We start from the raw sequence: 72089 nt of genomic DNA, 5'->3' as shown, positions 1-72089 counted from the left end.
TACATGTTCATGTATATGTAGTTTCAAACAAGATGGCATTGTATATGGGCTACATCGAGTTCATGACATTGAAAGGGAGCGGTGTGTCCAAATACTCACATTCATGTTATCAACTTTCCAAGGATAAGTATCTTTTTTATAGAACAACTCAAGGAAATTTCTTAAACCCTCAGGATTTTGTTTGACAGAACGTTTTTGCGGGTTTTGAGCATCGGTTGCTGGTAGTGACGCCATATGCAGACACCATATCCTGTCTTTGTTTTCCATTGCAAAGACAAGGAAACCAACAATTTCCTTAATCAAAAAATGGGTATTCAGGATTTTCCCTCTCATTACCCCCACAATTGATTGTGCTATTATTGCTCCTTTGGGATTAAGCTCACCTAGAGAAGGCTCGATCACAATTAAGGAAGAGAGAGAGAGAAAGAGAGAGACATAGAGAGAGAGACAGAGAGAGAGGGGGGAGAGAGATAGTAAAACAAAAAAGGAGAAGGGGAGGAACGGAGAGAGAAAGAGGAAGTGATGTGAATTGAAAATTAACATGTTTTTCTGAAACCTGGGATGTCAGTATCACTATCATGTGCTCTATTGTCACTTGATGGTCACTTAATTGTCACAAAGTTTTTTATTTGGGTACAGTTTTCTAGTACGGAGGTACTGGAGGTGCACTCCAGACACACTAGTAATAAGTGTGAGTTTGAAGTTTGTAGGGCAGGCTACATGGCCTTCTTGACTTTGGTCTCTGTTTAGTCTTCCTAGCTCGGACCCTCTGGTATATATGCATTACGAATGACAAAAGTTTGGGCCTTCAAGCCACATGTATAGTGGAAGTACTGGTTGTTCAATCTGTCAAAGTTTACTTTTCAATCTTTGTAAACACCATATAGACTAAACGAAGCCAATTTTTAGAGAGGAAAATGTTTTGCTCTTTGTGTTCTCAATTGTGCCTTCTAACTACATGCAAATGCAGTGGAAGCACTGATTGTTCAATCTGTCAAAGTTTACTGTTCAATCATTGTAAACACCATATAGACTAAATGAAGCCACTTTTTAGAGGAAAATGTTTTGCTCAAGTTTTCTCCATTCAACGTGCCTTCAAACTACATGTACATACAGTGGAAGCACTGGTCGCTAAATCTGACCATGTTTACTCTTCAATCTTTGTTGACATCATGTAGACTAAATACATTGCTCTTTGTGTTCATAATTGTGCCTCATGTACATGCAGTGGAATCACTGGTTGTTCAATCTGACCATGTTTACTTTACAATCTTTGTAAACACCCCGTAGATTAAATGAAGTCAAAGGAAACTGTTTTGCTTTGTGTTTTCTCCATTGCACAGGTCGAGTGTTCAATATTGACACTGTAAATATTCAGCTCAATTCCTTTTCATTCCCTTATTGCTCTCTTCTTTGTTCTGTGAGTTAAATTAGTCAGTTCCAAAGTCATTCAGGGATACTTGTAATAGTTCAAGGGAACTAGAAGGCTGTGTTGTGTTCCGCTGCTTTCTTTTCTAGAAAAAAAAGGTTCAAACTATTTTGAAGATAATTGACCATCGTAGCTGTAGAATGAGAGAGTTACATGAGTACCAGTAATATTAAGGCTGTAACACCTATGCTGTAAAAGGTACTTGATCTGCCCTACTCAATTACCAGAACGAACGTCAACATCCAGTAATGTTGCATGCTCTGGTTCAGTCATTATGAGGGCACTAGGCCACTAGCATTGGAGGGTAGTGTGGGGGGGGGGGGGGGGGGTTGGGGGTGGGGTGGTCAAATTGTGTTAATGTCAGTTGCATTGCATTTGTAAGTGGCATTCAATGCCAGAAGCAATTATGAACAATTTTATGCCCTGTTAGGATTAAACTGTTTTCTTGCTGAATAGACATTTCAGTCAACCCCATCTGTTTTCCAATGAATGATCAATGCAGATCAATATCCACAAACTAGACCAGTCAAAACAAAACAAGGTTAGGACAGTGGGACCTAAGCTCGCACAGGAAATCCTTTTGTTAGTAAATGGGTAGGACCGTGAGATAATTAGCTAAGGACACGATGCCACACTCGTTTCAAATATTAGGGGGTTAAAGGGGTGTATGGGGAATGGGGAATTGGACCCATAGAGTAACAGAGTAGATTGAGATTACCGTAGGTCATAGATGGGTTAAATTCAACTCGTTTGATTCCTTTCCATTTTCAATAAAAACAATACAAAGGTATATACAATAATATTAAAGCATTTACTGCATATAAGAAAATGAAAATAGGGAACTAAACAAAAAAGACAAATGGGATTGTGAAAGCATATACAGTAGTTCCTCGAACAGTAGATAAGAGATGTACATAAACAAACACTACTAGACTAAATCTTTACATTTTTCGTTACATTTCTCCCAAGAAGTACCATGCTATATGGGAAAAGTCTAAGATTACTAAAAAAATACTTTTATCTTACTGAAACTGTGTAATACAGAGTTGCAAAAGCTACATTATTTACTTTGTGATTCAAGAAATAAACCTATAACACTCCAATTAAACAGATCAAATTGCCGAATAACTCGCAGCAGATGGAATAAAAATGGGAGCATACCAGCAAAAATATTGTTATGCTACTCGCAGTTTCCTCCTCTTTTGCCATCTCAATGTTATGTATTTTGTACATGTATGTCAGTGATCCCTCATTTGTTGAACCATGAACTTTATAAAATAGGTGTTTGTAACTTGATCTCCCTGTAATTTATGAACTTGAGCGCTTGAGGTACTATTGTGTTTTCATTTGTTAAATTAATGTAGAGGCAGTGGTGTTTCTTGACATATGGCACAAGGATATCACTGAAGTTTCACATGTATTTTATTTTCCACTCTGGACAATTTGTAATAGTTTAGGTAATCTTGACATTGAAATGAATAGATGTAGTTGGTGTATTATATTTCAAATATGAAACAGAAACTTTACAGATTATTAAATTGCTATAATACTAGAATGCTACATAAAGAAAAGAAAGAAAAGGATCTAAAATTCAACCTGTATCGTTGATATGGATTAATGGAGATCAGTGATATAATCCAGGCATATTATATTCTTAAAACTTACTCACATCCATGTGTACATGTAGGCACATTCAAATTGTGCTGTTCACATAAGAACAGCTCTGTTTACATTGTCATTTTGCCTCAGTCACACAGACGAGACAGACAACGAACCAACAACGGACTAAACAAAATATTACAGCACCCAAAATGGCCAATAACTGGTCAGTTTTAGAGTTGGTTTGGAGTCAGTTTGGTGATGTCACTGAGGTATATATCGTCCCTATTTTCACGAAGTGACGGTAGTGAATGAAAATTGCATTCACTTTGCGTTACGATTTTCCTCACTACCGTCACTTCGTGAAAATAGGGACGATATGGTTGCATTTGAAATATACTAAATTTTGATATAATCAAAACATGTCTGGCATCAGCATAGCCATCACATTCTCTGTTTTCATTATCTATAAATCAAATGCTACAGTAACATATGCAGATTAGTACAGATTAGTATGATGAACAAACATCTGTCATAAGATACACACTACCACCAGTAGCTGTGTGTTAAATCTGTTTGATTTGGATACATGAGAACAATATTCCCAGACATATCCTGTTTTCAAGTTGTATGATATCATGTCATAACTCTGATTAATTGTATTTCATTTCATGTCCTGGTATTAGATGACAGATACATGTTTTGATAATACTGTTCGGAAGTTATGTGGACCTGATGAATTTTTTTTTCATAGATGTCTGTAGCCTTTATTTGAGAATGTACATTGTGGATTTCAGAGCTCAAAACTACAAAGTTTAATAATTTTAACAAATATCAATATACACCCCTGTAAATTTGAGAGATGTTGCATAAAAGGAAATTTTTAGACAGAGGAAATAGTTCAAAAAGAGGAAGATAGAGAGAGAGAGAGAGGGAGAAAGAGAGAGAGAGAGAGAGAGAGAGAGAGAGAGAGAGAGAGAGAGATAAAAGAATAACAAATATAAAAGGGGTTTGTTTGGAACTGTTTGGCTTAAAACATAAACAAAGATCAAAGAGAATGATGATAATTTGAGGGGAAAGATTAAAGGCCGAAAGCTCAGAAACAACAAGTACTTATGATGAAGAAAAAAAGGAAATCAAATGTGTTCATTGAAGGTTGAGGCCTTGTTTGCATAATTTTCCGTCAAACTGAAGTACCAAGGAGTGTTATGAGGGATTATATTTAGTTTGTAGGACAAAGAGGTCATCAGAAAATATATTTCTGCTGGTATATAGTGTATTTGTCAATAAAATCAAGCAAGCGATTGTAAACAAACACCACAAAAACACACATGTATGACCTGATGATCTAGTTCACATACAAAAGGTAGATATGTACATGTGATTTGATCTTTGTTCCAACAGGACAAAGAAATCAATGAAAAACATTGATAGATGAAATATTAGTTTAGCGAGATTTGTCCCAGCATGCCATGGACCTCACGTGATCTCTTTTGACATATTTTCTTTGTCCGAGTTGATGAATTCTTGCTGAGAAATTGATGGCAGGTTTCCATAAAAGGAAGTCTCCAGCCAGCTTTCCAAATTCAACAATTCATTTAGGAGTGTCTTGTTTGCCTTTCTCTCTCTCTCTCTCTCTCTCTCTCTCTCTCTCTGTCTTTAATGTCTTTGTTATTTTCTGTGTTCTTTTTAAATCCGACCATTTCTCCTTCTTCATCTCTCTTGCTCTCTCTCCCTTCTCTCTCTCACTCTCTCTTCCTCTTTTTTCTTTCTCTCTCCTTCTTTCTCTCTCTTTCTCTCCCTCTTCCTCCCTCACTCCTCCCCTCTCACTCTCTTTCCCATTTTCTCCTCCTCTCTCTTTCCCTCTGCATCTTTTTTTTTTATCCTTCTTTTTTTCTTATCACTTGCCATTCTGTTATTTGTATGCATCATGTCTTCTTCCCTCTTCCTATCTCCATCTACATAGCTACCTTTATCTCTGTCTTCATATTAAAGATCTATCATTATTTCTTTCTCTTTTTCTATCTTGCTCCCTCTCTCTGTCTGTATCTTTCTCATTGTCTTTATGTCTGTCTCTCTCTCTATCTCTCTGTAGAAATGAATATTGTTCATTAGTTGATTTTATTTATCTCCCTCACATTTTCCCCACCGATTTTTGTAAAAAAAGAGAAGGGATGACAATTTCACAGCAAATACAAACAACTTTAGAAAAGAGTTTTTCTTTCATGTGATTTTCCTTGACACTTTTGAAAGGAATTATTCCACTGTATATTAGCATTTCCCTGTCATTATTTACAGTGGGATTGTAGGCAAGGGTGAATCTGCATAAACATACACTTGAAGGCTGCTCTTTCACATATATAAAAATCCCAGAATCAAGAATTTGTTGATGACATTGCAATCCCCCCCCCCCCCAACCTCAACCCCTCCAATGTTTCCTTTGTTGCACAGCAAGATTAAATTCTGGTATTCCTTTGTGTCTGCATGTGTAGTGCGGCTATTTCAAGTCAATGCCTCATATGCCGAATTTGTAACTCTGTGTGTACACTTCGCAAGGGGCCAGAAAAAGGAATACCTCCTGCCAACAAACGTTACAATGGCACTGATATTTGGCAATATACCTCTATATTTAAAACAAAAACAAAAACAAAGTAAAATACTGCATATTGGATTATAGGCCTACTCTATAAATTGGATTATATATAGTTTATTCATTTTGGGGGAACTGTTGACGGTTTATGAATTTATGTATTTTACTATTATTTGTACGCTCCTAACTCCTACTGTTCAGTGTTTACAAATCCTCTGTTCTATTGTTGCTTTTTATTAGGCTTACATGTATGCACCAACACTGCAAACTGGCAGAAGCATTGTGTCTAAGTGTTCTTACTAATTTCAGTTAAATTTAAAAATTGATAACAAATAAAAATGCAATATGTTGATTGAATATATTTCTAGACTTCTCATCTTAGAGCATGATTTGACATGAAAAAAACAAGATCAGACAAGCTCAAAGCAAATAGCCTTTACCAACACTTTTCAATGCTTTTTTTGCCTGTATGCATGAGGAGTACAATAGAGAAATATTTCATCCCCATAGCAATGACTATTGTTAATCGGTTTGTTTTTATTATGTGAGTTGGATGGTTGGTGAGTGGGTGGACATATTATTCATTCATTTTTTTTGTGTTTTTAAAGACTTTTTTTATGGGCTGTGCTTTGAAATAAATGAATAGAGATTTTATTTGATTTGAATTGAATCAAACTGAACTGAACTGAACTGAATATAATTTATCAAACATCAAATCTACCTGTAAATCAGTATACATGTATCTTCTGTTTGGACTTTGGAGCCAGAAGGGTGTTTACTCTGCCTTTTTTTATCTAAAAAGATGGTATTTTGCTAGTGACCTCGTGATAATAAAAGGAATTGTAAATTATGAAATTCTATCTATCTATCTATCAGGCTATAGTTCATCCAGACGTTGGACAAAGCCCTCCTCATGAAATTTCCATTCTCTTCTGTCTCTAGCTGGCCGTTTCCATGTATGATGTTAGGTCATCTCTCCATCTTCTCTTCTGCCTTCCTCTTCTTCTCTTTCTCACCCTTGGTTGCCATTCTGTTAAAAGATTTGTCCATCTATTGTCCTGAAGTCTTGCTACATGCCCAGCCCATCTCCACTTTATGAATTATGAAATTAATCATATTCAAATCAAAGGCTGTAAAAAATCTGATGCTTCAAAATAATTGTTTTCATTCTTTTGCATGTACATCAGCAATTTACATGTATACTACCTTCAATATACTGCAAATTTACATGAGATTGTTTTTAAGATAAATGTTCATTAGTTTAAAAATATTTTGTAAATATGTATTTTCTTTGGAGAGGGGACTGAATACTTCTTACATGTCCAATAGTTTTAATCTGGTGATCTCTATACTTGTGTGTTGAATGTACAAAAGAAATTAATAGCTAAGCTAAACCTTTTTTCCTTGTCCTTTTTGGAAACTTGTTAGAAATGAGAGAAATGATTGACATACATGTACATGTGTGATGGTAAATCCCTCTAACTTCCAAATTATACATTTACCTACATGTAGTACCGGCCCATTGTAGCATTTATTACTACTTACTTACTCATTATGTTAATATTTTGATGGATCAAAACTAATCATGACATTTATTGCAGTAAGCACTCTCCTTAGCCATTAGCACTCTCCTTATAGCCCATACCCTTTTATAAAGAAGAGTAGCTTTAATAGCCTCTTTATGCAGGTATGAAAGACTTCCTTCTTACTTTTTATCAATATGTTGATCAGGATATTGGCTATAAGACTCTAACTCTATTCTCTTCAAGTTATTGTACATGTGTTGGCCCTGTTTGCCTAGGCTTGGCTTGGCTTTGCTTTACTATAAAACAAACAAAAAAACAGTCCTCTAGATTCATCAGGATTTATGCCATTATATCAACATTTTTTTCACTTTGATAATTCATTTTCCATAATGGCTGAATGAATTTAGAAACCAAAATTATGAAAATAACAATAAAATCAATAAATCAGCTGCTATTGTTATTTTATAATACATGTACACAGATTTAGACAAAGAAGCACCACAATATGTTTCAAATAATCTTTTTGAGAACTCTGCAGAGGCATGTTAAATCAAATAAAAACCTTATATGTCAGACAATCAGACAATATGCCAGTAGCTACCTCTTCTGAAGAATCAATAAGCTTCACAAGCCTAATCTGGATTACGTTCTTTCAGATGCTATAGAGTCTTTCACATATGGTCATGCTCATTCACAGCAATAATTTCTGGAGTAATGAAAGAAGGTGCAATGTTCTTGAAACAAGATGGGTGATAAAAGAATGAATCATAAGGACTGATACAGATAAAAGAGATTGTAAAATACAGTGGGTGAGAGAGAGAGAGAGAGAGAGAGAGAGAGACAGACAGACAGACTGACAGACAGACAAGAAGAAAAAAAAATACAGATATACAGATAGACAGACAGACAGACAAAGAGGGACAGGTAAATGAGAGAGAGAGAGAGAGAGAGAGAGAGAGAGAGAGAGAGAGAGGAGGAGGAGGGGTATATCAAAGAAGGAGAGATATAAAGAGAGAGAGATGGGTGGGGGGATATAATGAGGAAGAAAAGACATTGAAAGAGGAGAAGGAGAGAGACAGAGAGACAGACACCCAGAGACAGAGAGAGACAGAGAGAGAGACAGAGAGAGAGAGAGAGAGAGAGAGACAGAGAGAGACAGAAAGACGGTCGGACAGACAGATGGGGAGAGAGAGAGAGACAGAGAGAGAGAGAAAGAAGGGAAGGGGAATATAGAGGTTAATTACTTATAATTCTCAAGAAATACAATGGTACCTGCCAGTTACATGCAAATGACTGCCCTGGGGGAATTATAAGGCTAATCCTCTCTACAGTAATCATCTTCTAAAAGACTGCTAGGGAGGCCCATGCATTCAGAGATGATCTCATTGTCTGTGAACTTCCATAATAGATCACACATCTGTTCATTAGAAGCAGGATTTGCATAATCCTTTCTTGACGCTCTGTAATATGGCCTTGCTAAGCGTTAATTATGGTGTGGTAAACTGCCTAAAATATTGTGGCCGAGTAAAATGACACGAATTGTATTGCCCATCACAAATCTGTATCTTATGATCCAGGGATCAGTGAGTTAATAGCATAGTGGCCATTGCTATTTCATAACATTTAATATATTTAATTTACTGCATCATTTTGACATGGGGGGGGGGGGGGTTAGAAGTCTCATACAGTAGGGAATGAAGTTTTACTGACAATGCATATCATCAATAATCACTACATGTATGTATAAGACGTTTGAAACTATTACTGTTGATTGTATTTATTTGTAGGCCTAGAGTACCTTTTCTCTCATTGGGCAAGATAGACCTGTGCAGTGAACTAAAAAATAGAATATATGTGGACATATAAATCAGTTTTGAATAAAGGGAATAAATATATAGGCCTGCAGGCATATAGCTTTGTCACTCCCATCTACCTATACACTGCATGTTTCATGAAAACAAAATTAGGCTCTCCCAGTGCAGTTGAAGCAGGCTTTCTTCAAAAAGCCTTGAGTGAAGACTACACTGCATGAGTCAGCCAAGAACATACCCCTGGGACTGTCGTTTTAGGTTGGGCAAAGTTTTGAAAATCATATCCATGTCTTAAATTGGCAACACCTTCATATGTGGCTTAATGGTTCTATAGCAAGTTCTAATATTTAGCAATAGCTAAAAAAACAGTATAATACTAGCTATAACTCATTGCGCAATTGAGTTAATTGGGTTTTGCAGGAGCACAATCAGAAAAATTAATCACATATTCCTCACGTAAGCTCTGACTTTAAGATCACAAATTGCTTACTGGTACTCCTGACAAACTTTTGATGTAGTGCCAAGCGAAAAGTGCTTAATTCTGTGAATGTTAGATAATCTGCATGTACATTCTGATACCCTATTCAGATTATCTGTTTTATGTGGCATATAATCCTTTTATATACTACAAGTAAGGTGTACATTACGGGAAAGATTTAAAACGATTCTGAAAACGCATGCCACAACTTAAAATTTATCTCTTATTTAACGTGTGATCTGAGGAAACAAGCCTTTAAGATTTGGCACTTACATTTATGAATATAAATTTAGAATGATTGATGTAGCTTTGTTTACAGTTTTGATCATGTCTTGGTCTTGGTTCATAAAGAACATTTTGCCTCTGCAATAATGCAGATTATAGACCTATGGTAAGCATGTTACGGACCGCTCACAGCATATGATTTTATCAAGTGCTATTTATTCAATGTACATATCATCTGTTGAGAGCGAGAAGGGTCTTAAGAAGCCAGAAGTTAACACCCCTCTGGCTCATGTAAGTGAACTGATGCTGAAGATACCATATACTTTCCATACAATGATTTTCCAGGAGGCCTGTTCTCATCAGCTCGAGTTTGCCAAATAACTCGCTATTTTAACTAATCAGTTAATTTGCGTCTTCATCATCCCGCAGTTGCAATTAGCGGGATATTTGGTCGAGAAAATACACTGAGAAATCTTGGTCTTGTTTCTAATATATCTGCTATTTGGGAAATAGCGTGCTAATTTGCGCCCGTCTGAGCTACTGTAGTTTGTGATGAGCGTAGTGGTCTGGTGAACACGCAATTTCGAGCTTCAGGATAATGTCCTGAATCTGAAAATAGTGGGTCATTTGGCAAACTAGAGCTGATGAGGACAGGCCTATTGACTTTCCAGGGAGTGCAGATGACTTCCTTTAATGAGTAACTTGTTTTCCTCTTGTCTTGGTTGTTGTCCAAGGGAGGAGTCACAGACCAATTAGTGCAATTTAATTGTTACCTAGGCGATATTCATCAGCATCTACGGCATAGCTTGTGGCAGGTATGGTGATGATAAACAGTTAAAGTCAAATTTAGATGAATTCTTTTCTTTTCACGATTTAGAGATTGTAAAGATTGGATTGAAAAAATAAACCACAGGTGAACTTGTGGTTGTTTTTCAGTGTTTCTATATATAGACAGCTCATGAGCTCAGACAATATTTACTTTTTATTTCAACAAGTCTTTGAATGGCAACATTAACAGGTTGAGGGCTCTGTTTCATAAAAGGTGTTGTAAATATCAGCTCTCAAATTACGATGCAAAATTGTTCATACAGCCACCAAATTTAGTAAAACTCTTTTACTTTGTAATGATATGCAGAATGTTTCCCAACAGAGAGCAGAGTAATGATTAACAAGTTGTTAGAATTAGAGAACAAACTTTAGTTAAAGGTTTAGAAAAAAATTGAAAATCAACATCACCTATGATACATTTGGTAATTTAATTTTTGTCACTAATTGATTGATTGATTTGATTCATTTTTATTTCTCTTCATGATCTTTTCCAAAATTTACTTTACAAATTCAGCTACAACTAAGAAGCAAATAATATGAGTAATACATTGTCAACGTAAAGTTATTGCTGAAAAGTGTTCATGTAAATGAATCATAAAGGATTGCCATCGTAAAAATGAGAATTATCTTTTTTCTTTTTTTTGTACACATAAACAAAAATCATATAGTGTTGATTTTAAGTGGTTTAATTGTTTCAAAGACATATGATATTTACGATCCCCGGACCTGATATGCAATATCTTCAGTGTCATTGCAAAGGTATGAATGTAGGCCTACATTTCAGTTGGCCTGTAAGTGACCTCTTCATTTTTTACTTTTATGGGATAGTAATTGAAGCTTCAACTCTCACATTAAGGTGATCAAACTCTTCACAAGTCCTTCCGTGAGTAGGATACATGATTTGAGATTCAGCTCTGATTAAGAATCACATTTATTCTGATATCAAACCAGCAAGTAAAAGTAAGTTCACAGGAGGCTCTGTAAACTTCAAGATTAAGTCTTGGTTTTAATGCCCAGTGCATACTATACAATCCTCCTACATCCAATTTTCGAAGAAATTAATTACAATAGATATGGAAATAAAATTTTAAAAATTCTTCCCATTTACTTTGTGTACTTTCTGAATGATGATAAGAAAATTAACAACCAAAACTAAAGTGCCTTTAAACCTTCTTGTCTGAATTAAAGATGAATCAGCTACAAATCGTAGACAATTGGTAACAGGTATTTTAAAAAAATGGTATAAGGTTACAACCATTCTGAGAGGACTTTGCTTTTCTTCCTCCAAAGAAGCTTGAATTTCCTTATCGGTATTCATATCATCGATCATCAATATTTTAATTGTCTGAATGTTCATATTAAATGCTCATTGCAAATTATTCCAGAATCTGATCGTAGTCATTATAAAGTGTGCGGTGGGCTTAAAACTATGAGAGTCTATATGAACATAGCGTATGAAGCTTTTATGCTTTGCGAAGCTTAGTTGTGACCAAGATTGTTATCTTGAATGCATTTCCACCCCTTTCCTCCCTGTGGTTACATCGCTGCGATTAGAAAGTGGACGTTATCACTAAAGTTACCTGACAGACTCTCAATGAAAGGTTGGATAGTGGATAGAGAAATTGTTAGATCTTGGTTTCTCTTATATACTGTATATAGTTTCATTTTTCATGATTCAAAATGATGTTACTCTTAAAGAGAATCGGGCCTACAAAGTTTCATTTTTCATAATTCAAAATGATGTTACTCTTGAAGAGAATCGGGCCTACATGTGTGTGAATGTGTGTAATCTGATATTTTCTTCTTTTTAGCAATTGAAATGTATGCTGAGAGAGGAAGCAAATGCTTTTGCTCCGTATAATAAATAAAGGCAAAATTTCATTTTTCTTATAAAAGAGATATACTATAGGAAATCAAAAGTACAAACAATGATAACAGTGTCCATTGAACCTCTCTTTCCTTTCACCCAATTCACTCATCTGATAAAGCATAAATGATATCCAAACAGGACATATGCACTGTGAATCCTTTTTTTTCCCAACTGGATATCATAACATATCGGATCCAACTGTATTTTGTGCAAGTCCATATTATAGCCTGACCAGACCTGTTCAGATAGGACATTTTATACAAAACTTATAAAAAATCAAGTTTTCATTCATAAAGATTCTCAAACAGGCTTTTCACTCTACAACGTTTCTTTGTTACGATGTTCAGACTACAAAAAGATACTTTACTTATCATGGCTATAATATACACTGAATTCAGGCAGTCTGAATGAAGGATGATAAGGTGGATTACAGTGTTGGAAACATACTGTTGATATTCAGGGTTTGTTTATTTGTTATTGTAATATATGTATACTAGCAGGACCCGCGGAAATCCGCGGGATTCTAGAGGGGGGCGGGGGGTGTAAATAGATATATATAGAGAGTGTCTAAATTAAAACCACCAAGAACTTTATTTGCCATACAGGCCATTAAAAAAATATACATGTTTAGCGTCCCCGCCCGCCTCCTTTTTGGGGGCCGCCTCCTATTTATTTATTTTTTTTTATTTATTTATTTATTTTTTTTTTTTTTTGAAAGAAAATAAAACAGCGTCCTGTCCGCTTCCTTTTTGGGGGCCGCCTCCTATTTTTTTTTTTTTTTTTGAATTTTTGTTGAATTTTTGTTGTTGTTGATTTTTTTTGATTTGTTGAAAGAAAAAAAACATGAAAAGCACTGCTAAAATGTATTTCTGATTTTAAAAAAGAAAAAAAAAAAATTGTCGGCCGCCATCTTGAAAAATAGCCCGAATGTCAGGGGTATTGTACGGAGCGGCCATTTTGAAAGAAGAAAAAAAAAAAAAAGGGCCTCCTCCTTCCCATTTTTCAAAAAAAACAGGACGCTAAACATGTTTTTTTTTAAATTTGGCCTTATATAAAAATTAAAAAAACGATCCAACTGTACCGGTAGTTATTCTTTAAGCCACTGGAACTGCGTAGAGTTCCGTAGTGTGGCGTACCGACTACGCATAAATTAGGCTGCGTATTAATGGGAAAATAGTCCCTTCGTAGGTTATGCGTAGGCTGGCGTACTGGTTTGCTTATGGTTGCCTTCTGTGTGAAAGCTTTTCCTGCTTTGTCGATCTGGCGTAGGGTAGCGTACTGTTGCGTAGTCATGTAGCGTATTGTTGCGTAAAAAGGCGTACTTTCTGCGTCAAGTTTCTACCCCGAAAGTATGCGAAAAAAATTAAACATGTTGAATTGTTTTCGTTCATCTTGCGTACCCCTTTCCGTCCCTCAGCATATAACGTAGGCCAGCGTAGTTGGTACACAACACTACGCAACTCTACGTATTGACCCAACGACCAATTAGTGACCCGCAAGTGTCACAAATAAAGTATTAAAAATATGCTCATCTGACCCTAATTAAACTCCTAAACCCCCCAAGCTTTCGGGGGTTTATGGCCCCTTGAAACCCGTGGACCCCACGCCTATTTTATATATACACTCAACTCGCTGCGATCTGATCTCTCCCCCCCCCCCCCCCAACTTTGAAGAACGTAACCCCCAAGCTTTTGGGGGTTTATGGCCCCTTGAAACCCGTGGACCCTATGCCTATATATTTGTAGTGGTATAGTTGTACAAATATTGGCCTGCTTGGCCCCCCCATACTTTTCGACTCTACACTCAGTCAAAGTCCACGCCGCGCGACAGCAGAAGCACTGCATGCACTTAACTCCGGGAAGCTCCACCGGCGCCGCAGGCGTGCGGCGCCGGTGTTTGAGCTTCCCGAAGTTACACTGCACTGTGTGTAATGTATGTGTGTTGAATGAAGGCAGCTTGCGACTAAACTGTCAGTTCAATGGTTTTCTTGTGAAAACTTTCCTTTAGAAAATGATAATCTAAATTCAGTATGCATGGCCGTAGTAATCACAAAATAAGCTTTGAATTCATACCTCCATTCACGAAAACTATATCAAAATCGCGGCAATCATGATGGAAATAGGTCTCTAAGTTTGGACGTCGACGGGAATTAGCCCCGTGTATCTCTCGGGCTTTTGCAGCTAGTACAAAGCACACCCTATAGCACGATGGCTAACTCGTGGGTAATCCCGCCCTCTGCATAGAGCATTTAATACGCAACATAATGTGAGTTGCTCGTCGTCTGTCGAGTGTCTCTTTGATACAATGTTGAATATCCATGAGGTATCTCTGTCGTCACGCATATCCTGCATTATGCATGTCGCGTCTGTTTTCGCCCTGGACGTCGACACGGAGGAGGACCTCGGGCGGAGTATAGCCAATTCCACAGAGTAGACTCTCCCGCGGACGATGGCACCGGGCACGGGTACCCCGAGGGCAGGGTTCAGGAGGAGATAGCCGCACCAACTTCGGTCGGCGATCTCATTAAAAAACAATAGAATACAAAGGCTCGCTGAGACGTCGCGCCCCCCGCGGAGCCTTAGCGTATTACTTATATAGATAATCCAAGAGACCATGACCTGACATGGATAAAACGTCTCTGTATCTAGATCCAGATCCCTTCCCTGGTTGGGTGCATGAAGGGGGAACGATCAGTAAAATGTCACGTATTTTTTATTTTATTTATTTATTCAGGAATATTTAGACAGAGTAACCTGATCAGCATTCAAGACATTAAAAAACATACAAATATACAAATGAAATTCAAAAAGCAAATTAACATAGTCCAAAGCATAAACATTTCATAAATTGTGACGAGATACAACAATACTTAAAATAAGTTACAGGCTGGTCTTCCTCAGGGCTATGTTATAGACGCCATTGCAATTCAGTGATTCATAAGGGCATCAATAGAGGGGTATGACAACCCCCTTCCCCCACAGAAAATAACGTTTTAAGATGTGCATGGTACAATTACAATTGTATATTTTTTACATGATATTTGTTGCAATTATTTTCTTTATTTTAATGAAAGGATTTTTCAGATTCTTTGGTGCCTTTCAATCGAAAATCCTCTTACAAAAAAAGAAAGAAAGAAAAAGTCATCACCTCAAAATTCAAAAGTGAAGGGTGCATATAATTCATCCACTAGTCTAGTGCACTTGATATCCTACATAATATTTAACTCTTTATACATGTACAGTCCTTTAATATGAATATGAGGTGATGGATTCTCTTGGAGTACATGTAGATGCTTCATTTTTAGCCAAATCGGATTAAATTTCAAAATGAGGTCATATCAGCCACCCCTGCCGGTTTCTTTGGTTTTGGGAGATGACCATCAAAGGATGGAGAGGGGAAAGGTGGAGTCTACTTGAATTACCCTCTCACAAACTTAATTAATGAAGTCGTGGAGATATAAGTAGTCTTCAAAGATCAGACAGTGTTAAGTATTTGTGTTTTGTTTATGTACTGTATGCTTGGGAAATGAAGGTGCCTAGCCATAATAAAGGTAGGAAAAGTCTCTACGAGAGACTTCATCAAAAGACTGATTGAGGAGGATAGTAAGCGAGGGAGAGAGAGGGGGAGAGAAAGAAAGAGAAAAGGAAACTGAAACAGAAGAGAAAGGAAAAGGAGAAGTAGAAGGAAAAAGAGGAAGGAAGAGAAGTGGAAAGAGAAATAAAGTGGAATGGAAGAAAGAAGAGAGAAGGAAAAGGAGAAGGATAAAGAGTCTAGACAAGAAGAAAATGAGGAAAAAAAGGATAATGAAAGAAAATGAAAATATAATACTATATATATAAAAATAGAGACATAGAGAGAGAGAGAGAATGAGAGAGAAAGAGAGAGAGAGAGAGAGAGAGAGAGAGAGAGAGAGAGAGAGAGAGAGAGAGAGAGAGAAGTACACACACAGCAGCAAAATCAGATAAGGGCAATTTTGCATCTCCTGGAGGGGCACTTTCCTTATCCCGACACAGAGCAGAGGGGGCATGACAGTTAGAACCCCACCCCTCCTGTCTGTACCCACAAACTATGCTGGAGATAACAATTTTGTAAATAGTGATGGACATGTTACAGTGGGTGGTTCATTGATGGGGTAGTGCCACTCCCTATATATTTGTGTCCAATTATCATTGCCTGCATGGTTCGTGTTCTCATTAGCGAGTGAAGGTTGGTCCTACACATTTATATTTATATTTGATTATTAGCTGTGAAGATGTAATTGTTATTTTTTAATATGAAGGAAGGAAGATTATCTTAAAGGCAAAGTCCGCCCTTATATTTAGCTTTTATCAATAGAAGCAGAAAATATGAGAGAAATGGGTCAATGAAAGTTTGAGTAAAAACTGAATTTTTGAAGGTGCAATCAAATGAACGCTAATTGGCAACTCTGTGACGTATGCTGCATGGTCTCCTCCCATTTTCCCTTACTTCCCCTTTAAGACAGTGTTTGAATAAAGTATAATTAATGCAAATCAGAAACGTATATGATCCGTACACAAATTTAGTATTGGGACTATCTTACACAGCATGAAGCATTCATGAATGTAGACCACTCACATAATTCATGAACATTTCTGGCATATGAAAGTATTTTGTTTGTCAATACTTCATTTACATATTCAGCTATAGTTGGAGCATCAAATATGTGTTAAGATGAAATGATGCACAAAAGTAATGAGTACTTTACTTCTTTTAATTTATTGAGAGCAATGCCAATTCCCAAGTTTAAAAAATAAAATAAATAAAATAAAGCTAGCCAAATTAAAGGGATGCATCTGTCTTTCAGTGATTAGAATTCAATTATTATTCTGTGATTTTTAAACTTTCCATAACATACCCTTGTATTTTTTAATATTTCAGACAGAGAACTGAAATAAAGCGATCGAAACACCTTTGAAATTATGTCTAGACGATGAAAACGATCAGGTTGTTTTGATACTCATCAGTGTTGATTCTGGCAGGAAATTATCATTAAAATCTATAAACATAGCCATATTTTGGTATGAATTCATTGGTCAATAAACTAAACAATTTCTCAAAGAAGGAAGTCTAATAAGAGTTGAACTCTGGTCCCAGAACTTGTTGAGGATGTTTTTGAAGTCAATTAATTAGTGGCAAACATATATCGCAGTTCACAATCTTTTGGGCATTTGCTGGGTCCCTCTTGCTTCTCTCTCACTCCCTCTTTCTCTCTCTCTCTCTCTCTCTCTCTCTCTCTCTCTCTCTCTCTCTCTCTCTCTCTCTCTCTTAATGTTTTTGTATCTCTATATTTATCTCTTTTTTCTCATATTACATCTTCTTCCCTGTTTACCTCTTCCCTCATACCTTGCATTGACAATATGAGATTGAAGTAACTGTATATTTACTACTTTGTAACAAATTTATCCTTCATATTTTCCTCGAGATTGTAATCATATAGTTAGACGAATGTGCTTTTTAGTGTTTTTCCTTTAATCAGATAAGATTAGCTAATTATATTTCAAAGCAGAATTACAAACATAGGTATTCCGACATCTCCATGTTTTGTAGTTTGAAAATTAAGACATAAAGTTTTTAACAAACCAAACACACTTAAATGTACAGTGTTCTTCACCAACCCCTGCTGGTGTGAATGAGATGTGTTATTCACTTATCATAATATTACATGGATACATGTTTTTATATAGACCCTTGCGTTATTTGTCTTGGAACCCCTGCGACCAGTCCCTATAAGTGTTTAATTAGCATGCAGAGCGGTGGAGAATGGTTTTCTTTGAACGGCAGACGGCATGAAAGAACGAACACCCATCCTGCCTGCATCCTGCCACATCACAACATCTACCGAGAGCAAGAAGGATGTTAAGTCTGTGTAAATGTATAGGAGTTAATGCTCTTCTGGCTCTGAGCAGGTGACAGCATCCATTATCTCATTAATGGTCCCAGCGGGAGGGGGAGATGGGGTTGGGGACTTGGAGTGGTGTAAGGGTCCTTCACCTTGGAATGTTGTACGGGGTGAAGGAGGGAGATGGGTAGGGGAGGGGTGGGAGAGGGATAGGGGAGGGGTGGGAGAGGGGCAGAGGAGGATAGGAGAGGGGTAGGGGAGGGATAGGAGAGGGGTAGTGGCAGGGAAGGGTAGGAGAAGAGTGAGAGTTGTGGGGTAAGCAGTTGCCAATTAACTCTCAGATTTGAAAAGGGGGACTTAATTATTGGAGGTGGTTAGGGGCACTTATGAGAGACAAAAGAGGCACCTATTTCAAAGGATAAGGGGTACCTATCAGATTTTAGTAGAGGTATTTCATTCTGCCTTTTCTTCTCTATCCCCACCCCTATCTCACTCTCTTTCTATCTCTTTTCTCTTGCTCACTTCTCCTTTTCTGTCTCTTTGTTTCTGTCTTTCCAATACTGTTTCTCTCATCCTCTTTCTCTTTCTCTCCTCCTCTTTCTCTTTCTCCCCTCCCTTCATTCTTCTCCTCTGCTCTCCTTTTTTCTCCCTCTCTGTCTTCTCTAATTCTTTTTCCTTGGCTTTATCTTTATTTGCACATATTTCTTTTGGGTTGATTCCTACCTCTTGTTTCTCTTTACATATTGTTCATTTAATTTCTTTCAAGTTTTCTTCGAATCCTCTCACTCCTGCCTGATGAACAATCTTTTGAAATGATTGATTCTCCAGCAGCAAAAATTTATCAATCCATTATATTTTGATAATATTAAAATTCTCTTGTTGATTTTATCTCACTTTAACAAACAGAGTAAATGTCAAGCAGATGGAAAATGGATATATTTGTATAATTGTTGAGATTAAGATAAGTCGCTTAAACTGCTCTTCAATCGCTTTTTGAGTTGATGACATAAATCTGGATATTGCTATATCCCCATTAGATATCATTAAACGGTTTAATCATTAACTGCTGTCTGACTTCATGACATTTCAAGGTAGACTGCATGGTAATTAATCACCATTACTCATCTATGACACTTGAATGTTCATATAGATGTATGTGTGTGGTGTAGACAAGGAAATGTGCTGGTATGTTTAAAACAACACTTCAGCAGTTTAAGTATCTGCTTCATAGCTGAATGACACTATATCGAGGCCATTCTTTTTCAGAATACTATATTTTCATGACAGTAAAGTCAAGATTTGTCAATAAAGACTTACGATATTAAAAAGTAGGTTGGAACCCTGAACAGAAAGTTACTCAAACAAAGGCCAGTTTTACGAATCTGGGTTGGATCATAGATTTATTTTTATAATCTTTTCAGTTTGGGTGTTTTTCAGAAATCATCCATTCTTTTGTCTGAACTAAATTATTGCAAAAAATTAGGAACAGACTTCAAAACATCTCTGTAATACCTTTCATATTTCAGCCTATATCACCCATTGTTTGGTACCTAAGTTTGTAATACAGCCTTACAAACTAAAAAAATATGGAATAGAAATCCAGACTATGAAAAAATGGAATTACTATTGAACATGACAGCTTTGAGAGCCAGAGGGTCATTTACTCTATATAAAAGTACGGTATATGAATTAAAACCTGTCTAGCTCTCAAAAAATGATAGGAGATTTGAAGGGAGCCAGTGTAAAAACTGTAAATGTCACAAGAAAACAAGACATTTCTTGCACGTCTGCCAAAAATACTGTCTACTTTGGGTTTGAATCAATTTCCTTTGTCAAAATCAATAACCACATAGGGTCTACTCCATGGACCATTGTGTACACTTTCACCTTACCAGAAGTATCAAAAGTGCCAGACTATGTCATCTGATCAGTTGCTTCTACATATAAGTTTAGACAATTGGGAATATAAAGTTCATCATGTGAGCAATTAATCATTTTTCTATTAATGTGCAGATTATATTTTATTAGTAATTCTCTACAATACTGCATTGTAGTGGTACAGTGAATGTGTTGTGCTGTTTAAAAAATAATTATTACATATCGCGAAAAAAATCAACACACAGGATTTTGTGAGGATATGTGGATTTTTGAGGGGGGGGGGATTCCAAATACCTGGCAAGCATATAACGAAAAGTTATAGCACATGTTGTTGGTACATACTAGCTTACTCAAGTAATCTTTGACAGGCGAAAACAAATTATTGAACAGTTTATCACATTTGTCGGGTGCCTTTGGATCGAAATTTTGAATGGAGGTGGCTCTTTTTTGTGTGGGGGTGTACCCAAGGTACATGTATTGCATTTTTGTAAGGGGGCATCCTTAATTTGACAGCGGTAGAGATTCATCTACTGGTAGTTAAGTTGACAAGTTCAATATGCAGGCAATTCATGAAAGGCTGCAGTGTATGTAAGCCTTTAAATCAAGAAACATTCATTTTATTTCTATCTAATCTTGGGAGAAACTGATTCTCCTTCCAACATTATCTAAATCACATGACCTCCTTCTGCCAATGAGAGATCAGCGTTCAAGTCTAAAAACACTCTTTTTCAGGAAGCTAGTCAGTTTCCAGAATGGTTCACCTGCCCCCGCTGCCCATTCTGTCAGCGTAACAAGCCTCGAGACAAAGTCCCGTCCAACTTCCTACTACAACGGAAGCAGTGAACTTATCGCTTTTAACCTCTTTCTCTCAGCATAGGTCGAGAGAGAATCGAGCAAGCGGTGGACAGTACGCGTGCGTTCATGTAATTAGTCTAAGCGCAAAACAGGATTAGGAGAGGCAAGTGATTTAAACGTCCATCCTGAAATGTTCATTTTGTTAGTGATTGTGTCGAAGGTGAAGTGGAATATTGGATTATCGACCATGTTGATAGGGGAAGAAGACATGAGTCTCTTTCATGATTGAGTAATTTGCTTGACCAGAACTTTGGCTTTGAAAGTGAGTGGCTGGAAATAAGCTTTTGATGCTGCAGTCTGTGTTGTCTTCAGTTGTCGACTGATGTGTAACTCGGGATTAACTTCATCATTTAAATTTGCCTCCTGTAGCATTTGTATTTGGTCTGCAAACGAAGAGTTGGTGAGAATATTGAAGAAGCAAATTGATTTGATCTTGGTAAGTTTTAACACACTTTATGATATATTTATTCATACTATTGAAGACCCAGAAAGTAGAAATTATTCCATTCTGGTTTTTAGCAGATGATATTCTTGCACTTTTAGATCTGGTTTGATGTACAGAGTAATGTTATTCTGATAAGCACAAAATATTTAAGCTCATGTTCTTCCCCACAAGTAAACATTTTTTTTTCCCAATTTTTTTCTTCATCAAATTTTCATCATCTTTGAACATTATTTTCTTTTTGATATTTCTGAGGAAATTATTATGAAGTTGCCATGCTGTTGTTTTTCAGCACTCATTATTTATTCAGTTACTAACATTCCTTTGTGATTAATTTGTTTCATGTCATGCCTTTATCCAGCTAAATGAAGCTCTTGATAACAAATTACAAGACCTGTGTAAAAATTTTGAATTTAAAAGGGTAAGATATTAACTTTACCATTAAATGTTCATTTCCTATATTTCATGTGATCCATTTTACCTTCATTTAAATTTGATAGATCAAAGGGTTGTAAGATATATAGGAACAACGATCAAAACCCCTAACTTTAAAAGTGTGAAATATCAAATAATTTCAATCTTTGAGAGTCCCTCACCAAATCCTACCCAATCTGTTGTTGTCACATCCAAAATCACTCCTTCCTTATCAACTTCATCCATAGCACCTCTAAATCCAGTTAAAATTCCCTGTCATAATCCCCCGGAGAAGGAATTAGGATTAATACGTCTGCATCGGTTCCCTCCTCTTTTCTGATTCATAATTTGTTCCTATGATTAATGATTAATGCTGTTTGATCAAGAAGAATTAACTGTAAAAGTGATCCCAAATTTCATTTCGTAAAGGTACATATACCTTTAATTTTGTTGCATTGAATAATTGAAGTAGCTGGGGAGTACATCAATGTACCCCAACAGGCAAAAATTATCTTTAATTTTTAGGCAAAAAGATTTTTGTTTGTTCAGAGGAAAAGTTTGCTCTGCTATCATTTTGCTGAAACAAAAGCAAGAAGAAAAAAGCCAACCATTATGATATTGCTAGTACCGGTATCCATTTCATGTATTACCCCTTTAAAGATATGTTTTTTCTCCTTCATCAGATCCCTTCAAACTTTTATTGATGTTTTTATGTTATTTTCCGCTTTTGATAAAACCAACTTGTTGAGTTGGTGAAATTGCCCTTTAATTCCAATTGCTACAGTTATTAGTGAATCACACAAGAACAATAAACCTTCTTGGCAAACTAATCCGTCACATATGCATTGCATGACAGAGACCGGATTAGAATTTGAGGAAACGTAAATCCGGTAGTCAGGGTTTTGACTGTCTGGTTTGATAACTGATGTTAGAATGTTTATTTCCAGGTCGTTGGGTCGAGCCGGCATGATAACAGTTGTCATTTCCCACACGTCTTTGTGGCTTTTTAGAAGCTTGATATAGTTCCTTTCTTTCTTTCTTTTTTTTTTTTACAGTTGATTATTTTTGTGAATCCTATAATAATGTTCTTTGTAACTTTTGAAATATGATGTTCATGTATGCACATATCATGGAAGGTGGTCAAACTACCAATCATGCAATCAAATTTTAAAGGAAAATACACAAAATGACCCTTCTTTGACTAAACAGAAATAATGACAATTTATGATAATTCACATCACTTATTGTAGATGTGTGTAACACAGTGGTAGTAGAAAAAAGAATGATAGTGAATTTGCCTTTGTTCTCTATCTCAGATTTGTTTTGAAGCTTGTTATTGTGATTAATTCTTTAATATTTTACTAAATTTATTATGTAACGCACCCCCTTAAAAAAAATGATGAAATATAAGCAGTATATTTCATTATTTCATTTTTGGTATTGTCCATCCATCAGTTCTTTGGTTCGTTCACTCTACATTAGGAACTTTCTAATATAATGACGTTTATAGGTGAGATCTCCCAAGAGATACAGACACCACGTAATGGCTTTTGACTTTTAAAGGCTAGTGACCCCCGAAAACTCAGAACATCCCCTACATTTGAAAATTAGATGGGGCATTAGTAGTCCGGTCTCCTTCTTCTGCCATATTTTAAGAATGACCCCCTTGCAGAAAGTAGGTCTGAAGCGTGGAGCCTTAATTGCTAAAAAGTAGTTTGCAGGCATGAACCTTTGTCAATTGTCGTGTGTAAAGTGTTTGAATTGTGAGACTACGTAGACTTCTCAGTCTACTGCACTAGAGCTGCCCACAGTCAGAGACTGACAGAGACTAGGCTTAAAGCCCCTCTAAAGTGTTGGGGGCCCCAAATTCGCCATCAATTTGATGGCGAAATGTCACTTAAATTGTATAATAATGTGAAAAAGGATGTATTTGAGACACACTGCTGCAAAGATGCCACCCCCCCCCCCCCCCCCCCCCCCCCCCCACTAAATGTGTTTGAAAAGAAATATTGATAAAAGAATACATAAATTGGGTTTTCTGTTGTATGTGGAAAACCTAAATTTTGTATTCTTTCATCAATATTCGACTACAAACACATTTCGTCCCTATTTTCACGAAGTGATGGTAGTGAGGAAAATCGTAACGCAAAGCTAGTGAATGCAATTTTTTTTCACTACCGTCACTTCGTGAAAACAGCGACGATTTGTTTTAAAAATTCTTCCAGAAATATGACTTACATGACATCCTCTTTCACATTATGATACAATATAAGTGAAATTTTGCCATCTAATTTGAGGGGCTTTAATACTTTATGCAGTTGGGTTTACAGTGAGTGTCAAATTAGAGTCTTTTCCTGCAGACTAGATGAAAAGTGCAAGAGAGTCAAATGTTTTTGTTTACTCTACCTTTCCAGCTCAAATATAAATTAGCAAAAGTTCAATGACCTTAATTGCCTCTTCCTGATAGTTCAATGACCTCTCACTGGGGAGAGAAGATCACTTTGTCCACACTTGGCCAAATAGTTCAAGTTGGAATTTGAATAGCATAAGAAAGTCAGCAGCATGAACTTTCTATCCACTAGTTTGGACAAGTTTGTGATTTCCATATGCTCAGCTGTTGTTATCCTTTATTTATTAGCTGGCATATTATTCCTGATTAATACCACAGTTTCAGGGACAGCAGCCGCAGAGTTTGGGCACAGATTTGATGTTTTTCCAAATGTTTACGTTTCTCATGGCATAACGTACAGCCCTCTCAATCAACAGGAAACATTGTATGAAGATATATTGTTTTTAAAAATATGTGCATAGTGTTAAAGGGCAATTCATCCTTTGTAATAATTTCATTTTTTGCACGAAAGCACAAAAAGAAGAGAAAATAAAATTGTAAAAGTTTGACATTCATTGGACCAATTATAAGAGAGTCATATGTTTAAATTATATGAGATCACTAAATGTATGTGAATCTCAAATTGGCAATTGGGTAGTGAATTGTAGTCACTGACAACTCTCTCATTTGTCATATACAAAAATGTCATACTTTTTTTTTTAGTCGTTTTGTGTATTGAATCAAATGGGAAAGTTGTCAGGCACTGCGCCACAGCGATTCAGCCAATTTGAAATGACCTGAGATAAGTATACTTGATTACAACTTTAAAAATTAATAACTTTCATATTTTTGTCTGATTTCATTCAAAATTTCACCAGTCTGCTTCTCTGATTTTGTTTGCACTTTTGAGTACTTGATTTCCCTTTAATGCTCCTCTTGATATCAGCAAACAAATCATTCATTCTGGAGCTTTGAGTATGATATCGTAAATGAGATGACGATTACTTTGTTTGTTGCTGTTTGTCAGACATTGCAGGGAATTTAACCCCTCCCCCCCCCCTCCTTTTCTGTTTTCATAACATTCTGGAATTGCCCTTGTAGCCCATTGACAAATCATTTCTTGGCATTTGTTGTCACCCCTCAGCTGTTGGTATTAGCTTACAGACGATAATCTCAACCTTGTGATGGTTCTTTGTGAGAGGTTTACGAGATGACAGCGAAATCTGTTAGCTGGAGATGAGTTCCCACAAGACCAGAGATTTCCTGTTCCAGTTTATACTGGGCTACAGTTGTTGTAGGTAGCATAACCATTCATGTATCAGATTACTATCTCATCAGTTCTATCTAACCCCTTTCAATATAGTGATGGAAGAGGGTTAAAGGTATAGACCAGTTCTGGTCATGCGATTGTATTGTGAAAGAAACGTTGTGGAATCGATTAGAAAAGGTTGATCATCTAGAATATAAGTATTGGTGTGTACTGCAAGGTTCTGGAATCATCAAAATGATAAGAAAGTTTTCCAGTCTTGGTAAAGCTTCAAGCACTGTACACAGAAATATGTATATGGGACTACCCTATATCTATCCAGTCCGGATAGATATAATAATTTACCAAATATATCAATTAGTCGGCGGTTTCCTGGCATAATTTGTATCATCACATATTAGTCAAAACATATTCTTTCACATGATTGGTATTAAGAGCTTCCATTTCATTTTTTAAGAGGGGGGTGTTTCCAAAACTGGTCTTTTTACCTTTAAGTCCAGACTCGACCCATTTCGGCAGTAAAATATGAATTGGGTATCATTTTATTAACCTGCCTGCTGTAACAGAAACTGAAACTCTTACACCCTGAAATAGAGCTTATTTTTAGTCACTCTCCGTTTCTCTATTTTTATTCCTCCTTGTTTTCCTTGTTTTTATTTTGAAATGATTTGTGACCATTAAACTTTCATGTATTGATTTTAAATTTGATATGATGAACTTTCATAGATTATGTTTGAATTCCTGACTGGTTGTGTTACTCAAGTTTCAAGAGAAAGTTTTTCCAATTTTACATTTATAAGTTGGGTAGATAATTCTATAAAATGGTTCACATGCAAATTTCATAATTTAATATTATAAAAACAATCAAACGTCCATGCAATGCTATGCTGGAAATATAACCAATATATTCAGCTTAGTCTGTGTGTATTCTTTGCCAAGAAATAAGTTCATAAGAACCAATCTATAATATTGATTCACTGGCCTTTGTTAATCTCTGTCCACAAAATCTGTTAGTCAATCTGTTACATTGTAGTTTTCCTTTGTTTAAAAATTAAAGATAAAAAGATGCCATAAATTAGTTGTTGCCAGGAAGGACAAATACTTTGGCTTGCCCTACATAACAACACTACCGTATTGAAATACCATTATTCATTACAAGTGAATGAAATATTCGTATTGAGACACTATTCACAAAGACTTATGCATTAAATTTGGTTACATTACGAAAATGGTCTATTGAATAACCATGTTTTAGTATTGTGATCATTGGAGGTGTGTTTAAGGTCATTGACTCATCGGTTGTGGGAGGAACAATACAAATTTGCTCTTGTGTCTTGGTAGGAAATAGGCAAGGAGTGGTCCTTTTAAAACCAGAACTGGGAAATCATCCACTTCCTAACCTCCTACTTCCTCATGCATTGTGCTTGAATTAGTTTGATGTATTCAAGGATTGTCCTTTCCTCCCTGTCATATTCCATCTCTCTCTCTCTCTCTCTCTCTCTCTCTCTCTCTCTCTCTCCCTCTCTCTCTCTCTCTCTTTCTCTCTCTCTATGTCTTTATTGTCTGTTATTTTCTGTGTTCTTTTTCACTCCGACCATTTCTCCTCCTTCATCTCTCTCTCTCTCTTTCTCTCTCTCTATCTTTCTCATTCTCTCTCTCTCTCTCTCTCTCTCTCTCTCTCTCTCTATATCTATCTCTCTCTCCCCCTTTCTCATTCTTTTTTGTAATCTTTATTTTCTATGCTCTTTTTAAACCCTCAATTTCTTTTCCTTTGTCTCGGTTTTCATCTCTCTCTCTCTCTCTCGATCCCCACCATCATCTATTTTCATCAGTAGTTCATGTACTTGTTTAGCAACATCATGTTGCCTCCTAATTCTGACTGCGGTCATGTAACACATAAAGTGATGTTTCCATTGGCTATAAATTATCTGGTAGTATAGAATGAACACAGTTGGCAAGAAAGTTCTCTTCTAGTCTACAACTTAAGACTCTTTGTAGTAGCTCTTGTTGCATCTTAAGTCGATTATTTTTGTAATCCTATATTTCAGAGTACATTTGTATGCATGTTCATGTATGTTTAGTGAATTTCATATATAAGATGTAGTTCTTTCAAAATTATGAAGCCCCCTTCTGAGCTTGATGGTAATAACTTGTATGAACGCAAGCCACAAACAATGTAAACATTCTGTGTATAAACTACAAAGAAAGAATTTGATTCACTTTTAATTGATTTGGTATATTCCAAGCGATATAAAACATGTTCTAGAGTAGGCAAAAAGGTAACAAATATAAATCTGCTTCTCGGATATTCCAAAATTAAATCTGCTTATCTTCAATCCAAAGGAAACTTCCCCCTTATCCTATAGCCACATCATTCAACTAAATTTTATCATTCAAATAAATTTGAAAAAAATCCTCTTCATCACAAGAGTCTGCTGATGTAGACTACCAAAATGTTCTTCAAATGTTAAACCAGTGGTAACACTCCCCTTGAGTATGTGGTGGAAGTGAATTAGTTGTTTCCTACTTTATATTGCTCTGACATTGACAGCTCATAAATAAAAACAAAAAGACTTTAAAGGGAAGGGGCTTAAGTGTTTACTTGAAAGAGGTGGAAATGGTCTTCTTCCTAACAGTAACACCCCACTCTGACTATTGAACTATTGTTGGTGGTCATCAGAGATTTAAGAATTATTTGGTGTTGATAGATTGATTACCATCAAACTTCAAGTGGGCCTAGACGTTTTTGGTCTTTATTTTTTAAACAAGTGCAACTACCTGTGTAGATTGAAGGAAGCTCATTTGTAGAGCGAAGGATTCCAGGATCACCTGCTATCTTTGAGAGTTACCCTTCTCAGGTATTGCGTTATCAATGTCATTAATTGTTATTGGTGATATATAAATGTATAGGTGATGTGAGATCACTTAATGTTGATATATTGATTACCTTGTAAACTTTAAGTGGGCCTATATGTTAAGGTCTTTTGATTCTGTACAAGCTCACTCTCTTTTGTAGGCTGGAGGAAGCTGATTGTTGTCAAGGGTGGTCCTTTGTAGAGTAAAGTGCACAGAATTGCTCCAGGAATATTGTTTTTTGAGGTTGCCCTTTTCAGGTATTGTGCCATCACCGGTATTGTTATTGTTGCGTTATTACAAGAAATTATGATATCTCGGATGTAAGTTTGGTAATCCTAAACTTTTAAAAAGTTTGGTTATAAGAAATACGGGAAAATGCCACATTTTATACAACATTTATTATCGCATTGTGATACAAATGTTTATTTCGTTATCTAGAATTATATTAATGTCTCATCTGATATTCTTGTACACTTCCATGTATGTTCCAATATTATTCTCATTAATGCCTAGCCTATTTGCCATAAGTACATGAACATGAATCATATTGATTTGTATGGCATCATCTTCATCATCAGTACTATTTCATATTTGAGCATCATAATAAATGTATCTCCATGTAAATATATAGTTAGTTTACTCAGCTATTGTTCCACCATTCATAAATTCATATATATTTCATAAAAAAGGGATTTACCAAGAATATAATATTACCTCAAATGGCAAAGAATCATTCTGTTCGAAGTTGAATAGAGTCATTTTTGGCAGTGTGACTGAGGTTAGGATGTTAACGACGAAAGACCATGGAGTTATGAACTATGTACAAACTGTACAGATAGAGGCATACTTGTATCAGCTAGTGCATCTTGCGTAGAGTGTGTAGCTTGGCGAATCATACCGCCACTTGTAGCATGCATAATGCATATAGCACGTCCTGCACACGATCACGATCACCCCTTGCCAAAACTGTCAACACGTATGACTATACCGCCCTCGTGAGTGTGCTGTTATTCACTTACCCTGCCGTCAGTCTTCATTACGACCCTCTCCCTCTCTCTCAATCTCTCCCCTCGCTGCAGATGCCGCAAGCGCTCTAAGCCCGGAGCGTCCTCGTGATCGCCCGCCATGGCCGGTGAAAGCAAGAGCACACCTGCAAAGCACAATATACTCCGAAAAGGTAAGCGCTCCGATTTTGTTTGAATAATTAAAAACCTAATGACGTAGTGGGATCATTGTCCGTTTGTAGGAACAAAGACTTGGCTAATATCATTGTTCACAGAGTTAACGCTCTTCTGGCGCTAAGCTGACAATATGTGACTATTGAACACCACTGATAAGTCACCAACCAAATTCACTATCTCTTTGGTACAGTATTTTTGGTGAAACTATATCTTATTCCAAGCATTCAAACAATATGAAAGTCATAGCTATTTCTCCAGCAGAACTTTTGTTATACTGGGAGCAATCAAAAACAAATATTTTTTTCCTTGAAAGATTTCTTTTTATGAAACAGGACTTTCTCACTCATAATCAATATCATACATGTTAATAAAAAATCACCCTTTCCACCATTCAATCTGTTATCAGAGCTGCTACTTAAAGGTGTAGGTGGTTTTGACTTTTGGGCTGTATAATTCATAGGATATGACCTCTTAAATATTTGGAATCCAACTTTCATAGGTACAATTAGACTGGCTGAGCTCCATATTGGCTTGTTTATCCTCCAATATGTGTCTTGCTACTATATATATATAGTGAAAGCTCTGCCAGGTATTTTTTTAAAAACATATGCTGGGTTGATTTGACATTTTCTTTGCTCATTATTAAAGTGTTAAATCTGCCCTTTTGAACAAGATACTGTCACTCCTCAGCCCTTCCAAAGTTGTTTCAAAATCTTAGTTTTCAGTGTAGATCATTCCCTCAGAAATTAAGAATTTCTTCTACTTATTTTATTATGTGTAAAGTTTATTTGTATACTTATCAAGATAAAACAATGAATATGTACATACATTTTTTTCATACTTTCTGTGATAATATCAGTAATACCTTTGTTTATCTTTTTGTTCGAAATAAAATAAATATGAATTGAATAAGTTGGGCAAAAAACAAACATATGGAAGTAGTGGATGATTTAGCTCTGTTACGCTATTTAAAAAAAAGACTCTGTAAAAAAAGAGCAGCTGTGATAACAACAATAATACACATAAACATCACTGCAAAGATATTTGCATTTTTACAACAGCAATCCAAAACGAGCCCCTGTAAAAAGAAAACATAATTTTACTCTTCAGATGCGAAGTGGTAGACCACAACATTTTTCTGGGTTTTTTTTTACAATGTGTAAATTTATGGCAACTACACTCTGCAAAGTTTGTTAGCATATTCACTGAGCTGTGTTTAATAAGAAACGTGAAGAAAGAAATGTGAAGTGTATTACACTTCTTTCATAATTAGAAAAATGTGTTGGTTTACTGCGTCATACATGTATCTGAATGAGGTTTAATCTGAAGTCTATTTCCACCCTCACCACCTCTGGTTCATCTCAAAGAAATCACTAAAAAGATATAATTTGGCCACCCTTCAAATGCATCTATGACTATGTTCTACAAAGTAATCACTTCATCTCAAGCAAATCACTACAAATTATCTAGCCTGGCAACCCTCACATCTGTGACTTTGTTCATCTAATTGGATGGTTCATCTCAAGCAAATCCCTATACAAATTAAAAAGATCTAAAATTGCAATTTTTTACATCTGTAACCAGGGATATGTGAGTTTATCCCTGCTGTAACTATGTTCAGCCATATGACTGGTTCATCTCAAGCAAATTGCTATAAAAGATCTAGCTTGGCAACTCTCATCTGTGAACTATGTTCAGCTAATTGACTAGTCACCTGTAAGCCCTGTATAACATATGGATACCATAAAAAGTACCTTGACTTCAGGGGACACTTGAATTTAGGGATTGCACCTGCGGGTGATGTTTTCAATCCTGAAATTAGAGAAAAATTAAGGCAATAATGGAGTAATCTCAGACGGAAGGATGAGTGTATGGGGGTGAAAGATAGAAGACAGGTTTTGTGGTGTTATATATTACAGGTCTACAGTAATGCCCTTTGTCATATTAAAAATCATAATATTTGGCTATACATGTAGTTTAAATGTACTCATTCTTATTTTCTTACTTTGAAAATAGTAGTTCGTATTTTCTCACTTCTATCTTGAAATATATATGTTAGGAATGATCACCGTTATATGATTTCTATTTTGTAACATTTTTAGAAAATAATTTAGTATGTAATTTTGAAAATGGGGTCTACAGTACATGTTGAAAATCATTTCAAAAGGGCATAGGAGGCAAGATATTATAGGCCTAGATGTTATAAACCATAATGTGAAATCACTTTGAAATTATACTGCAGGTTCTGATGATGACTATGAGTTTTTGGTTTTGCTGTTGTGTGAATAGTTTCCTTGTTGCATTAATATTTCTTTCTTAAAGTTTTGGAAGGTTTATAAGAGAACCCAGGACATGTTCGTAAACATTTCAGTGAATATGTTGAAATGAAAGAGTATCTTTTAAGAACTTCTTAAACAACTCCCAAAATACTTTATAATTTTTTTTTTTTTTTTTTTTTTGGGGGGGGGGGGGGGGGGGGTATTAGAGGTGTTTACTTTTTAGCCCAATGTGGAATTTAAAAAAAGTGTTTACAAAATCTTCTGGGGTGTCTCATAAAATGCCCAAGTCATTCAAAGAGAGAAGAGGAGTAGAAATCAATTAGATACTTCAGATTCTCCCTGGCAAAATTCTTACTTTTTCTCCTGGGGTACAACTCTGGACACACATCCAGGTGTTATGTTTCACTTATCAGAAAGCTCCATCATGCATCCAAAGCAGAAAAATTGTTCCAAATATTTCTCTTGGCAGAAAGTGTCACTATTTCATTTCATTAATGTCCGACAGCCGGTTCCTCCAAGATGTAAATGTGTTTTGGGTTGATACCCATTCCCAGGGATGTTTTGGAGGTGTCAGCAGAAGAATTTGATTCTGTTTTACCCCTAGTTAAAGGGTGTATTCAACATTTTCCAAGCTAAATTGGAGATGTTTGAATGTAGATATAGAAAAATAATTTGAAAAGTTTGAAAAGTTATTTGAAAATTTTCAAGCAAATTTTATTTTGGTGGGTGTATGTTCAAAGGTCATTAGTTTGATTTCTTTTTCTAAGAGCATTTATGAAGTGCACTTAAAATGAAATGATTTGAATTAACTACTTTTATTTTGGGAGATGAATGTTAGCTTGCTTAATCATTTTCCATGTTTTTAATACTGTCGGTGAGAGTTTAATCATTTTAAAAATATTTGACAAAATATTAGTTGAATAGTATATCCTTAAAACTGCAGTAGACAATTGCACACATTTATTCAATGGGGAACTATACTCTTTTTCATGTTGCCAGATTAATATCATATTTAATAAGTTATACAGAAAGAAAAAAATAATCTAATATCAGTATGATTGATCATACCTTTAAATGCATAATTGGTATTGTATTGAATAGGGGAAAAACAGCTTTCATAAGTTAGGCTGAAAAATAGAAATGTATGTTTTATTGTTAATAAATCAAATCAGATCAAATGAAATGAAATCAAATTGGAGATATTTTAGGATACTAAAGACGATTTTGGGGTTTGCAACATACTGTATGATCACATTCTCATGTTAATAGGTGCATGTATACTTTTTTTTTTAAATGTCTACCCTTTTTTTTTTTTATTAATGTCTATCTTTTTTTGTAATGTCTGTATTAAGTACAGAGGATCAGACATTAGGCCGTTGCCAGGAGAAAGGATAATTTTTGTTGATAGAACGCCAAGAAACATAAGTCATTGTTAGAGAAGGGAGGAGGAAAATGTTTGTGACATGTTTTTACATCTGAAACAGGGAATATCCCAACTTTTCTTGGACCTTAGCAGAATATTTAGGGAACACTAATGTACATGCACAAGAGAAGTCCATTCTGTCCAATCCCCCCCCCCCCCTCACAGTATTAGAATTTATACCTCTTTAGATTTCAAAAGAACTGTCACCAGAAATACAGATTTAGTTGATAATTTGTCACAATTTATGATTTTTTTTTTTTATTTCTACATACATACAGTACAAATCTTACAGCAAAAATAATTTTGACTGTTGAGGAGAAATCATTTAAGTTTGCATTTTTTTAATGCAGTACACAACAAAATTATGAAGGACGTTGACAAAAAAGAATTTTGCCAAATTTTATTTTGTAACAGGTATGTTTGCAAATATTTACAGTCAAATTATTTTAACTTAATACTTTAAGCTCTCAGTTTCTCCATATTTTATCATGTAACAAATATGTACAATTATGTCTTCTGTACTGTGTACGCTATATAGGGCCCCCAGTTATACGGGGTTGCCCTGTTGAAATAATACTAAATAAATATTTGAATATCAATAATCACTCCTTTTCTGTATTTCTTTGTTCACAGTTTCAAGGAGAAAGTTGGTGCTTGCTGTTCTTGTTCTTTTAGGAGAGGTTGTCATATGTATCTCTCAGATTGTTCTGGGAGTATGGGTCCATATAACCATTGAGAATGTAGGCGCGGGCGCCTTCTGGGCCCCTGTATTGGTAAGTACCTAAGTCTATCTATCTATTTTTTTTCTGAAGAAACTTTAAGGGAAGATGTTATAGAGCTTATCTTGGAGATTTTAGGAGAAGTTATTTATAGCTCAAAAGAGGATCACAAAGACTTTTGAGAAATAAACTCAAGGATAATTACAATCCCGAATTGTATCCCTAAAAATCATCTTCAGACTATATGATTACATGTCATTGTAATCTTACATCTTACATTTCAAATAGTAGCCTGTTATTTAAACTAACCAGAGGGTTGATATTTCAAAAGTCTATGCGATTATCTTAATAGACTGCAACACCTCTATCAGGTACAATTTGCCTTGCCATGTTTGATATCTGTCGCACCCTTGCATTCAATTGTTTGCCAACTGAGTCCAAGGAAAGGTCGCGATGGAAAGGACATTGCTGATAGGTGCTGTTCCTTCCTATACGCAGGTGTACTCAGTGTCTCTACTTCCCTAACAAAGCACAGACCGGATAGTTCTGTCAAAACACCGGTAGTCCTACTTTTTATGACAATTCTACAGAATTAAAGGTACTGCTGTAAAAGTTTTTTTTTTTTTTTTTTTTTAATCTTTAAAAATAAAAAAAAATGTATGTGAAGTGAACTTTTCCCAATTTTACAGAATAGCAGGTGTACTCAGTGTCTCTACTTCCCAAACACAGACTGGATAGTTCTGTCAAAATAGTCCTATTATTATTATGTTTTTTTAATCTTGAAAAAAAAAAATGTTTGTGAAGTGAACTTTTGCAAATTTTTACAAAATAGCAGCTGAACTCAGTGTTTCTACTTCCCTACTAAAGCACACACCGGATAGTTTTGTCAAATCAGGCCTACTTTTTATTACATTTGTACAGAATTAAAGGTACTACTGTAACAATTAGAAATGTTTGTGAAGTGAATTTTCACAAATTTTCACTGCAGGATATCTTCATGAATTGCAAAAAAAAGTAGCACGCCTAGGCATTCAGATAAAAATGCCTTTAATGCAATCTACCATGTCACACAGATAAAGTGATAGAAACAGAGTTTTTTTTTTTTTTTTTTTTTTTCCATTTTGACTCATTTGAAGAAAATGGAGAGGCCATCTGTAATGGTTTTCTTCTAATCATTTCAAGGGAAATGTGTTTTTAACATAGCATGAGCATTAAAAATAATTAATTTTATTCATGATTCATATAACATCATGAATCACAAGAGTTTTGTAATATCTTTGAGTAGTCCAAAATTGCTTTTAAGCCAGTATTACTAATAATGTCTACTATTTGGCAAATTGCATACGTGTCAGGAAGTTTGAGCTTGGGCCAACAAACTACGAATCAAAAGAACTTCTTTTTTGTTACTTATTTGCTCTACATGTACCTGTACATTGCATAAGAATATCCAAATTAGGGGGAGAAGGCGTTAAACTGCAAATAATTCTCTTGTAAATATTTAGATATATGTAAAGACAGATTGTTAACTTAATCCTATATTTACCAAATTTATGGAATGTTTATCGAAAAGAGTAGAATAAGTACCATATCACATTTGACCGAAGGGTGATTTAGGCAATTTTATGACTCTCTCTCTCTCTCTTATATCTACAGTACATTGTCCTTTATATTCTACATGTTCTCTCTCACACTATATTTCTCTCTCTCTATCTTTCTCTCTCTCTCTCTCTCTCTCTCTCTCTCTGTCTCGGTCTCTCTCTCTCTCTCTCTCTCTCTCTCCTTTTTACTTTCATTTTTTCTTGACACTCTCTAAATTCTTCCTATCTCATACCCCTATTGTATCAAAATATGGTTATGAAGTGTAATAGTAGCCCCTATAATACCATTCTATTTGATCTGATTTTTTTTCTTGGAACTTGAGGGATTTCCGTACAAAATTATCCAACTCTCTCTTATGAAATTTTTGTTCCCTCTTGCTCTCTCTCTCTCTCTCTCTCTCTCCCTCTCCCTCTCTCTCTCTCCCTCTCCCTCTCTCTCTCCGTCTCTCTCTCTCTCTCTCTCCGTCTCTCTCTCTCTCTCTCTCTCTCTCTCTCTCTATTCTTTCTTGACCTGCTTTAATATGCAGTCTCTTTTGTTTTCTCTCATCCTCCCAATGTAATGTATCACACAAGATATGGATATTAAGCGTCATTTAGTGGCCTCTTTATACCATTCTTTTGATCTGATTCTCGTCTTAAGACTTGAGGGATTTCCTTACAAAAAGGGATAACACTCTCTCTCTCTCTCTCTCTTTCTCTGTCTCTCTCTCTCTCTCTCACTCTCTCTCTCTCCCTCTCCCTCCCTCCCTCTCTCTTTCTCTCTCTCTCTATAAATAATTTATAATTCCCTCTCTCTTTCACTCTTGACATTTTGTTTTCTCATACTCTCTCTCTCTCTCTCTCTCTCTCTCTCTCTCTCTTTATTCTTTCTTGACCTGCCTTTTTGTGCTGTCCCTTTGTTTTCTCTCGTCCTCCCGATGTATCACACATGATATGGTTATTAAGCGTCATATAGTGGCCTCTGTAATGTAATTCCATTTGATCTGATTGTTGTCCTATAAAACCTGGGGATCTCCTTACCGAAAGGGATAGCCCCGGCCCAGACTTATCACAAACCATGTTTCATTCTGCCAGTCATACTTACGTCATACATGTAGGCAATCTCCTTCTCTAGTACACATACATATCCCCCTCCCCTCCCACTTTCACACTGAGAACAAATTCTGTAAAATTTTAAGTCATTTCTTCTACCCTTTTATTGTCATCTCTTCTTCTTTTTTCAAATCATCTTTTCATAAAAGTTGCTGTTTTAATTTGTTCTAATCACTAGAGAAAGCCCTATGTAAATTGTGTTGCATTGCTGTATCTGTAAACATGCGTGTATGAATACAGTATAAATCCTTTTGAAATATATTTGTGATACAACTTGTGGGGGTCTCTAAAATGTAAAAGGATTTTCTCTGTCATATGGCTTGGTGTTACCAGAAATTTGTCATTTAATGTTGGTTTACTCAGCAAGACCCAAGTCATATGTATATACATGAAATATCTAAAGTAAATGATCGATAGTGTGTAACATATGTTCAATGTAACGTATCCTCTCGTGTGAAAGGACTCATCCCATCCTATCCCCATTCCGATGATAGACCAGCTCATCATCCACCAACGAAACCCCCGCAATGACAGACTAAAACTCATAAACCGAGAAGTAGGATCTCGATCTTCCCCTGAACACGTTCTGGATAACTGTCAACACTTCGTCTGTTCGGAGCTAAAAGGGCGTTGACACACTTACCTTAACACATAACTAACATCCCTTCTTGCTTTGAACGGACGCATGTGGTTTCAGTGACGTCTTGTAATTGGCATAGATATCTTGTTGGTTGGCTCAGGGTGAATCACTTAATCCTAAGTCTGCGGATAAGGTGGGTTTAGGGCGGATTAAGGATGCACTTTAAATCGCTAAACTGCTGCAGTTCAGATCTAGAGGGGAAGCTCAAGCAATTTTCAGCTGTTGTTGTTTTTTGGGGTTGTAGTTGTATTTCTATTTTTGCCTATTCATTTTGGATGTGTCTATATTTTTCTTTTCTTTTTTCTGATTTTCCTTGTTTAAACTTTACTTTTATGTTATTGATAAACATCAACCAAACTAAAACTATATGAGATGAAGTCCTACACATGTAGGAACTATATTTCTCACTTTGAATATAAACTTGGAGAAATGTTATCAAAGAAACTTAGCTGTGCCCCTTTTTTAAACTCATTTGACGTACCTTGAATTTAAAACAACAAAGAATGTCTTCATTATGTACTTTTTTGGACCTCCACTCCCTTAACCCCAAAGTTTTGATTTCAGATCTAGAATCACTTCTGAAATAGAACATTAAAAAAGAAAGAAGCTGAGTGAAATCTGTTTAAAAGGCAGACATTTAATTGTTATGAATATAATATGAGTTTCAGAATGTAACTTTGATCAATATCTCGTTATCTTAAAAAAAAACATGTTGCATTTGCCGCAAATTCCGATTATTTCTAGGGGTCAGGAGGAAAGGAAATATGTAAAGGATATTAACAAAACATGTTTATGTGCTTTCAAAATACTTGATTGCACTATTTGATAGTTGGGATTGTCGACTCGCAGTCTACTTTGTGTACTGGAGATCTCGAGATCTCTGCTCAATGAACTTATCACTTTTCCTGCCATGTTTCCTGGGCTGAAATCTTTTTCTCAGGGTTTGTTCAGGTTTTCTATAAGTAATCATACTGAGAGGTATACTAATAGGTTGAGTTCTGTAGTTTCAGTTGATGTAATATGTATTTAATTTTGCATTCAGTGAACAAAAATGGTGTCTGTTATGATTAGAGGAACACATTTTAAGTCACCATTTGATGTACATTAATGAAAATACAAGGGTAAGTAGCAATGGGGGGAGGGGATGTAACAGAGCTACAATATTTTGATGATTCTTGGAACTTTAGAATGAAACAGACATTTAAGTACAGAAGAATTACAGCTATGCAACTGCATATTTATCGTGATAAACCTGAAAAAGAATTCCTATAAACAAAATCATATTTTACACTGTTTAAACACTGTTTGGTGAACCTGAAATAAAATAAAAAATGCCTGAATGATCGGCAAGCAAATTCATTTCATTAGAAGTTTTTATAATGGCTCAAGATATAGCATCAAACAACCAATAAATTATCACTCACTTTTGCACCACCTCAATTGTTTGGTGAACAATTAGTTGAATTTATGTTTTCTTGATTCATAGTGATTGCATAGTTTAATTTTAGATTCCTTTTTGTTTCCTAATCTGATCTTTAACAAAAAAATGCTTTAAGTTCCTAAATGAATTTCAAAACAAATATTCTGCACTCTTTTGTATTTCTTTCTTCCTTCTTGCTCTTTTCAATTTCTTGATACATGTACGTCTATGAACAGCAAAATAAAGATGTGGAATTAAAGTACATATTGTATTATTATTATTACCATCATCATCACTATTGATTGCTTAGTGTCAAATTTAAATCATTGTGAGTGAAATCCCACAAAGATGGATGATAAGCTTTCCCCTATCCTGTTTGTGTTGCGCTGGGTATCCTTTGAAGGGAAGACCATATGAGGTTGCTAAGCAACACATCAGAAAGAGATTTATTTCATGCATTTTGTGCATAACAAAGATATTTGAATACAAGACAGTTGAGAAAATTATACTAAAAGGCCTATTCTTGAGGGTAATAAAAGTCACCATCAATTCTCACAATTAGCAATGCAACACTTTATGCATTATACTTCAGAAATACACTATTGTATACTATAAGGACATGGATAATAACAGGTTGTGTTCATATATTTCCTTTTACTTTCAAATGCATACAGGTACATTACTTGAAGATATTAGAATTGCTGTTGATCACATTTATTTAATTGCAGTTGTAAATTTCTTTGATTCTGTTTTGTACAGGTATAGTTTGTTTTTTCTGTTTCTTTGTTTTTATCCACTAGTTATAATATTGAAGTTAATAATATCAAACATATCTGTTTTATGGAAGATTAATTGCTACATTTAGCATCAAGTAAATTGATGCATGTATACTTTAAAACTGAAAACTGCCAAGGGCTCTCTCTTTCTCTCATGAATTTTAGAAGGGTTCCAGGGTTGAGAAAGTTTAATGCCTTTAAATAACCAAATCACATATATTATTTTGCACTTTACATATGAAATATTTTGCCATGGCATCATTCATTTTTGGCCAAAGTTTTGTATCATAAAGATTCGGTGATATATAAGAGTACCCTTCACAAATCATCACTTGGCGATTCCATTGCTTACACATCAAAGTATCAAGGGGGTTTCAATGCTAAGAAGTTCAGCCTCGATTAGATTATTATTTGATTTAGTTGAATTAGGCCCGATCAGCTGTATGAGTGTGAAGTGGAATAGAACAGATCAAACAAGGTCACTAAAATTCACTATATTCATGCTGGATTTTGGACCCTGGGGCTATAATAAATTGGATATATGCACTGTATTGCATACACATGCAATCTGCAAGTACAAACCTTATCTTGATCTTTTAAAGGACAATATCTATTTTCTTCTTTTTTCATAAATTTGTTCACATCTTGAAAGATAAAATAATGCAAATCCTTCCTTCTTTTCAATAGTCAAAAATGAAAATTCACCTCCCTGCTTTAACTAGGTAAATAGGGGAGATTAAAAAAGTGTTCTGCTTCTGAGTTTTCAGAAGGTCATTAATTAGATAAATCTCTTCTGGTTATCATCATCTGATGTGCCACTGTCAAGTTTCAATGAATTTACTTTGGGGGAAACAGAAATGTTTGACTTATTATCAGCATAAAGTAGAGATCACAACAATTTATTACTGGTTTGAGCTAGCTTTTGCAAGCTCAAATGAGTCACAAACCACATACCGGTACTGATATCAACTAATAAAAGTGAAATGCAATTGTGATAATTAAGGAAAGAGATGATTTGCACAACCACAAAAAAGTTGATCAACTGATCAATAGCCACATAAAAGTGGATGAGCCAGCTTGTTCCTCTCCAGGCAGGATTTACCCCAAAATTGTGGTTCCTGGACTTTGGGGAAATTGGCTGTCATGGATGTTCCAGCGGTGTATTTTTGTTGGCGAGGATCCTACCCCGGCAGCTCGGCAAGAATGTATTTAGAACATGTACTCACCCCTACAGGATGTATTAGTCTGATTAGTTGTCGTGGCAACAAGCATGATACTTCATTCTTCCCCGCTGTAATTTTTGTCTTCTGCCCAGAATTAAGAGACCGCTTGGCCAAATCAGGATTTCTTGTTGTCAGTGTTGCCCTTGCCAAATATGGATTTCTTTTTTCGATCATGTGTCTTTGATTATAATCTAACATTAAAAGGATGGTGAGGCAAGGAATTTAAAGGATTAGTTTAAAAACTTTAAAATAGCATGACAAAGCAGCAGTACTTATCTGTGCACTTGAAAAAGAATACTCCAAGTTCAAAAGACCTTTTACTTCTCTCTCTCTCTCTTTCTCTCTCTCTCTCTCTCTCTCTCTCTCCCTCTCTCTCTCTCTCTCCTCTCTCTCTCTCCCTCTCCCCTTCCATCTGTTCTATATACTTTTTTGTAACTCTGAGTCTCTATATTTATATCATCAGTTGATATGGTGTCACAGGATATTTTAAGCATGTGCATTAAAAAGATTCCAATGCAATGAGGTTAAGAAAATTGTGTTTCCATATTTCATGATTTCTGTTTTCCAGGTATAAGGAGAGAATCTCTTTGTAGCTCGATTTATATTTGTTAGTGCAATTAGTTCAATTTGTAATACAAATTAATTCTAATGTTAGTTTTTTTGCTGTTAATCTTTTACTCTTTCTCTCTGTCCGATTTTTCTCTCGCCATTTCTACATGTATCTCACCATTCTTTTTCACCTTCCCCTCTTTCTACCCTCTTTCCACCCCCCCCCCTCTCTCTCTCTCTCTCTCTCTCTTTCTCTGATTCTCTCTTTCTATTTCTTTCTCAAACTCCACCTGTACCTCTCACTTCTCCTCTCCTTTTATTCCTCATTCTTCTCTTTCCGTCTTCCCTCTCTGATACATATTCCACTCTTTCTCTCTTTCTGTCTCATTTTTCTGTCTTCCCTATCCTCTCCCCCATCCACCATCATCTCAAAAAATTGTTTAAATTGTATTATGTATTTTGTGATTTCAAATTAAATGTCTTGTAGAATTTGTAGAGAGGACAGGCACAACTAGTACATGTGCTGTGTTCTGGTCCAATCCTTCAGCATATATTTTGATTCTGCAATATTTTCTTAACATTGTAAAGACATATTTTATACACATATTGTGCTGCCCCTAGGTTATGGAATGGATTACCACTAGAAATAAGGAAAGCCCCATCACTAGAAAACTGTAAATCAAGGCTGAAAACCCACTTGTTCATGTAGAATGTATAGCACATTTTATGATCTCTTGTAGCGCAGTTGAATATATCCACATAGTTATTGCGCTTTACAAGTGGATATATTACCAGGTATATATAATTTTATATAAATAAATCAAACAATCTCTGTCTCATCCCATTAATGCAGCTTGTTATAGGAGCCCTTGTCTCTCTGGAGGGCATCTTGTTCCCATTTGGTCGTCAGAAGATGCTAGCCATGGGTGTGATGCTTCAGGTCTTGGGGATCTTCATGGCTCTCATAGGGGCTTTCTTGGAGAGTGTTGTAGCATCATTAATACATGTAAGTCATCTCATCTGTATAACTCCTATTATGCCTCTAAATTGTTATCATTAGTCACAAATTCATTGTTTGTAAAGAGGAAATTTTGATGTTTAGTGTTTTGTATCACTATTTGATTCAGTCTTAGCATACTTTTTATAGTTTCATGATATGGGTACATGTTTCTTGAAAATTAGTTTTTCCTTTAGAATCAGTTGAGAAGTTACCTGTTTTTGTTAGCTTGCACTTGTGTGCTGCAAGATACTTAGCAAAGTATACTCTCTCTTCAATGTACGATACCAAATCCTACCATATGGTCATACTGCATCAGTCACAGTGCCAGCGTAGGTCTGAAGAAACTTAAAGCAAGCAAGTGAAAGAAGCGGGAAATTACTCAACTGATTGTGAAGAAAGGCCTAATTTTGAAGATACATCACCAATGAGATGAACCTCTTCAGTGGTACCCATCTCTATTTGAGAAAACAAACAATAATTAATATTTACCCCAAATGCATCTTTCAGCACTCAAAGTTCTGGGGGGGATTTTTCATGTATGGCATTGGAGGGGTCAAGAAATCATGACGTATTTGTATGTCTTCAAAACCTTAATCATTTTGCTTCTGGAATATCTGAATGGTACCCTGAAAATATACACCATGTGCAAGCAATAATGACATATGTAAACCCCTGTGTCTTCTTCTTCTTGCTCGCTCTTTAACTCTTGCTCTGTTCACTATCCTCTAATTTAAACCATAATCTCTCACCTATCTTGTCTCTATGTCGTAGAACGTTGATTTTAGCCAGTGCTCCTACTCAAGCACGGGACTTGCCAACTGTTCTGCGGAGCTCTCCTGCGAAGCCGTTCAACTGAGTTTCCCAAAGAGCTGCTACTGCTGCTACCTGACCAAAGAGAGGTTTAGCCCATGCTACTTCAGAGCAGTAAGGTAAGAACAGATTATTTGAATTTAATTGAATTGAACAAAATTGAATAAGAGAAACATAGTCTGAAAGTAAAAGACTATTTGTGACCCTGTACATTGTTTGAAAACCAGAGTGCCTCTGACAGTTTTTGGATAAAGAAAAGTGCATCTGTTTGTTTAGAATTATAAATACTTTGACCCCCCCCCCCCCATTATAACTGAATTAATAAGTAGTGGAATAATTGTGGTTATCAAAATGAATAATAAAAAACACATTATTAGTAAACTGTTGTCCAAAAATGTTGTATTATTATGAAATCATGTCTTTTGAACTTGATAGTTTTGTTAAGCGTTTAAATGCAATTCAACCTTCATGCCAAGTTGGTTTATGAGAAATAGGAAAGGAGCATGCAGTATAACCATTTTTCATTGTACAAACACACTTTATTGATATGAAAGTTGTAATTCCCTTTAATCCCATTGGAAATGCATTTCTTGTATGACACTGAAGTTATGGACGGTAAAATGTGCCTCAATAAGTAATCTGGGATATTTCAATGAAAATCCTGTTGATTAACTGAATTCACATTTTCATATTTGAGTCTCACTTCCTTTCTTCCTGTTCATATAATCTATTCAAGTCACAAATTTCTTTTTGGAAGTGCATGTCGTTTGAGTAAAATCTTAACTCTTGGCGGAAGGCAATATTTGAAATATGGGTAAAGGGGGCATTTTTGTGCTTTCAATCTTGTCCTTAATATAACCCAGGCCTGATAAAAACCCGATTTAAATCGGTTTCCCGATTTTTTTTTATTTTTCCCGATTTTGTCCTGATTTTCTCGATTCCCCTCTTATTATCTCTATTCTTCCCTATTTTTTCCCCAATTTTCCCAAATTTGTCTCAATTTTCCTACTCGAAAGGGGGGAATGTTGTTAGATGCCATTATTTCCCCGCGAATCGTCTTCTTTTTTTTTTACTCAAGGGGGGTGTGGTTGAGGAGAAAACAAAAAACCAATTTTTTTTTTAGTGCTCACTATCACCCCTGATATAACCCTTGAAGGTTTTTTTTATTGGAGTGAGTTTTTTTGTTGTTCAAAAATGTTTGTGTACTTGTTTGTACTAAAGTTTTTTTCTTCACATATTGATCAATTGGTTGTTAAATTTAATGATTAGTTGATCAATTGATTAATTGATTGGTTGGTTGATACATTAATCAAGTTATTTATAGGTAGATTTTATTAATCTTTTAGTTAATTAATACACAGAATGATTCGTTCAGTGAAGGATATAGATACATAGATTGATCAATTGATTGATTGATTGATTAGCTGTTGATAATTTTGTTATTATCTCTATTATTATTACACCTAGAATGTACAGTTAACAACTAAATTATTTATACCTGTACCAAGTTTTTCAAATTTTTTTAAGTTTAAGAGAAATACATTTGTCCTGGTTTATGTTTCTTGGGAATGTGACATCTTAAAGCTTACCCTAAAAGTATTCTACTAAGGCCTAATTCAACCAGTCCACCTTTCATTCTATAGTTACAAAAGCACACAAAAATCAGAAAATTTACAAAGGGTATGAATAATTTAGTTGTTAACTATATGCTGGTGTAGACTTGTGTAGCCAGATGTGTAAACAGCCATTGATGAATTCTTTACCTTCTACTACTTACAGCCTATTTGAAGCACCTAGTATGTATGCTGGAGTAGACTCATGTAGCCAGGTGTCTGGTGAATATCTCAGCCTACTTTGGACATCCGTTGGTTTCTGTGTAATCTGCTGCTTCTTCGGGCTCATTGCTGCAATCACCACCTACTCCTACAGAAAAGCAGTAAGTTCCCTCGTATGACTATCGTTTGTAGGCAAGTCAATTCATTCGCATGTTAAGAATCCTGTGCTAGTTAAAAACCTACTGTACTCCTTTAAGACTAGAGGGAATCCTGGTACACCTGCAAATACCATCAAAATTACCCCTTCATTACTGAAATGGTGGCATTGATGACGGGATTATGAACCCATTCCATTGAAATGACTGGTGACTCTTTTATAACTGACATGGTGGCAGCGGTGGGATATGAACCCATGCCATTGAAATGACCGGTGACTCTTTCATTACTGACATGGTGGCAGCAGTGGGATATGAACCCATGCCATTGAAATAACTAGTGACTCTTTCATTACTGACATGGTGGCAGCAGTGGGATATGAACCCATGCCATTGAAATGACTGGTGACTCTTTCATTACTGACATGGTGGCAGCATTGGGATATGAACCCATGCCATCGAGATGACTAGTGACTCTTTCATTACTGACTTGGTGACAGCAGTGGGATATGAACCTATGCCATCTATTACATTCTATGATGTCCATCCAAAGCATACTCCAGAGATTCATTTACTAATTGGTAGCTTTTTGATGCATTAAATGTTAACTCTCTTGATGTTTATATTACCAGAGAGTATTTTGGTGTATAACTCTACCTCTTCATGTACAATACAAAATTGATCTCATGCTCCGATTACTACATCTGCTTTTTATTGAATGCATATTTTCATCATCTTGTTTTTCTCACAGGTCAAAGCACCAAGTATAGCAATATCAACGACACTCACATCTCCTATGCTGCCCCAACACACTCGTCAAGAAGGCTTTGTCAAGTCATCAGGATCATCTTCATCTTCCAGTCCGTCTGGTGGCTCACCTTCCCTTGACACACCTGTACCAGCGCCCAGGAACTCCCTTGTCCGTTCCTCAAGTAATACTGTAGTCAGTGCTTCCCCATCACCTACAGCAACACAAGCAAAATCCTCCACCCTTCCGAAAAGTCAAAAGAGGCGTGCCCCAGATATACCAACTGCGCAGAACTCTGGAGCTGCTGAGGCCCGCCCTTCAAGCTCAGCGTCAGTTGTTGTGAGACCAAAGAGGAACAGTGCAGCGTTGTTTAAGCAGTCAACAGAAAATAGGTTGTCAAGTCATGGTCCAAGACCTCCTTCTGGAGAGCGTCCAAGGTCAGTGGATAGTAGACAGGTCATGCGGGTGTCCCGTTCAACAGAGAATATACTTGGGGAAACACGGCGCGAAAGACCCAGATCGGCAACTAGCGGATCCAGACCAGGAGACAGCCCACAGAGGAGGCCGGATCCACAGAGATCCTCGGGAACACCGACTGCAAGTCCATCTAGGACACAGGCATCTGCAGGGAAACCAAACACAGGCACCTCGAGGGCACAGGAATCTTCAAGAACACCAACTGCTAGTCCGTCGAGGACACAGGCATCTGCAGGAACACCAAACACAAGCACATCGAGGACACAGGAATCTTCAAGAACACCGACTGCCAGTCCGTCGAGGACACAGGCATCTGCAGGAACACCAAACACGAGTGCCTCAAGGACACAGGAATCTTCAAGAACCCCAACTGCCAGTCCATCAAGGACACCTTCAAATATACCAGCAAATCAAGAGGAGAGCCAGAGATCATCTCGCGAGGTTCCATCATCCAGTTCATCATCAAACACAAGAGCTTCAGCAAGTGCTTCCACAGACACTAATACATCACCAAAGAGTGAAAATATAACAGTTCCTCCTGTTAAAAAGAAGAAATCACACAAGAAATGTCCTGCACCTCTGACACCACCACAGTTACAACAGTTGCAACAAGAACAGCTTCAACAACAACAACAAGTACTGGCCGAACATCAGCAGGCATCCACATCCTTCTTGCCAAGACACGATCCAATCCCAAACTCCCCGCCTCCTCCTTTTGTACCCAACCGTCCTGCCTCCCCACCCCCTTTTACCCCCTCTGCCTCAATGCACTACCCCGGGCCCCATCACCCCCACCACCCTCATCAGCCTCAACCTGTCACAAACATTCACCTGACGTTGACCACCACCCCAATGGGGGCCAACGTCCAGATGCCAATGGGTGGTCAAAGTGGGTACCTCTTTCAGAACCAACCATCAGCACCTTATTTATGAACAACACCAAGTGCACTTCCTTTCGATCAAAGTGCCTTGTGAACATTGCTTTTGAGCCGTTGGGCAACAATGGTAGGCTGTGAAGACTATTTATATTTATAAGCACAATTAACCTTCCTGACTTACAAGGTATCTTTGTGTTTATTATTAGGAAAGTGGACATACAGGGATAATCAGTTGCCTGGTGCAGGAGTTGATCATCATTAGGGTAGCATTTTTAGGCGGGAATAATCATGATGACTGTGATTAACCTCTCCAAATAAAAACCATTTCATTCCATAGGCTTGGACAACAAGCAAGCATCCTTCCTTGATGTAGGTGTGCTTCTGGTTTTACAGCACATGTGCTCATATGTGCACATATATGCTCAATATTATCACTGCCATTAGAAAATATTGCTTGAGAATTTTGAAGTAGACTTCAAACTCATAAAATGTGCTGGCATGAAAGTTACAGATCAAAAGTTGATCTGTTTGTGAAATTTCACAATACCTGTACTTAATTAACCTTGCTTAATTCAATGAATGATTGTGTTTATTTGCATGTATGTGTATATATGCAGTAGAGTGCATAGCAGCCAACGTCATACATTTACTCATATATTTCTGTGAGGAGTTATTACAGTTGCAAACAAATGGTCTGTTATGAGCCAGAAGGGCATTAACTCATATACTTTAACATAGAGTTAACCCTTTTCTAGCTCTGAACAGAGAAGATGGTTATCACTAAAGAACATATGCAAACCAAAGGAAGCAGAATCTTTTTTTAAATTACTCTAGCAAATGGATTGAAATTCAAAATTCTGATGGACAGCATTTTAATTCTTGTTAGCTGTTATTAAGAAAATGTTTTTTTTTTATTTTTTTATTCTTTCTATCTTATTCTGAAAGTATATGAGGAAAGAATAAATGCTGCAAGTTGAAGTGCTGGATATTACCTTGACAGAAAGGTAAACATTTCTTTCATTTTTAAATTTGTTTTAACAATCGTTTTACTTTTTGGTTTATTGTTAACCAACTCTTTTGTATTTTATCAATGGTTGTGGATAACTATGGTATTATTTACATTTTAAGACAAGTTAGCTTGTATATTTTGAAAGTATCTTCGAAACAAAAAACACTATGGGACTTGGTTTACTGCATGACATGAGGACAAGGCTGAAGAGAAAGGACAGAAAAGAAGTAAAAATGGAATTGACAAAATGCTGTACATGGACATGTATGTGAAAAAGTTGTAGGCAAAGGTAAAAGACAGCTGAAATAAAGGATTGAATCAGAAAAGTGCAATTATGCAGATCAAGTGATGGAAAATGTATTGATCGATTGTAGATATGGATATTTATTGAAAGACGTAATGGATGGTGAATTTTTTATATGTGTGTGATAAACTACCTGGAGAAGATGGAAAAGGTTTTAAAAGAACCAACGATGGTTGATACAAGTACAGGAATTGAAGATATTTTATGTATATATTTTGATCGTGTAAAGCACATGGAATACATGGTGAAAGAAAGCTGCAATATTTCTTGTCATTTTGTGTATAATTTGTAGAAGGTATAATGTATGCAACTATTTGAACAAATATGGAACAATATATTATCAAGTCAGTTGCATTGATATCTAGAAATGTATTTTGTCCCCCACATTACCATTACTCTTAGGAGACAAACAACTCTTTCTATTTTCTGCTTAATTTGTAAGTTACATCATCATATAAATTATAAAGTGCACATTCCTTCAACCTTTTGACATTTTTCTTTCTTCACAAACAATTTGTTTTTGGTCTTTCTTTTTATTTATCTTGCCTTCTCCTTATCCACTTTCTACACATTTATCCCCTACGTAACATTTTCAGCTATTTTCCTATCCTCTATTGGCCCTCTTTTTCTGATCTTTCATAATTTTTCTTTGCTCAACCTAATAATTTCATATTGGCTGTTGGCATTACCAATCATTTCCAGTGATATTGCTTTCATAAATTTTCACAATGTTGCCTTTTGGTGCCTTTCTGTATAACTAGTAATAGCAATACTACTTCTCGATGTTAATGACAACAATAATGATAATGATAATATTATATAATCTTTAAAACTATGATAATCATTGTTAATAATAATAACAATAACTAAAATAGTAACAATTCTAATAAATTAATAATTTCATCAACAACAGAAACAACAACAAAAATACAAAAATGATGGTAATGAAATATAGACCACTTTTGATAATGAAAATGATTCCTTACTCGACAATTATTGAACAGACCTGCCTTGTACAAAAGTTAAGCATTTATGTGCAATTATATTTAATAGATGTGTATATGGCTTTGTACCTGTAGTCTACTTTCCTGACACAACTGTATCCATTAGTAAATGTTTTGTATTGGGTTTTCATATGGTGTTTATCTGTTTTATACATGTTTTTATATACACACCTTTTTGTATTATATCACCCTATTTATACTCAGATCATGTGGTGTACAGGATGTACGTAGTGCCTTTTCTCCTTTTATAACATATTTTATACAAGTTTTGTAGATTTTTCTAAGAATGCTCCTATATGTAATGAAAACGAGGATGGTTCCCCTTTTGTACTTAAATTTTAAAACAAAACCTAATTAATAAACATAACTATTTTGTCTGCATTCATCTACTACATGGTTAAAGGGGGAATATCACTTTTAAAATCAGATTAATTGAAATGAGTTTTGAGCAGTGTCTTACAGTCGGGATATTGCGTCTGTGACATGATTGGAATATCTTACTTTTTTATTCTGCTTAATGAAACAACATTTTCTTCATTGTTTGTGCAGTTAGCCAGCTGCATTGCAGTACAATATTGTATTTTTTTTTTGCACTAGTGGAATGATAAGGATTCCAAGCTCCTTTTCTTGCTATTTTTGTAATAATTCAGCATGAGAACTTTGCCAAGAGATTAAATGTAAAAGTTATTACATTCACAATTCTACTATCAATAATTTACTTTGTACAAGATCATTAAATTGAATATTAGTGGCATTCATAATTATTACAATAAGTTTTGTAAACATCTCTTTTGAAATAGACACAGAGGCTGTATTACATGTAATTCATTTTTTCTTTCACTTTGTTATGTTGTTCCAGTAATCATGCCTTTAAAAAAATAATTATTGCATTTTTTCATTGTGATATATGTGCATTAAGTTTCATGCAGTCAATATTTGTGTATATTTTGTTGTGTTTTGTCATATGTTCATCATTTCTGCATTGTCAAATGTGTCATTAGCTAATTGAAGCAAACCATGCTCATTGCATTTAGGCAGTGACTCTGGAATTACTTACAATTTTCACAACTCTTTTAAGAAACTTGTTATTTCATGAATTTAATCTGTACCATTTACAAAATGTCTAGTGAAATAAATTTGATTACTCAATATTAAAGTTTAAGTCCCATTTTGTAAGATCATTTTGATATGTACATTATGCAATGTATCATTGTTTACTTATCCATTTTATGTGTACAAAATGATAAATCCATTTGATGTTGCTGGTAAACAGATAAATGACAACATTTTGATGGTAGAGATCAAAATCCTGTGGCAGATGTGAAGTCAATAAAATTATGTATGACAATCAACAAAAAAATAGAGTTTGTTGTTATACATTTAATCATATTTTGTCTCATATACATAGAATTATGTGGAGAAAGAGTGGGAATATATGGATAGAAAGAGCACAATATTTCATAGATGAGGAAATGTTAGGAGAGGGGGAGAGAGAGAGAGGGAGGGGAAGCCTAAGAGAATATACTACAGAAGATATATAGAACAGAATAATGTACTACAGAAGATATATAGTATAGAGAATTAGAGAATAACATACTATATTAAATAGTTGAAAAGTATATAATACAGAAGATAGTATACAAATATACACTGCCTTGAGAGGTTCTGGTTAAAACTATGCGCAAGAGGTGACTCCAATAGTACTATTTGCTGAGGGGCGCAGCCCCGAAGCAAATGGTACTTTTGGAGTCACCGAGGCCCATAGTTTAACCAGTACCTCGAATAGAAGGCATGGTATATTTGTTTTATATCCTGCATCAAAATTTTTTTTTTTTTTTTTTTTTAATTTAAAAAAAAAATTGGGAAAAAAAAATTTAGAACAAAAAAATGTCAATTTTTATCTAAAAAGATTTAAAATATTTTGTTTTCATTAAATTAAGATTTGAAAAAAAAATTGATTCAATTAAAAAAACCTCCCAAATAGTAAACCAAAATAGTACTCTCATAATAGTACTTTCTAACTATAGCTCAAATATTTTTGGTCATGTGACGAGCTCTCAACCAATCAGAAGCCAACAAATTTTTGATGCAGGATATAATAGTGAATAATATACTATAGACGATATGTAGAAGATAATAATATACTATAGAAGATATATAGAAGAGAACAATAAAGTATAGAAGAAAAATAGTAGAGAATTACATAAAGAGGGAACAATAAACCCAGTTTCCCTTTGTTTTTCCTTTCTCACCATGTTGTACTTTTCCCAGTGAACATTTCCCCCATTCATTATAGTGGTGAGTGCCCTTTCTGTAAAAATGCTCCTTTTATGTATTTGATGTGCCCCACTTTATACCCCATCATTAAAAAAGAAACAGAAGAAAATTCACATTCCAAGTGAAGAAAATGCCCCTCCTATAACTGTATATCTACCTATGATAACAAAAAAAAAAAACTAATTCCCCAATCATGCATTGCCAATCCAGGAGGTTTAAAATTACCTCTTGATAACTTCTATGCCGAAAATTAGACCAAGAGTCTATCCATTTTTAACACAAAACCTAGATAAATTATTATATGCCCTTGACTTATTATAAATTTATTTCATATTCGCCTTAATTGACTCTCTAGTATTATCCACATTTCCCTGTTTTATAAAGGGGAAGAAAAAAGTTCGGGTCGATCATTAAGAAAATAGATGTGATGTAGAAAACGTAACGCAGCAAAAAAAAGGCGTAAATAATATTTAACATCAGGACTGGAGGATCATTGGGCATCTGGAAGAGGCTGTAATCAACAGATTGTGCTTAAAAGCTATAGCTGGACCCAAACATTATGGACAAATTGTCGCTATGCGAGACCTCATTTCACACTAAAATCTAAAACTTCAGTATTTTTCTGACCTGTAATTCTTTGACCAAATTTTACTTACGATTATAAAATGTACTGGTTTAAAGTCTATTCTAATTCCGAAATGTGAAGAAGAAATAAAATAGGAAATCTGATCATAAGAGACAACATGATATATTTGATAAACCTCGAACCATTGACAGAACAAAGTAAATTCCACCAATTAGAGGGGCGGATAAATGGTAATTCATGATCGAAGGCTTGTACATCAGTCTGATAATTATGTTCTAGCAACACATTGCTAAAAAAAAAGTCTCCAGAAATTAGTTGATTATATGACCCCGATCATGACTTATTACTGTAATCAAGTATGATTATTCCTTTCTTAATGTTGCATTATGAAAATAATAGATTCTAACGTTTGGCCTTTGTATCTTTTGCCTTTGCAACATCATTAAGAAAAAGTATTTGTACCGTACAAATACCATTTCAAAATTCCATTTTGAAAAATGGAATTTAAAGTCTTGTGTCATGCCTTTTTATGAGTGAGTAATCAAGAAAATGGAAGAGAATGAGAGGAGAAATAGAGCGAGAGTAGAGAGCGTGAAGAGAAGACAGAGACAGAGGGAACTATAAAAAGATATATTGTAAAATGAAAAGGCAAATAAAGAACGAATGAAAGTAAAGAAAATGGGAAGGGAGAACAGATCCATTGGGAGATTTTTCATATAAACATTATGTTCTGCGTAGATGGCGTGCCATACATTTATACATTCTATGGTATGCCATCCGCGGTCCGTATCCGCTTTTGAGCTAAAATCGAAATCACGAGACAGCGATCTGTTCGAAGGTACGATGTTACAATATCATATCGTTGTCTAATGTTGTGGATATTTTCATTTAATTTTCATTCAGAAATATTTCGATGGATCTCTTTGCTGTAATAATTACATTGTTACGTGTACAATCGTGAATTAATTATGGAAAATCGTGTTTGAAAAATGTTAGATGACCGAAGCTTTGAAACATGACATGTATTAGTACAGGTGGGACTGTATTGTGAAGAAGAAGGAGGAGGAGGGGAGGAGGAGAAGAAAAGAGTAGAAATAGAAATAAAGAAGGGGGAAAAGCATTTAAAACTTGGAAGGTGAAGAAGATTTTGAAATAAGAAAAGGGAGGAAAAATTGAGAAGAATAACAAACTATGAAGAAGGAGTATGATTAATGTGATGAAGGAAGATGATAAGGTAATTGGATAAAGTGGAGATGATGTGGTTCAGTGGGTCATTTCCTTGACTCTCAAGGCAAGGGTTGAGGGTTCTGATCCCAGGCTGGCACTTATGTCCTGGCTGTGGCATGACATTAATCCACATTTGCTGCTCTCTACCCAAATGACACTAAAATGGCAATCACTTGGGTAATAATAACTGCGGGGCCTTCGGGAAAAAGAACATCTGTCCTGAGGTTTCCTTGATAAACAAAATTATTCTCAGAATCTCAGAATCATCCAGACATCGCTTAGAAGCACTAACGTCTAGAGGTGGTGTCGCTCCCATGCAATGTGCACTTAAGGAAGAGAAAGAAATTTAGAATATGATACATTTCTGCTATATACATACAATTAAAGAAAGCCATTGTTCAATATCTTTGTATACAGAAAATTATGTGTAGTAATACACAGTAACGGCAAGAATGGCATCTTTAAGACGGAACATCTTTGAGGGAATCAAGAGAAATCTATCATCTTCAAGATGTAACCCTCAAGTGAGGCAGACAAGGAAAGTAACTACTTGGTCACCTCTCGGGGCAGCCTTCAATGCCAAGACCAATCGAAAGCTGGACAAGTCGGGCAAGAATGTGGTAAGTGACATCATAATGTGAAGACTGCTCCGACGAATGCCCTCAAAACAGGTGTTTTAGACTTCATTTCACCAAAGATAGGGTTACTATTAATTGCAGTTGAGATGTAGGTTGGAGTTTAAGGGATGAGGTAGTATTTGGTCCGCTGCTGAAGCAAAGAATTTGTTTAGGGGTAGGATATTTGACTGCAAAACAATTGTTGCTAGGGCAAGAGATGTAAAATCATTCAAAGACCATTCAATCCTCTATTTTTCTGCCTATTACATGTACTAGAAAAAAGGGCAAGGAAGGGGTTGTGTTAGAGATTCTTTGGTTGTAGTTTAAAAATGTTAGGTTTCTTTTTCTATCAAAAGCATGAGGGATGTTGCAAGGGTTCAAACATTTTTTAGTCGGGGAGGATAAAGCATTCGCTCATAAAAAACACAATCATGGATTTTTCCTAGGGCTTGAATCACACAGTATTTTTCTTTAGAACATTATCCCAAAATGAATACTAGTGGAAAAAGTTTCTTGCTTTTATTCAATTTGCAAGCTTATAAATTTTGAATTGAGTATTTATTGAGTCCAATTCATGAAAGATCTCTCTTTTTCACAGGGTCTCTTTGGAATGCCAGAGTTGACACGACCAGAGGGCTTTTTAGAAGCACAGGAGAAGTCTTTGGCAGAGGTCAAAGACCTTTTGAACGAGGTCATCCACACTCAACCCTGCCAAGAGGTCGTTGTACTGTTTGATAAACTTTCAGATGCGCTCTGTAGAGTGGCTGATCTGGTAAGTCCATTTTCTTGAAGATTAGCTTAAGATTTAAAAAGAAAGTTAGTAAAAATCATTCCAAAATCTCTTTTAAGTGTAAGCCAAAAGTGATGTCCATGTATTTCTTAATAAACAAGATTTTTAGATGATCTTGAATATATCTATCCAGTTTGCATTTGCCAAAGAGAGATAGAAATTATGATACCGGTATGTACCAAAAGGAAAGAAATATTGATTTAGCAGACTAGAAGTCTTTTTGGCTTGAAACTATTCAAAATGTGTTTTTACATTTTACAAGTAATTCAGATTCAGATTCAGATTAATTTTATTTGTCCGTTTGGAAATCAGATGGAATTAAAAGAAGAAGGAAGCAGGAGACTGAAATAATGATTGTGAATGACATTCTGCAAAGAACTGGTGGTATTCTTGCGTGGAAAAAAAAATATGAACTCTAGTTTTCCGGATAAAATATGGAGGGAGTATCAGCTTTGTTGCATTTCAACAGTAAGAGAGACTCACTCAATCTCAGCCACTAATTGAATCCTAAAGGGGAATCTAATAAGCAAATAATTATTTTTCTTTTTCAATCAATGTCTCAGTCTGATTTTGTGAGGATCGCCCACCCAGACGAGAAGTTCCGCAAGGCTGCAGAGGATGCCTGCATGGCCGTCAGCGCAACGGTAGAAGTGTAAGTGGAATCTAAATGAACAGTCGATTTGCCTTGGCAACAACCTGCATAGAAAGACCATCTGTCTAGAAAGATCCCTCAAATACTGTTTGTATTATTGAAAGGAACTATAGACCACTTGCCTACAAAGACCATGTTTTGTTTTCATTTTTTTTTTAATGGTAATTCTCATGAAAAATTGTTAAAAAAAGGAACCTGTTCAGACCATATCTGATTCATCCTTTAAATAGTTATTGTACATTGGTTTTCACTGTATATGTCATTTATCCAATGAAAGGTCGAAGACCACATTTGTCATTTGAGGCTGTAAATGAATAGGCACCCCAATGGTAGATCACTCTAAAAACTAATAGAAAGGTGATCTGCCTCCAATTTAAGATTGTATTCAACTTACATTCTAGGCCTGAGCACTGATAGAGTTTTTAATTAGACTATAAGAACCATTCATTCATCCAAATCTTTGACCACTTGCAGATCTTAGAGAGATTTTGGTTTGATAGTTTGTTTTGCCTGACTGCTAAGAAAGCATGTGTATGCTTGTAAGTGAGCAACCATGGGACCGACAGCTTTAAGTCCTCTCCGAGGGACTTGGTTTTGAGGATTAATGCCTTACCAAAGGACACTTGAGCATCAACTTGGTTTCGAAACCGGGACCTCCGAGTTATGAGACCACTGCTCCACCACTGAGCCTTTGCGTCTTGTTTATTTTACAATAGTATAGATACACGTGTATCGTTGAAGTCATTTTCAAACTCTTTTTCTTAGGTTGAACACAAACACAGAGCTACACAGGTCATTACGTCGTCTCCTTGACGACCGTGCTGTGATGTCATCGATGGACGAGGAATCTCAGAGGGTTGCTCAGCTCTTCATGTTTGACTTTGAGCAGAGTGGGATACACCTGGAAGAAAGCACTGTAAGACCTAAACGCCTCCACAGAAGTTCTTCAATCCAAGTTTTAGCGTTGATATCTCTTGTTTTGATGTATTATCATCTTTGAATTTAGTGTCATTTAAAAGCTTGTTTATGTCCCTTTACTTTGATGCCCCATTTGTAATTATTATATAATCATGGAACGTGCAGTACACATGAATATACATGTAGGGCCAAGTCCAAAGCGAAATGTTGCACACTGCATTATTATTGTCATCAGTGAATTCAATTGAAATTAATTAGTTAATAGTAATAATGAACTCCTTATTCCACAAAATATGTAAAGGAATTATTATTCCATGGACAGTCTTAGAAACCAAACCTTAATTCAGCAGTTGATATTTTGAGCTTCCCAATTCTGCATCATCGCTGATATGTATTTGTAAGTGATTTTTTTTCAGGCCGGCAATCACATGGTCATTGCATAACTGTAATATAACTATAATATCGTTCAACGTCTACTGCTACGCATTGTAAGAAAAAGTATTTTCAGTATTTGCTTTCATGCATGTTATCTGTAATTTTGTTGTTGTATTGCTGTAAAGCGCATTGATGACATGTGCAATAGAAGGCTACTTTTGTAAATGATCCTGTAACCAGAATCTGTACTATTTTTTCTTCCTCTCTCCAGCATAGGTATTGCTGAGTAGTACAGTCAAACCTGCTTTAGTGACCACCTGTCTACAAAGGCCACATTTGTCGTTTCCCTTGAAAATGGTTTCTCATTGAATCATGTACTAAAGGAACCTGTCTACAAAGACCACCTGTCTTCAAAGCTCACTTTTTGTGTTTCCCTTGGGCGGTCACTATAGACTGGTTTAACTGTATCAACTATTCTTCTTCTTTTTTTTGTTCATTTCAGAGAAAAAAGTTTGTGAGTCTGAACGAGGAGCTCCTGATGCTCGGAAGCTACTTCCTTCAGAATACTCAGATCGGTCACAGTGTACCTAAGGATATGATCCCACCGCACATTAAGCATTGCTTCACAATAGATGGTAGCAACGTGACAATCAACTCACTGTACAGCGATAGTCCCAATGATCTGGTGAGTTATTTTCTTTTTTTTTTCCAGATGTCTCTTCTGGGTTCTTAATTAGTACATGCAAATAGTAATCATCTAGACTTGAGAGAAACAAAAATTATTCAGTGCATTTATGAGGTTGTGACTATTTCAATGTCACTCTCAGCTACCTGGGCACATTAGGTCGGTAATATTATCTAAGTTTTAAAATAAGAAAGATTTCTTTTATGAAATAAATCAAAGATTGTCTTTAGAATTTGATTCAAATCACTTATATTTAATAATTTAAATCATATCCAGGTTTATTAGATCTACGTTCAGGCAATAATCTGGTTTTTGACCTTACTTTGGTTATTAATTTTGTTTTTTATGTTTTTTTAAAATAAAATGACTATTTATGATGGCAGCACTAACAAGGCTCCTAAGTGACCAGTCTCTTTACTTGTACATGATTAGTTATGATTTGTTCCATAAATAATTTTGTTCATGTACACAAAGTATGATAATATGTCAATTTGAAGTTGAGCTTATCAAACAATGTATCCATCCCACTTACCACAGGTCAGGGAAGCGTCTTACAAAATCTATCTCCATCCGAACAAAGACCAGTCGGAAATCCTTGACCGTCTCTTAGCAGGACGCCACGAGCTTGCCAACCTGGTGGAATTCCCCACCTGGGCCCATCGGGCGCTGAGGGGAACAATGGCGGGTAGCCCCGAGACGGTCATGTCTTTCCTGACGTCAACATCGGATAAACTTTTTGACAGGTTGGTGGAAAGCCCCACTGCACTACTTATAGCTACTTGAGGCCTCTATATAGCAAACAATGCCTAATCGGTGCCTGTTGGTCCCCCATGATCCTCTTTTTCTTATGTTAATTGAGAGCTGGGTTGATGAGATACATGTAGCCACCTGTCAGTGACCTTGCTGGGAGGTCTAATCTCTCCATGCCAAACTAGTGCAGAGGGGCTTTAAAGGGCAATCCAACCTTTGTAACATGGTCATTTGAATGAAAGCAGAAACATCAGAGAAACAAAATGGCAAAAGTTTGAAAGAAATCGGACCAATAATAAGAAAGTTATGAATGACACGCCATGATGACACGTCCTCCCTCCACATCTTCTTGACTCGAGCATCTTCTCATTTAGACCAAATTCACCGCTCTCTTTTTTTCTTCACCATATCTTTCCATGAAATATTCAGTCTTCGTTGCCCTCATTACACCAATGCAAATTTCAAATTGACAATTTTGTCAGTGGATTGTGATGTAATGACGGATAACTTTCCCGTTTGTTGTGTACAAAAATATCACTAATTTCTGTTTTTATCCCAAGTGCCTTCACCTTTTGGACAACACTCAAAATATGTTATGGAGAGTATATTATTATGGGTCCTCTAAAAAGGATTCTATTTTGTTGTTTTCATTCTTTATTTTATTTTTTATTTTAATAATTTCTGTTTTTCTTATTCTCCTCATTCATATTTTCCTTTATTTTCTCCATGCCTGCAGGGTAGAAAAAGAGATGGATGAGCTACGGAGAGTGAAATCCCAGCACAACCCATCTTCAGCAGTAAGTAACCATTGCCTATCCAGTTAACAACTAAATTAGGGCCTTTGTTGAATACTTTTAAATGTAAGCTTTAAATGAGCCACTTTCTCAAGAAATATAAATCACAACAAATTAAATTTCACATACATGTACTTATCATATTGACATACCTGGCTAATGAATAGTTGGTGGGACGTAAAAGATTAGTATGAGTTTCTGCGCATAACAGAGGCCATCAACTTGTTCTTAGACACAGAAATGTGAGGTGTATTTAAACGCATGTACGGTATGCTTTATTGTTACTGTCTTTTTTTTTGTGGTGGATTGTTTGTTACATGTGATCAAAGTTTTGGAAGCGTAAATCATAAGGATACATGCATATTTGTATGCTTATTTCTTGGTTGCACCCATGATTAATTTAAAATTGATGAACTAGATTTATTTTCTGAGTTACTGTTTGTGTTCTTTTCATGGGAGTTGGTTTGACACCCCTATTTTGATAAATGGTAGAACCCTCACATTCCTTTTCTATCATATGCAGGACATATTAGCTTGGGATCCACCATTCTACATGGGGTTGACAAGGAGTGACAGGTAAGGGAAATCCCCACATACATTATCACATTGTTGCTTAACCGTACTAGTAATACAATGTATACAAATTGTGCTTTGTAAGTTTTTTTCAGTATGGTTTTCATCAATATTTTAGTATACTTTGAGACTAGGTTGTATAGAGTTTTGCAATAGGAATTGCTTCCAACTGAACAGTTTATGTTCCAATGCAGATGTCTACAATTCATAAAAGTCTCCAAATATAAAACAAATCCTACTTGAACAGCTTTCATATACATATACATGTAAACATCTGTTTAGATGCAAATGGGATTAAACTATACATAAGAATAAAAGTTAATGCTCTTGTGGCTGTCAGCAAAGAATATTACATGTGTGTAGGTACATTTAATACAAGACACAGAAAACACAAGCAATAGCAAAATATTTGTTGCAATAACATAATGAATAATACTTCAATGATTCAGTGCGAATGATTATACACTGTATTTCTGCCTTTAAAACAACACATCTCAGTTTAACCAGTTGCAAATTTCATTTTACACTTTAAGGTATGCCATCAGTCCCTCAGACTACAAGCCCTACTTCTCCCTCGGAGCATGCATGGAAGGTCTCCAGGTTCTCATGGACAAACTCTACAACATAGAGCTGGAGAATGTTCAACCGGACCATGGGGAGGTCTGGGCTCCGGATGTGCTCAAACTAGTGAGCATATTTCTTTATTTGTAATGCAAATTCTGTTTTCTTTAGTTATCAACTCTTTTCCTTCTAAACCGCTTAGAGGCATTATGCAATTTGCGGTATAAAAATATCTTATTATTATTATTATTATTGATTTTTTTTTTTTTATATGGATAGATTACTCATGCTATTAAAATAGCTTACTATTAAAATAGTTTATTTTAACTCATAAATTGAATTACATGTTATTTACATCAACAAGTGAAGAGAAATTACAGTAACATATTTGATATTTATATGATTTATGTAACAACCAGGAAGGAAAATTGATAGGGCTGCTCTTACACAGAGTGAAAAAGTCTTCAGTTAGCTTAGTTGTATAAAAAATAACAATAAAAAACAAGTGACAAATTAAAATTGGTACTGGAGGCGGAGGTGCATTTGAAGAAAATAATGGCTAAAAAGCATTCTGAATTAGGCCCATTTCGGAAACCAAATTTTGGTACACTGTGTACACGGTATACTGATTTTGCCCATAAAATACAAGTTCTGGTACGCCAGCCTGTAGCCCTGTTACACCTTTCCAGATGTAACGCAAGCGTAAAGCCGTGATAACAACCCAGCTTTTGTAACAACCCAACTTCTGACCGATTTCCATCTAAAAATGTAATAAACAATTTTGCAGGAGGCACATGGTGAAGAAATATTGTCAACTGGCAATGTACATGTACATGCCATGAGATGGACCCTGACCCTCACATGCGTTTGAAAGGGGTGTAGGGGCAAATATTGTAAAAAGTCGAATAAACACCACTTTTAGGCCGAAATGTTAAGATCCGGGGTGGTCCAGCATTGTGGCCGAAAAAATTCAAATATTTAAATAGGCTAGTTTCCTCAAAATAAATGTCTCTACATGCCATGAGATGGACCCTGACCCTCATATGCGTTTGAAAGGGGTGTAGGGGCAAATATTGAAAAAAGTCGAATAAACACCACTTTTAGGCCAAAATGGTAAGGGCCGGGGTGGTCCAGCATTTTGGCCGAAAAAATTCAAATATTTAAATAGGCTAGTTTCCTCAAAATAAATGTCTCTACATGCCATGTGATCAACCCTGACCCTCATATGCATTTGAAAGGGGTGTAGGGGCAAATATTGTAAAAAGTTGAATAAACACCACTTTTAGGCCGAAATGTTAAGGTCCGGGGTGGTCCAGCATTTTGGCCGAAAAAATTCAAATATTTAAATAGGCTAGTTTCCTCAAAATAAATGTCTCTACATGCCATGAGATCAACCCTGACCCTCATATGCGTTTGAAAGGGGTGTAGGGGCAAATATTGTAAAAAGTCGAATAAACACCACTTTTAGGCCGAAATGGTAAGGGCCGGGGTGGTCCAGCATTTTGGTTAAAAAATTCAAACATTTAAATAGGCTAGTTTTCTCAGAATAAATGTCTCTACATGCCATGAGATGGAACCTGACCCTCATATGCGTTTGAAAGGGATGTAGGGGCAAATATTGTAAAAAGTCGAATAAACACCACTTTCAGGCCAAAATAGTAAGGGCCGGGATGGTCCAGCATTTTGGCTGAAAAAATTCAAATATTTAAATAGGCTAGTTTCCTCAAAATAAATGTCTCTACATGCCATGAGATGGAACCTGACCCTCATATGCGTTCGAAGGGGTGTAGGGGCAAATATTGTAAAAAGTCGAATAAACACCACTTTTAGGCCGAAATGTTAAGGTCCGGGGTGGTCCAGCATTTTGGCCGAAAAAATTCAAATATTAAAATAGGCTAGTTTCCTCAAAATAAATGTCTCTACATGCCATGAGATGGACCCTGACCCTCATATGCGTTCGAAAGGGGTGTAGGGGCAAATATTGTAAAAAGTCGAATAAACACCACTTTTAGGCCGAAATGGTAAGGGCCGGGGTGGTCCAGCATTTTGGCTAAAAAAATTCAAATATTTAAATAGGCTAGTTTCCTCACAATAAAATGTCTCTACATGCCATGAGATCAACCCTGACCCTCATATGCGTTCGAAAGGGGTGTAGGGGCAAATATTGTAAAAAGTCGAATAAACGCCACTTTCAGGCCGAAATGTTAAGGGCCGGGGTGGTCCAGCATTTTGGCTAAAAAAATTCAAATATTTAAATAGGCTAGTTTCCTCACAATAAAATGTCTCTACATGCCATGAGATCAACCCTGACCCTCATATGCGTTCGAAAGGGGTGTAGGGGCAAATATTGTAAAAAGTCGAATAAACGCCACTTTCAGGCCGAAATGTTAAGGGCCGGGGTGGTCCAGCATTTTGCTAAAAAAATTCAAATATTTAAATAGGCTAGTTTCCTCAGAATAAATGTCTCTACATGCCATGAGATTGAACCTGACCCTCATATGCGTTCGAAAGGGATGTAGGGGCAAATATTGTAAAAAGTCGAATAAACTACATGTACTTTTAGGCCGAAATGTTAAGGTCCGGGGTGGTCCAGCATTTTGGCCGAAAAAATTCAAATATTTAAATAGGCTAGTTTCCTCACAATAAAATGTCTCTACATGCCATGAGATGGAACCTGACCCTCATATGCGTTTGAAAGGGGTGTAGGGGCAAATATTGTAAAAAGTCGAATAAACACCACTTTTAGGCCGAAATGGTAAGGGCCGGGGTGGTCCAGCATTTTGGTTAAAAAAATTCAAACATTTAAATAGGCTAGTTTTCTCAGAATAAATGTCTCTACATGCCATGAGATGGAACCTGACCCTCATATGCGTTCGAAAGGGATGTAGGGGCAAATATTGTAAAAAGTCGAATAAACACCACTTTCAGGCCAAAATAGTAAGGGCCGGGATGGTCCAGCATTTTGGCTGAAAAAATTCAAATATTTAAATAGGCTAGTTTCCTCAAAATAAATGTCTCTACATGCCATGAGATGGAACCTGACCCTCATATGCGTTCGAAGGGGTGTAGGGGCAAATATTGTAAAAATTCGAATAAACACCACTTTTAGGCCGAAATGTTAAGGTCCGGGGTGGTCCAGCATTTTGGCCGAAAAAATTCAAATATTAAAATAGGCTAGTTTCCTCAAAATAAATGTCTCTACATGCCATGAGATGGACCCTGACCCTCATATGCGTTCGAAAGGGGTGTAGGGGCAAATATTGTAAAAAGTCGAATAAACACCACTTTTAGGCCGAAATGGTAAGGGCCGGGGTGGTCCAGCATTTTGGCTAAAAAAATTCAAATATTTAAATAGGCTAGTTTCCTCACAGTAAAATGTCTCTACATGCCATGAGATCAACCCTGACCCTCATATGCGTTCGAAAGGGGTGTAGGGGCAAATATTGTAAAAAGTCGAATAAACGCCACTTTCAGGCCGAAATGTTAAGGGCCGGGGTGGTCCAGCATTTTGGCTAAAAAAATTCAAATATTTAAATAGGCTAGTTTCCTCACAATAAAATGTCTCTACATGCCATGAGATCAACCCTCACCCTCATATGCGTTCGAAAGGGGTGTAGGGGCAAATATTGTAAAAAGTCGAATAAACGCCACTTTCAGGCCGAAATGTTAAGGCCGGGGTGGTCCAGCATTTTGGCTAAAAAAATTCAAATATTTAAATAGGCTAGTTTCCTCAGAATAAATGTCTCTACATGCCATGAGATTGAACCTGACCCTCATATGCGTTCGAAAGGGATGTAGGGGCAAATATTGTAAAAAGTCGAATAAACACTACTTTTAGGCCGAAATGTTAAGGTCCGGGGTGGTCCAGCATTTTGGCCGAAAAAATTCAAATATTTAAATAGGCTAGTTTCCTCACAATAAAATGTCTCTACATGCCATGAGATGGAACCTGACCCTCATATGCGTTCGAAAGGGGTGTAGGGGCAAATATTGTAAAAATTCGAATAAACACCACTTTTAGGCCGAAATGTTAAGGTCCGGGGTGGTCCAGCATTTTGGCCGAAAAAATTCAAATATTAAAATAGGCTAGTTTCCTCAAAATAAATGTCTCTACATGCCATGAGATGGACCCTGACCCTCATATGCGTTTGAAAGGGGTGTAGGGGCAAATATTGTAAAAAGTCGAATAAACACCACTTATAGGTTGAAATGATAAGGTCCGGGGTGGTCCAGGATTTTGGCCGAAAAAATTCGAATATTTAAATAGGCTAGTTTCCTCAAAATAAATGTCTCTACATGCCATGAGATGGACCCTGACCCTCATATGCGTTTGAAAGGGGTGTAGGGGCAAATATTGTAAAAAGTCGAATAAACACCACTTTCAGGCCAAAATGGTAAGGGCCGGGATGGTCCAGCATTTTGGCTGAAAAAATTCAAATATTAAAATAGGCTAGTTTCCTCAAAATAAATGTCTCTACATGCCATGAGATGGAACCTGACCCTCATATGCGTTCGAAAGGGGTGTAGGGGCAAATATTGTAAAAAGTCGAATAAACACCACTTTTAGGCCAAAATGGTAAGGGCCGGGGTGGTCCAGCATTTTGGCCGAAAAAATTCAAATATTTAAATAGGCTAGTTTCCTCAAAATAAAATGTCTCTACATGCCATGAGATCAACCCTGACCCTCATATGCGTTCGAAAGGGGTGTAGGGGCAAATATTGTAAAAATTCGAATAAACGTCACTTTCAGGCCGAAATGTTAAGGGCCGGGGTGGTCCAGCATTTTGGCTAAAAAAATTCAAATATTTAAATAGGCTAGTTTCCTCAGAATAAATGTCTCTACATGCCATGAGATTGAACCTGACCCTCATATGCATTCGAAAGGGATGTAGGGGCAAATATTGTAAAAAGTCGAATAAACACTACTTTTAGGCCGAAATGTTAAGGTCCGGGGTGGTCCAGCATTTTGGCCGAAAAAATTCAAATATTTAAATAGGCTAGTTTCCTCACAATAAAATGTCTCTACATGCCATGAGATCAACCCTGACCCTCATATGCGTTCGAAAGGGGTGTAGGGGCAAATATTGTAAAAAGTCCAATTAACGCCACTTTCAGGCCGAAATGTTAAGGGCCGGGGTGGTCCAGCATTTTGGCTAAAAAAATTCAAATATTTAAATAGGCTAGTTTCCTCACAATAAAATGTCTCTACATGCCATGAGATCAACCCTGACCCTCATATGCGTTCGAAAGGGGTGTAGGGGCAAATATTGTAAAAAGTTGAATAAACGCCACTTTCAAGCCGAAATGTTAAGGGCCGGGGTGGTCCAGCATTTTGGCTAAAAAATTCAAATATTTAAATAGGCTAGTTTCCTCAGAATAAATGTCTCTACATGCCATGAGATTGAACCTGACCCTCATATGCGTTCGAAAGGGATGTAGGGGCAAATATTGTAAAAAGTCGAATAAACACTACTTTTAGGCCGAAATGTTAAGGTCCGGGGTGGTCCAGCATTTTGGCCGAAAAAATTCAAATATTTAAATAGGCTAGTTTCCTCACAATAAAATGTCTCTACATGCCATGAGATGGAACCTGACCCTCATATGCGTTCGAAAGGGGTGTAGGGGCAAATATTGTAAAAAGTCGAATAAACACCACTTTTAGGCCAAAATGGTAAGGGCCGGGGTGGTCCAGCATTTTGGCTAAAAAAATTCAAATATTTAAATAGGCTAGTTTCCTCACAATAAAATGTCTCTACATGCCATGAGATCAACCCTGACCCTCATATGCGTTCGAAAGGGGTGTAGGGGCAAATATTGTAAAAAGTCGAATAAACGCCACTTTCAGGCCGAAATGTTAAGGGCCGGGGTGGTCCAGCATTTTGGCTAAAAAAATTCAAATATTTAAATAGGCTAGTTTCCTCAGAATAAATGTCTCTACATGCCATGAGATTGAACCTGACCCTCATATGCGTTCGAAAGGGATGTAGGGGCAAATATTGTAAAAAGTCGAATAAACACTACTTTTAGGCCGAAATGTTAAGGTCCGGGGTGGTCCAGCATTTTGGCCGAAAAAATTCAAATATTTAAATAGGCTAGTTTCCTCACAATAAAATGTCTCTACATGCCTTGAGATCAACCCTGACCCTCATATGCGTTCGAAAGGGGTGTAGGGGCAAATATTGTAAAAAGTCGAATAAACGCCACTTTCAGGCCGAAATGTTAAGGGCCGGGGTGGTCCAGCATTTTGGCTAAAAAAATTCAAATATTTAAATAGGCTAGTTTCCTCACAATAAAATGTCTCTACATGCCATGAGATCAACCCTGACCCTCATATGCGTTCGAAAGGGGTGTAGGGGCAAATATCGTAAAAAGTCGAATAAACGCCACTTTCAGGCCGAAATGTTAAGGGCCGGGGTGGTCCAGCATTTTGGCTAAAAAAATTCAAATATTTAAATAGGCTAGTTTCCTCAGAATAAATGTCTCTACATGCCATGAGATTGAACCTGACCCTCATATGCGTTCGAAAGGGATGTAGGGGCAAATATTGTAAAAAGTCGAATAAACACTACTTTTAGGCCGAAATGTTAAGGTCCGGGGTGGTCCAGCATTTTGGCCGAAAAAATTCAGATATTTAAATAGGCTAGTTTCCTCAAAATAAATGTCTCTACATGCCATGAGATGGAACCTGACCCTCATATGCGTTCGAAAGGGGTGTAGGGGCAAATATTGTAAAAATTCGAATAAACACCACTTTTAGGCCGAAATGTTAAGGTCCGGGGTGGTCCAGCATTTTGGCCGAAAAAATTCAAATATTTAAAAAGGCTAGTTTCCTCACAATAAAATGTCTCTACATGCCATGAGATCAACCCTGACCCTCATATGCGTTCGAAAGGGGTGTAGGGGCAAATATTGTAAAAATTCGAATAAAGGCCACTTTCAGGCCGAAATGTTAAGGGCCGGGGTGGTCCAGCATTTTGGCCGAAAAAATTCAAATATTTAAATAGGCTAGTTTCCTCACAATAAAATGTCTCTACATGCCATGAGATCAACCCTGACCCTCATATGCGTTCGAAAGGGGTGTAGGGGCAAATATTGTAAAAAGTCGAATAAACACCAATTTCAGGCCGAAATGTTAAGGGCCGGGGTGGTCCAGCATTTTGGCTAAAAAAATTCAAATATTTAAATAGGCTAGTTTCCTCACAATAAAATGTCTCTACATGCCATGAGATCAACCCTGACCCTCATATGCGTTCGAAAGGGGTGTAGGGGCAAATATTGTAAAAAGTCGAATAAACGCCACTTTCAGGCCGAAATGTTAAGGCCGGGGTGGTCCAGCATTTTGGCTAAAAAAATTCAAATATTTAAATAGGCTAGTTTCCTCAGAATAAATGTCTCTACATGCCATGAGATTGAACCTGACCCTCATATGCGTTTGAAAGGGATGTAGGGGCAAATATTGTAAAAAGTCGAATAAACACTACTTTTAGGCCGAAATGTTAAGGTCCGGGGTGGTCCAGCATTTTGGCCGAAAAAATTCAAATATTTAAGTAGGCTAGTTTCCTCAAAATAAATGTCTCTACATGCCATGAGATCAACCCTGACCCTCATTTGCGTTTGAAAGGGGTGTAGGGGCAAATATTGTAAAAAGTCGAATAAACACCACTTTCAGGCCAAAATGGTAAGGGCCGGGGTAGTCCAGCATTTTGGCTGAAAAAATTCAAATATTTAAATAGGCTAGTTTCCTCAAAATAAAATGTCTCTACATGCCATGAGATCAACCCTGACCCTCATATGCGTTCGAAAGGGGTGTAGGGGCAAATATTGTAAAAAGTCGAATAAACGCCACTTTCAGGCCGAAATGTTAAGGGCCGGGGTGGTCCAGCATTTTGGCTAAAAAAATTCAAATATTTAAATAGGCTAGTTTCCTCACAATAAAATGTCTCTACATGCCATGAGATCAACCCTGACCCTCATATGCGTTCGAAAGGGGTGTAGGGGCAAATATTGTAAAAAGTCGAATAAACGCCACTTTCAGGCCGAAATGTTAAGGGCCGGGGTGGTCCAGCATTTTTGCTAAAAAATTCAAATATTTAAATAGGCTAGTTTCCTCAGAATAAATGTCTCTACATGCCATGAGATTGAACCTGACCCTCATATGCGTTCGAAAGGGATGTAGGGGCAAATATTGTAAAAAGTCGAATAAACACTACTTTTAGGCCGAAATGTTAAGGTCCGGGGTGGTCCAGCATTTTGGCCGAAAAACTTCAAATATTTAAATAGGCTAGTTTCCTCACAATAAAATGTCTCTACATGCCATGAGATGGAACCTGACCCTCATATGCGTTTGAAAGGGGTGTAGGGGCAAATATTGTAAAAATTCGAATAAACACCACTTTTAGGCCGAAATGTTAAGGTCCGGGGTGGTCCAGCATTTTGGCCGAAAAAATTCAAATATTAAAATAGGCTAGTTTCCTCAAAATAAATGTCTCTACATGCCATGAGATTGAACCTGACCCTCATATGCGTTCGAAAGGGATGTAGGGGCAAATATTGTAAAAAGTCGAATAAACACTACTTTTAGGCCGAAATGTTAAGGTCCGGGGTGGTCCAGCATTTTGGCCGAAAAACTTCAAATATTTAAATAGGCTAGTTTCCTCACAATAAAATGTCTCTACATGCCATGAGATGGAACCTGACCCTCATATGCGTTCGAAAGGGGTGTAGGGGCAAATATTGTAAAAATTCGAATAAACACCACTTTTAGGCCGAAATGTTAAGGTCCGGGGTGGTCCAGCATTTTGGCCGAAAAAATTCAAATATTAAAATTGGCTAGTTTCCTCAAAATAAATGTCTCTACATGCCATGAGATGGACCCTGACCCTCATATGCGTTTGAAAGGGATGTAGGGGCAAATATTGTAAAAAGTCGAATAAACACCACTTTTAGGTTGAAATGATAAGGTCCGGGGTGGTCCAGGATTTTGGCCGAAAAAATTCGAATATTTAAATAGGCTAGTTTCCTCAAAATAAATGTCTCTACATGCCATGAGATGGACCCTGACCCTCATATGCGTTTGAAAGGGGTGTAGGGGCAAATATTGTAAAAAGTCGAATAAACACCACTTTCAGGCCAAAATGGTAAGGGCCGGGATGGTCCAGCATTTTGGCTGAAAAAATTCAAATATTTAAATAGGCTAGTTTCCTCAAAATAAATGTCTCTACATGCCATGAGATGGAACCTGACCCTCATATGCGTTCGAAAGGGGTGTAGGGGCAAATATTGTAAAAAGTCGAATAAACACCACTTTTAGGCCATAATGGTAAGGGCCGGGGTGGTCCAGCATTTTGGCCGAAAAAATTCAAATATTTAAATAGGCTAGTTTCCTCACAATAAAATGTCTCTACATGCCATGAGATCAACCCTGACCCTCATATGCGTTCGAAAGGGGTGTAGGGGCAAATATTGTAAAAAGTCGAATAAACGCCACTTTCAGGCCGAAATGTTAAGGGCCGGGGTGGTCCAGCATTTTGGCTAAAAAAATTCAAATATTTAAACAGGCTAGTTTCCTCAGAATAAATGTCTCTACATGCCATGAGATTGAACCTGACCCTCATATGCGTTCGAAAGGGATGTAGGGGCAAATATTGTAAAAAGTCGAATAAACACTACTTTTAGGCCGAAATGTTAAGGTCCGGGGTGGTCCAGCATTTTGGCCGAAAAAATTCAAATATTTAAATAGGCTAGTTTCCTCACAATAAAATGTCTCTACATGCCATGAGATCAACCCTGACCCTCATATGCGTTCGAAAGGGGTGTAGGGGCAAATATTGTAAAAAGTCGAATAAACGCCACTTTCAGGCCGAAATGTTAAGGGCCGGGGTGGTCCAGCATTTTGGCTAAAAAAATTCAAATATTTAAATAGGCTAGTTTCCTCACAATAAAATGTCTCTACATGCCATGAGATCAACCCTGACCCTCATATGCGTTCAAAAGGGGTGTAGGGGCAAATATTGTAAAAAGTCGAATAAACGCCACTTTCAGGCCGAAATGTTAAGGGCCGGGGTGGTCCAGCATTTTGGCTAAAAAAATTCAAATATTTAAATAGGCTAGTTTCCTCAGAATAAATGTCTCTACATGCCATGAGATTGAACCTGACCCTCATATGCGTTCGAAAGGGATGTAGGGGCAAATATTGTAAAAAGTCGAATAAACACTACTTTTAGGCCGAAATGTTAAGGTCCGGGGTGGTCCAGCATTTTGGCCGAAAAAATTCAAATATTTAAATAGGCTAGTTTCCTCACAATAAAATGTCTCTACATGCCATGAGATGGAACCTGACCCTCATATGCGTTCGAAAGGGGTGTAGGGGCAAATATTGTAAAAAGTCGAATAAACACCACTTTTAGGCCAAAATGGTAAGGGCCGGGGTGGTCCAGCATTTTGGCTAAAAAAATTCAAATATTTAAATAGGCTAGTTTCCTCACAATAAAATGTCTCTACATGCCATGAGATCAACCCTGACCCTCATATGCGTTCGAAAGGGGTGTAGGGGCAAATATTGTAAAAAGTCGAATAAACGCCACTTTCAGGCCGAAATGTTAAGGGCCGGGGTGGTCCAGCATTTTGGCTAAAAAATTCAAATATTTAAATAGGCTAGTTTCCTCAGAATAAATGTCTCTACATGCCATGAGATTGAACCTGACCCTCATATGCGTTCGAAAGGGATGTAGGGGCAAATATTGTAAAAAGTCGAATAAACACTACTTTTAGGCCGAAATGTTAAGGTCCGGGGTGGTCCAGCATTTTGGCCGAAAAAATTCAAATATTTAAATAGGCTAGTTTCCTCACAATAAAATGTCTCTACATGCCATGAGATCAACCCTGACCCTCATATGCGTTCGAAAGGGGTGTAGGGGCAAATATTGTAAAAAGTCGAATAAACGCCACTTTCAGGCCGAAATGTTAAGGGCCGGGGTGGTCCAGCATTTTGGCTAAAAAAATTCAAATATTTAAATAGGCTAGTTTCCTCACAATAAAATGTCTCTACATGCCATGAGATCAACCCTGACCCTCATATGCGTTCGAAAGGGGTGTAGGGGCAAATATTGTAAAAAGTCGAATAAACGCCACTTTCAGGCCGAAATGTTAAGGGCCGGGGTGGTCCAGCATTTTGGCTAAAAAAATTCAAATATTTAAATAGGCTAGTTTCCTCAGAATAAATGTCTCTACATGCCATGAGATTGAACCTGACCCTCATATGCGTTCGAAAGGGATGTAGGGGCAAATATTGTAAAAAGTCGAATAAACACTACTTTTAGGCCGAAATGTTAAGGTCCGGGGTGGTCCAGCATTTTGGCCGAAAAAATTCAAATATTTAAATAGGCTAGTTTCCTCACAATAAAATGTCTCTACATGCCATGAGATCAACCCTGACCCTCATATGCGTTCGAAAGGGGTGTAGGGGCAAATATTGTAAAAAGTCGAATAAACGCCACTTTCAGGCCGAAATGTTAAGGGCCGGGGTGGTCCAGCATTTTGGCTAAAAAAATTCAAATATTTAAATAGGCTAGTTTCCTCACAATAAAATGTCTCTACATGCCATGAGATCACCCTGACCCTCATATGCGTTCGAAAGGGGTGTAGGGGCAAATATTGTAAAAAGTCGAATAAACGCCACTTTCAGGCCGAAATGTTAAGGGCCGGGGTGGTCCAGCATTTTGGCTAAAAAATTCAAATATTTAAATAGGCTAGTTTCCTCAGAATAAATGTCTCTACATGCCATGAGATTGAACCTGAACCTCATATGCATTCGAAAGGGATGTAGGGGCAAATATTGTAAAAAGTCGAATAAACACTACTTTTAGGCCGAAATGTTAAGGTCCGGGGTGGTCCAGCATTTTGGCCGAAAAAATTCAGATATTTAAATAGGCTAGTTTCCTCAAAATAAATGTCTCTACATGCCATGAG

The 72089-nt window shown here is 36.5% G+C and overlaps 2 protein-coding genes across 3 annotated transcripts; both read left to right on the top strand.

Moving 5' to 3' along the window:
- The first annotated feature begins 20920 nt into the window (after positions 1–20920).
- LOC105438855 (MICAL-like protein 1) lies at positions 20921–47281 on the top strand. 2 transcript variants are annotated; one of them, XM_011667186.2, is made up of 7 exons: positions 20921–21385; positions 29337–29434; positions 33774–33913; positions 42011–42163; positions 42929–43086; positions 44747–44903; positions 45649–47281. In XM_011667186.2, the coding sequence occupies exons 2-7, from the start codon at positions 29383–29385 to the stop codon at positions 47053–47055; spliced, it is 2067 nt and encodes a 688-aa protein (XP_011665488.1). In that variant the 5' UTR covers positions 20921–21385; positions 29337–29382; the 3' UTR covers positions 47056–47281. The 2 variants fall into 2 exon arrangements, with proteins under 2 accessions (XP_011665488.1, XP_011665487.1); XM_011667185.2 differs by lacking the exon at positions 20921–21385 and adding an exon at positions 27976–28259.
- A 5689-nt stretch (positions 47282–52970) lies between these two features.
- LOC585883 (mitochondrial intermediate peptidase) lies at positions 52971–61009 on the top strand. The gene is made up of 10 exons (XM_785688.5): positions 52971–53018; positions 53825–54027; positions 54623–54796; positions 55378–55466; positions 56232–56382; positions 57262–57444; positions 57982–58187; positions 58931–58991; positions 59512–59564; positions 60095–61009. Exons 2-10 carry the CDS (start codon positions 53860–53862, stop codon positions 60270–60272), a joined length of 1263 nt encoding a protein of 420 aa, XP_790781.3. The 5' UTR covers positions 52971–53018; positions 53825–53859; the 3' UTR covers positions 60273–61009.
- The last annotated feature ends 11080 nt before the right edge of the window (positions 61010–72089 follow it).

The sequence above is a fragment of the Strongylocentrotus purpuratus genome, unplaced genomic scaffold (genome assembly GCF_000002235.5).
Source record: "Strongylocentrotus purpuratus isolate Spur 01 unplaced genomic scaffold, Spur_5.0 spur5_scaffold_12, whole genome shotgun sequence".
In the NCBI taxonomy this organism is placed as follows: domain Eukaryota; kingdom Metazoa; phylum Echinodermata; class Echinoidea; order Camarodonta; family Strongylocentrotidae; genus Strongylocentrotus; species Strongylocentrotus purpuratus.
The sequence above is the reverse complement of the archived record's forward strand: the minus strand, read 5'-3'. Positions and strand labels throughout refer to the sequence as shown.

Bases quoted from the DNA above. Each gene is read 5' to 3' on its own strand.
- LOC105438855 (XM_011667186.2), top strand. From the start codon at position 29,383: ATGGCCGGTGAAAGCAAGAGCACACCTGCAAAGCACAATATACTCCGA. The intron at 33,914-42,010 runs GTAAGTACCTAA...CCATTAATGCAG, and splicing joins CCTTCTGGGCCCCTGTATTG to CTTGTTATAGGAGCCCTTGT. The intron at 43,087-44,746 runs GTAAGAACAGAT...TACTACTTACAG, and splicing joins TGCTACTTCAGAGCAGTAAG to CCTATTTGAAGCACCTAGTA.
- LOC585883 (XM_785688.5), top strand. From the start codon at position 53,860: ATGGCATCTTTAAGACGGAACATCTTTGAGGGAATCAAGAGAAATCTA. The intron at 58,992-59,511 runs GTAAGTAACCAT...TATCATATGCAG, and splicing joins AGCACAACCCATCTTCAGCA to GACATATTAGCTTGGGATCC. The intron at 59,565-60,094 runs GTAAGGGAAATC...TTACACTTTAAG, and splicing joins GGGTTGACAAGGAGTGACAG to GTATGCCATCAGTCCCTCAG.